Genomic DNA, 56,829 nt, shown 5'->3' on the forward strand with positions numbered 1-56,829 from the left:
GGAAATTTAAGCAATTTTTCGTAAGACAAGGGCCATCATCAAGTTGGTAAATCGTATAGAAAAACAATAGCTGTATTAATTATATATATATATATATATATATATATATATATATATATATATATATATATATATATATATATATATATATATATATATATATATATATATATATATATATATATATATATATATATATATATATGTCGTGCCGAATAGGCAGAACTTGCGATCTTGGCTTAAATAGCAACGCTCATCTTGCCATATAGGACAAGTGAAAATTTGTGTATGCAATAATTTCGTCAAATTTATTCTGAACCTAACGAAAAAAATATATTTCATTGTGTTTGTTTAGTATTAAATTATTGTAAACGTATCTAAAATATATTTAGTTGGGATAAGTTAAAATAAATTGCGCTTGTTATAATAAGGTTAGGTAAGTTTTCTAAGATTCTTTTGGTGCAAAATTAAAAGTTTTTACATTAACATTAATGAAAAAAATGTATCTTTAAACGTATAAGAGAAAATTTTAGAAAGGACTTAATTTTAAATGAGTTCTTGCTAATTGACCAGTGTTACATCTTCGGCACGACATATATATATATATATATATATAGATATATATATATATATATATATATATATATATATATATATATATATATATATATATATATATATATATATAAATATGTATTTTTTTTAGTATCACACTGGCCGATTCCCACCAAGGCAGGGTGGCCCGAAAAAGAAAAACTTTCACCATCATTCACTCTATCACTGTCTTGCCAGAAGGGTGCTTTACACTACAGTTTTTAAACTGCAACATTAACACCCCTCCTTCAGAGTGCAGGCACTTACTTCCCATCTCCAGGACTCAAGTCCGGCCTGCCGGTTTCCCTGAACCCCTTCATAAATGTTACTTTGCTCACACTCCAACAGCACGTCAAGTATTAAAAACCATTCGTCTCCATTCACTCCTATCAAACACGCTCACGCACGCCTGCTGGAAGTCCAAGCCCCTCGCACACAAAACCTCCTTTACCCCCTCCCTCCAACCTTTCCTAGGCCGACCCCTACCCCGCCTTCCTTCCACTACAGACTGATACACTCTTGAAGTCATTCTGTTTCGCTCCATTCTCTCTACATGTCCGAACCACCTCAACAACCCTTACTCTGCCCTCTGGACAACAGTTTTGGTAATCCCGCACCTCCTCCTAACTTCCAAACTACGAATTCTCTGCATTATATTCACACCACACATTGCCCTCAGACATGACATCTCCACTGCCTCCAGCCTTCTCCTCGCTGCAACATTCATCACCCATGCTTCACACCCATATAAGAGTGTTGGTAAAACTATACTCTCATACATTCCCCTCTTTGCCTCCAAGGACAAAGTTCTTTGTCTCCACAGACTCCTAAGTGCACCACTCACCCTTTTCCCCTCATCAATTCTATGATTCACCTCATCCTTCACAGACCCATCCGCTGACACGTCCACTCCCAAATATCTGAATACGTTCACCTCCTCCATACTCTCTCCCTCCAATCTGATATCCAATCTTTCATCACCTAATATTTTTGTTATCCTCATAACCTTACTCTTTCCTGTATTCACTTTTAATTTTCTTCTTTTGCACACCCTACCAAATTCATCCACCAATCTCTGCAACTTCTCTTCAGAATATATACATGTCGTGCCGAATAAGTAAAACTGATCAATTAGCAAGAACTCATTTAAAATTAAATCCTTTCTGAAATTTTCTCTTATACGTTTAAAGATATATTTTTTTCATTAATGTTAATGTAAAAATTTTTAATTTTGCACCAAAAGAATCTTAGAAAACTTACCTAACCTTATTATAGCAAGAACAATTTATTTTAGCCTATGTATATATATATATATATATATATATATATATATATATATATATATATATATATATATATATATATATATATATATATATATATATATATATATATATATATATATATATATATATATATATATATATATATATATACATATATATATATATATATATATATATATATATATATATATATATATATATATATATATATATATATATATATATATGTCGTGCCGAATAGGCAGAACTTGCGATCTTGGCTTAAATAGCAACGCTCATCTTGCCATATAGGACAAGTGAAAATTTGTGTATGCAATAATTTCACCAAAATCATTCTGAACCTAACGAAAAAAATATATTTCATTGTGTTTGTTTAGTATTAAATTATTGTAAATAAATCTAAAATATATTTAGTTATGTTAGGCTAAAATAAATTGTTCTTGTTATAATAAGGTTAGGTAAGTTTTCTAAGATTCTTTTGGTGCAAAATTATTTGTTTTTACGTTATCATTAATGAAAAAATATATCTTTAAACATATAAGAGAAAATTTTAGAAAGGACTTAATTTTAAATGAGTTCTTGTTAATTGACCGGTTTTACATATTCGCCACGACATATATATATATATATATATATATATATATATATATATATATATATATATATATATATATATATATAATGTCTTTTTAATGCAAATCGATTACACGTAATTAACCTGTACATAACATCAAGTATAATGTAATACCTATGAGAGGGATACAACAAATTCTTTGTAAATATTCCCAAAGGTATTCACACCTCTCTCTGTTTTTGCCTATTGAGATTCACACCTCTCGGTACATATACACTAAGAGACACACACCTTTGGGCGCAGATACTGGGATAGACGCACAATTTTCGGAGTATATACATCGAAAAATAATTACCACTCGATGTAAATACACTGCAAAATACACATCTATTGGTGTATATTCAGTGAGACTCACTTTTGTATATAGTGTATATTCACTGAGATATATGCACTTGGTGTATATACGTACATATTTGATACATGGTATTTTCCATCACATTCCATTGTAATTAAGATGTTGGAGGAATATATCCCCTTTGAATATTTAAAATATTTTATTTTCGCCCCTTTTGCAACTTGTATATACTTGTGTTTCAGTGAGAAATGTTTGGGAAAGAGGTGTCAGAGTGACGTCAGCGTGGGTGGTGTCAGCATGAGTGGTGTCAGCGTGAGTGGTGCCAGCGTGACTAGTTTCGGTGTGAGTGGTGTCAGCGTGAGTGGCGTCAACGTGAGTGATGTCAGCGTGAGTGATGTCAGCGTGAATAATGTCAGCATGAGTGACGTCAGCGTGAGTGACGTCAGCGTGAATGATGTCAGCGTGAATAGTAAATGGTTGCATTGTTTGCACATTTGAAAATATAATAACATTTTACAATTTTTTTTTATTTGTATTGACATGAGGCGAAAAAGCGACATGAAGTCTTAATGACCCGCGTGTAGTTGATAGGCTTTAAACCTCCCATTAACCGCTCTAACGACAGTTAATATTCCTGAGCCAAGCTAGGATGAAATCAGGGTGTTGTTAAATGAGTGATAGGTTAGGTGCGTGTGTGTGTGTAGGGTGAGGATCCAGTGTGTCATGTACCCTGCTGGAAGAATGTTACGATTTTGTTTACCACTCGCGAAACGTTGTGAAGTTTACGTCTGGGATTAAGTCATCACGCAGGTCTAAAAGATAAGGTGTCAGTTTTCAGTTTACTGCTAAGTTAGGGGATGTTTACTGTTTGCTTAGTGAGTTTTCACCGTAAAAATGAATTATTTTCTAGCCATAGTGTCAGCTGTATCTCTCAAGATTTTGTCCAAGGAAGGATAACTGAATTTAATTATTGCTACTTTTGCTGTGTCTGCTGTGTTCAAGCAGACTTTTTTTTTTGTTATAGAAGAAATGGAATCTTTAAAATAAACTTATTTCTTGTAATATCAAAATACGAAGTATTTTGGATATCACAAAATACGTCTCTCGATGTATATACTTTTTGAGAGATACCCTTCTCTTGGTGTAGATGCGCTAAAAGATATGCACCTTTTGATGCAAGTATGCAGAGACATACTTTTCGGTGTATAAACCCTTCACTAGCAGTAGAAATATCGCAAGATATTCACAGGAAATGTTAAATAAAACCAGGTTGTATATTGTAAGGCAGTTTGTATTTACAAAGCACTGGCAAACAAGGGAGATATTTTTTTTGTAATTTCCAGAGGTAAATACTGATAAAATGCAAGAATTGTGAATTCCCTCGTACTAATTGTAGACAACATAAATTATCATTGGTGCAGTGATTAAGAAAAAGTAACAATTTAACGTCTAAACTTTCATTACAATTAACAAAATGCAAAATAGAAGATGAAATTTAAAAAAAAAAAATGTGAAAGACTTAGGATATGTAACTATGTACATATGTGAGCTGTGTTGTGTAAGCGACAAGTTAAGCTATGTATTATTCAGCTTCACGATTGTAGTCACTAGCAACGACATAGTTTGCAGAGCAAGGTCTTCTTACTAACAATGTATCGCTTAACAATGCACGACACGTCCTTAGAAGACATTCTTCCTTCTACAAACTGTCTCACTACCTTACTTGTTGGTATCAAAACATTTGACAGTCATAGAAAGTTTTTTTTTTCTCGCATCAGGCCAAACGTCCGTACTCTTGTCATATCCTAAGTCAGCGCCGCGTATTAAAAACAGTCATAGGAACAGATTAAGGAGGAATTTAATACTGATCAGGTAAATCATGGCACTGGAGAAAGAAGGAATGGGTGTGCTTTGATATCCAGAGAGTTGTGCCTGTTGCTATCCTCATCAAAATCAAGACAGTTCAAAGTGGCGAATGGGTGCGAACTACACAGACAACAGGGGAAAATTCGTGCTTTTGTTTTGGTAGTCAGTGCAGTGAATTTGGTAAGCTTTAGGAACCCTGAGAAATAAATAGTTAGTGGTGATAACTCCTTAGGATTGACCTCTCGGACATACAACAACAATAAATAAATGTCATTCGTAACATACAAAAATAATAATTACAGGATGTTAGTCGATGCTTGTTATGATGCTGTACATCAGTGCTGGCCAGCAGCGAATAGCCACAGCCTCAATATTATTGAGTCCTAGCAGCTGGTGTTCCGTATAAGGAACTTACAAAACATTCACACACAGAGTACCATATTCGACGAGTAGGGGAAAAAAATACGTGAGTATGGTAACCTGTATATAACATTTCTCTGTGAAAGTCAATTATTAGAGATCCATTATCTTGGAAGTTTTGCCGAATTCATTCGTCGTCTTCAGCAGCAGTCTAGAGGAGTTTAGGGGGGTTGCACTTGAATTTCATGCACTTGCCGGTCTCGTAGCCAGACTCTGCAGCCTTCTTGAAGATCGCCAAGTTGCTTTTCATGCCTTCAGGAATTAGAGGCTCAATCAGGCTGGTAAATAAAAATGAAAAAGACACTGTAACAAGGAATCAGGCAGAGAGGCGTCAATCATGGGCAAAAAAAAAAAAATTATAAATGACGTCGACCATCAACGTTAATTTAGGAAAATATCACTAAATAAATCGTAAGCTGAATATAATTTCTAAGCATTGATGAGGAATATTTGTTTTCGTCTTTCATTGCAACAGAAGCCCTAAAGGGAGAAATTTTCTTTAACTATGATAGAAAAAAAAGACACCTGCAATCAGGGAAACAATCACTCGCCGGCCGCCTCAGTCACATTGTTATTGGATGATTTTCTCGCCTATTTGTAGCGGTCGAAGTCGTGAAGACAGGTAAAAAAAAAATCAGTCCATTGTGACCGTGAATTTTACAAGTTCAAGAAGAGTAAAAGTTGACCCACTAGTTTTTTTTATGGGGAGGCCGCGGGGAGCGTGGGAGGGGAAATGTAGCTCTTTAAACATCCTGGCAAGAAAGTCTGGTTATTGTGGTTAGTGTTACGTCGTGATAGTTGCGTCAGGAAGCAGCAGCTTTCTAACCTGCCCTTGCAAACCGGTTATTATATAAGAACCTCTTCCGGGGGCGTGAAGAATCATTCAGTGCAGACGAAGTTACGTGAGTTTTTCCGAGGTAAGGAAGGTCAGGGGGCAGGAGGTGGAGCTCCGGCAGGTCTGACTGTGGGTCATGGCCTGCCGCCAGAACAAGGAAACACTGAAGTAGGCTTTATGTTCTTCTTGATGGTCCGTTTAATGGTCCATTCGAAGCGCGTCCAATAACTGAATCCATCCCTACTAATTCATGAACTTAGAATTTGAAAAATATACATATAATATCAAACTTTGATTTAGTACCACTACTCGGCGGTTTGATCCACTTATTACTCTATTTCAAAGCCATTTTTTTTACTTATAACCTCAACTATGAATTATAACACTTGATTCCAATACCACATGTTATATACCCCTCAAGGGAAGTTCCTTGACGCTGCTGAGGGGCTCTTGATCTAAGGAATTGGATCTATGGTCCGGTTCCCTGAATTGAGCGAGAATACCTTCCATCCCCCGACATGCGCTGTATAACCCTACGGGTATAGCACTTCCCTGTGACTATAATAATATAATAATAATAATAATGATAATAATACACGTTATATATTTATTTGATATTTGCAACACCTTATTTACACCCAGTATATATAATTCCTTAAGCCATTTGTGCGATTCACTCGAGTCACTTCTCATTCTTCGTTTTCGAAAGAGTGTCACTTTAATATTCTTCACCTTTCTTAGTAAGAATGATTTCTTATTCTTGGAAATATCTTTATCATTCATCTCAATAAGTTTTCAGAAGTTACAACTGTGCTAGCTTAGGTCTCATGAAGATTGACAAAGCTTATATCTCCCACTTCCCAGTCAACCTTCACAGGATTTTTCCTCCCGTGTTGACTAACATCGTCTATATTTATCTTGTTTCATGTAACGTAAGAAAGAATTGCTTTTCTAGGTTCCTTAAATTTTGAAATTTATTTCTGAAAGCCGACCTCTAAATAGAGTGAAAATCTATAGAAATCTTACATAATGGGAAATCAAAAGACTGTATGATCCACAAGACTTGTCCGCTTTGAGCCCCGATTTAATGAATTTAACGTCGCTCACCACAGGACCGTAATGTACTGTGTTTCGCTGGCAGTATGTTTTGTGTGTGCTTTGTGTGTGTGTGTGTGTGTGTGTGTGTGTGTGTGTGTGTGTGTGTGTGTGTGTGTGTGTGTGTGCTTTGTGAGTGTTTTGTGTGTTTTGTGTGTGTGTGTGTGTGTGTGTGTTTTGTGTGCGTGTGTTGTGTGTGTGCCGGTGTTGTGTGTGCTGGCCACGTCTTAGCTTTTTCAAGCGGTGCTTATGTAAACACAGAAAGCCTCAGCAGCTGGCGTGCGTGCTGCTTCCCTCCACGAATGTGTGTCGCGTCATCCAGTCAGGAACTGTGTCATCGCGCTAATTTCCATCACTTAGATAAGTTGCCAATACTTGTAGCGGATAACATATTGGTAACTGATTACCACGAAGTGCTTCCCTCCAGCCCCTCAACGTAATTATCGCAAGAACCTTCTCACGCAGCCGGAAATACAACAAATTATGGACAGACGGGAGGAGAAATCGGTGTCATTTGTGATTCTCCCAGCCGTCTCGTGGAAGCTTCGAAAATGGCAGTGTGAGATCAAATGACAGTGGTCAGTATTGTGACCTAGTTTCTCTATCAAGCGATGAAAACTGGAAGAGCATGGTGAGGCCAATTTCTCTCAAGACGCTCTAAATTCTCCGAATAGGCAATAATTTCGCAAAAATCATCCTGAACCTAACGAAAAAAAATATATATCATTGTTTGTTTATTATTAAATTATTGTAAACTTATCTAAAATATATATAGTTGAATTAGGCTAAATTAAATTGCTGTGTCATGATAAGGTTAGGTAAGTTTTCTAAGGTCCTTTTGGTGCAAAATTAATGATATTTTACATTAACATAAATGAAAAAACTATATCTTCAAACGTATAAGAGAAAATTTTAGAAAGGACTTAATTTTAAGTGAGTTTTTGCTAATTGACTAGTTTAACGTATTCAGCACAACATAGATATATATACCCGAATATAAATATGCATGTATGTATATAGATGCATAAAATAAAATATTCGATATCTAGTTTTATTGGAGTTTGGTTTGCTTTGACTGTCATAAGCACGACAGTAATACACATTTGGATGGACACCATCAACATGGTTGATGCTAGCAACACGTGCAACTTCTGCATTGACGCTTGGAGCAATTACAACATCTAAATTAACGCCAGGATCTCGTGTAACATCTTCATTAACGCTTGAAATGCGCCAATGAAGAGTCGTCAAGCTCTGCAATTTACTGAGAGATAAAAAAATTTGTTTTCATTTTGCAGATTTGAAATGAAGAATCCTTAAGCTTCTGAGAGTAGACCGCGGGACAGTTGATTCCTGGAACCATTACTAAATAACATAACCTCTATTAATGTAGGGTGCGGCGGTAAATGGTCGCGAAGACATTGTGCTCAGTGAGTCAGCTAAAAGACAGTTGTCTCACCTGGCGTCGTCTGTTCATCTGTTGCTTCACAAGCGTAACGGGATTGGCAGTGAATGACCACACAGACAGACACAGACACAGACACAGACACAGACACAGACACAGACACAGACACAGACAGACACACACACACACACACACACACACACACACACACACACACACTGCCACTTTATTACAGTTAGAACTCACGGTAAAAAAAATAATTAAAATTAGTTTTATGTTATTAGTAACCGGCGCTCTACGCATCCTTTAACGTGTTGTCTCTTTAAAACTGTTTGGTTTATCAGAACCCAAGATTGTGGGCAGGAAGAGCATTGAAACTATTGCTATAAAGACCATCCTCCTAATCAGCTAATACTTTACTGTGTATTAGTCTGATGTGTCACCGTGACACGAAAGGGTAAATAACTGACTGTATCGTACTGGCCGTCTGACAGGTTCCCATTTTTGGCTCGGGCAGGAATTTTCGTTTGTACAGACAAACGATATATTATGTCATAATTAATTTTTTGTCAAGATGACTATCAGCTAACAAATACCAAATTTTACATATACATCATGGGAAACGTTACCCAAAAGGACATTATTATTATTATTTTCATGATTATTATTATTATTATTATTATTATATTAATATCTACCTACAGACGGCTGATAAATTCAGGTGTGAACATTTTCATTTTATATATTTATATGTATATATATATATATATGTTTATAGTAATAGAGATAATTATATATATATATATATATATATATATATATATATATATATATATATATATATATATATATATATATATATATATATATATATATATATGTCGTGCCGAATATGTACTGGTCAATTAGCAAGAACTCATTTATATCATTTCTATATACGTTTAAAGATATATTTTTTTCATTATAATGTCAAAATTTTTAATTTTGCTATCTTAGAAAACTTTCCTAACCTTATTATAACAAGAACAATTTATTTTAGCCTATCCCAACTAAATATGTCTTAGATTTGTTTACAATAATTTAATACTAAATAAATACAGTGAAATATATTTTTTTCGTTAGGTACAGAATGATTTTATTATTGCATACACAAATTTTCACTTGTTCTATATGGCAAGATAAGCGTTGCTATTTAAGCCAAGATGCCAAGTTCTGCCTATTCGGCACGACATATATATATATATATATATATATATATATGTATATGTATATATATATGTATATGTATATATATATATATATATATATATATATATATATATATATATATATATATATATATATATATATATATATATATATATATATATAATTTGATGGGGGCGAATAAATTTACTAGAGGACGTTCCAGTAACTCAGTATTTGGCTACTCACAGAAAAAAACCCACAATTAACTGCTTAACGACCATCGCATAATTGACAACCAAGTACATGTACTGTGTTTTTATAGTATTTTCTTTCCGGTATACAAGAGCGTACATAGTTCTGCTATACCAGATACAACCTCAGAGTTTACAGGTCTACCAAGCACAATCTTAGTGTACACAGCTCTACCAGACAATCTCAGAGCGCAGTTCCGCAAAACTTGCTCGTCATACTAGTCAAGTTTACAAACTCCTTAAGGGTGACGTTTGTTTCCTGGTTGAAGTTTGCCAACACCAAAAAGTTTTATAGTAATGTCGTTGAGTACTACATAAGGCCGCATGCTCTTGAAAAAGAGTAGAATGAGGGTGATGTGAAGGAAAGGCATAAATGAAGGTGAATGAAGCGTATGAGCGAAGGTGATATGGAGGAAATTCGTACATGGAAGACATTCACAAATAACGAGGATTGGGATAAGGAGGAAAGAGTATAAAAAATCCCTAAATCGCAAGAAAGGATTGAAAATCTACTCTTTCAGATTTGGACAAAAAATACTGGCATTCTGTTCACGAAGAAGCGCTAAACTCGCAAAGTTTAGCACCTGGGAATGGTAAGTAGTTATAGTTGATCCGATTTTACGATTTTTGTGCTGAACAGAGCCTACATGAAGTACAAAGAAAAAAAACTGCATAACAACAACTGGGGGGGGGGGAGGGGGAATAAATACGACAGTTCCCGAAATATATGTAATCCGTAGAGCACAAGACAACAGACTGGCAAGCAGCGTATTGGAAGTAGATGTTTGTGGGGTATAAAGCTAGCTTAATAACATTTTCATTTTTCCACTATAATCTACCTTGTCCATAATTACTATCGCATTTACTTTGTCTGTTTCGTAAGGTGAAGTCCAGCATCTTTCCTTAATTCATGAGGACAATTTTGTTGCAGAGCGAAGCTCAGACCTGTGCAAAACACCTTACGAAACAGGCAAAGCAAATGCGATAGTAATTAAAGACAAGGTAGATTTTAGCGGATAAATGAACATATTAGAAGAAGAGGGTATTTACTTGCCCCTTAAGCAGCTACATCAGTAAGAACAGATAAATTTTAGAAGGAACTCTGTCGTGTGTGTATGATGGTCTGGTTGTGCGTGTGAGAGGCGAGGGACTGCACACTGACATTTACGCATAGAGGGTAGTATTAGGGGAGAGATGGAGATATGTACTGTACATCCATGACTCTAGTTAGTGTTCCGCTGTATGATAGTGCACACTGCAGCTCAGTGAGCAGAGCACTGGACTCGCAAAGCAAAAGTCCCGGTATGAGTAAGACATATGGACATGTCTCCTGGCATCTGCTGTCGCTGTTCACCTGGGGAATTAGTCGACTGTTGTGGGTCGCATTCTGGGAAAAATGTGCAAATTTCAACGCCGATAATGATATTAGTAAAAACAAGGCACAACGAGTATTACTTTGTTGTTGTAACTACAAATAGGTACTCGCAAGAAGCTAACCATAATGTTCAGGCAGATGGTGAAGACAGTGGAAAGAGTCCAGTACAGTAAGAGAGCGAGACAAGATGAGAGGACTGACCCGCTTGTTTATCTCTAGTGAGACTAATCCCTCTGTGCACCTTCTAGTGAGACTAATCCCTCTGTGCACCTTCTAGTGAGACTAATCCCTCTATGCACCTTCGTGAGACTAATCCCTCTGTGCACCTTCTAGTGAGACTAATCCCTCTATCCACCGTCTAGTGAGACTAATCCTTCTGTCCACCGTCTAGTGAGACTAATCCTTCTGTCCACCTTCTAGTGAGACTAATTCTTATGTCCACCTTCTAGTGAGACTAATCCCTCTGTGCACCTTCTAGTGAGACTAATCCCTCTGTGCACCTTCTAGTGAGACTAATCCCTCTGTGCACCTTCTAGTGAGACTAATCCCTCTGTGCACCTTCTAGTGAGACTAATCCCTCTATCCACCGTCTAGTGAGACTATTCCCTCTGTCCACCTTCTAGTGAGACTATTCCCTCTGTCCACCGTCTAGTGAGACTATTCCCTCTGTCCACCTTCTAGTGAGACTATTCCCTCTGTCCACCTTCTAGTGAGACTAATCTCTCTGTCCACCTTCTAGTGAGACTAAACTCTGTTCATCCTCTAACGAGATTAATCTCCCTCTATTCACCCTCATTCACTCATTGACTCGCATGAAACCCATGGCGAGGTTTCGGTTTCCTGTGAGTCAAGAATGTGGATTTCAAGAGGCACTGAGCCAGTTATTTAAGACCCGAGTGTAGCGAATTTCTCTGGGAAAGAAATCAGCGACAACGATGGTAAGTTCCGTCAGCTCTGCGGGACGTTAACTCGGGTATATTTGCTATATATGACTCGCTGAAGCCAAGACGAAAACCAGTGGTTTTCGTCGAGCAAGAAAACATCATAGTTAATGTTTGGATTGTTTAGATTAGATTTCTTCCTTGGCGCTCATTGCAATTATATTCGCTTGAGAACGTACGAAGAGAACGTGTTTCCAGGGAAGGACCGTACTTGTTATAACATCAGAGCGAAAATTACCAGTACAAGTCGTGTTTAACGACCATACGGTAGCCAATAATCATGAGCTTGTTGAGACTTGGTTGTGGACGCCTCCGTTATGACGTTAATATCCTAACGGAAAGGAACTTCTCTCCTACCAACAACAGTCACTGTACGCGCAGGGATGCATGCGGCGCTCCATCTGGGGTGTAAAATGCAGCAGCGGGTGTACTTTAATTATTAATTTCTGACGATTCCGTGGTCAGTAAAGGACTGAAAAGCTGAGAAAAAAAATACTGTATAACTAATCACCTGTTGAAAATTTATTCTAACCGTTATGCTGTACCATTTCGCTGGATAAATAAAAAACTCCGGTATGAATTGGCACTAGGCCTTGTTAGTGCCTTGGATGGGGTATGGCACCGCGTCTGATTGGTAAAGTACATTAAGAATGACTAGTTTCAGTCTGCGCTATTGAAGTGACGAATTTCGAAGAGAAACTCGTAGGGTAGTTCTTATAGGAGCTGAGAATGTAAATCAGTTGGTGCCAGGATGCCAGAAATTAAAAAAAAATGAGTTACATGCCATGCAATGTTAACAACAATGACCTTCTTCACTTCATCACTGAATCAGCTGACGAATACAGATGACTGACCACTGTACCCTCAGTCGCATGAATCACCAACTAGGTTGCAGCTATATATTCCTGGGAAAGCACTGGCTGGTGGTTGTATTATGAGAAAACACAGATTATGCAAAACGTTACTACTGGAGCTAATGAATAGAGGATACGAAGACTACGAATAACCATATTGCCAATTTTGCAAGAAAATCAGTTTAGGACACATTTCATACATGTTCTACAGCAGAGGTTGTAAATTAAATACGAGAAATTTGTGCCTCATAAAGTGCACATCACTCTTGGATCGCCTGTCTGTGTTACACCTGGTATAAGACAGATAACTGCACAATGAGAGTCGTCTATCGCGTCAAATCGGAGTTGTTGTTCTTGTATTTTACAACAGAACCCCTAGGGGAGAGAGAGAGAGAGAGAGAGAGAGAGATATCTACAAGATTGTGAAGTAATGTAAATATTAAGGTCACACTAGGAATATCGGTTAAGTCTGTACGTCATAACCCTCTTTTAACACACGAGTATAGAGGAAAAAATGATTGATGCTCAATGAGTGTCCGGTTGACCTGGCACAGGACCGTCCATGCCAGGACATGGTTAAGGTCTTTAGCGGAAAGAATGATACGAAAACAATCATCCACCGATTAAATGCAGCCATAGTACTTGAGAAACTGAGAGGAATACAAACAAGATATTAACACACTTGTGTTAGTATTGCAAGACGCAAGTAGAACAACTGGCATTAATGTGTGTCGCATGCTGACTGAATATAAGCAGTTAATAATATGCTCCAGATCTCAAATGTGAGGCAGACTTGCGTTAAAATACAGCGATTTATTAACGATCTATGCAGCGATGTATGATTCTTGTGGGTTTAACACTTAGTTATAATAAACAATCTAAACAGCAATAATTATTTAAGAGGTATTTCAGGTCAAAGTTATATTAGGTTAGGTTAGCATTCCATTATGAAACTAACACAGCTATCATTAACAAAATTACATAAACGGGAGAGATATAGCTTCAACATTTAATAGATAAACGGTTTATTAGTTAAAAGTCTGAATTTATCTTGTCAAATAAAATTCTATCATCCCTAATAAAAAAAATAGATAAAATACCGAAAATAACGTTTATAAATCAGGATTGTTTACATGTTAGTACTGAAGTGTTAAAAACTTCAATTTTCCTGTTTTACAACAGAAAATTCATTATAATCTTTAGTCAGTTCGTTATCAGGACGGATCCAATAACGAAGCAACGATACAGACTGCAGAACAAGCTCTTAAAACTCTTAAAACTACGTTTTGGTCTGTGTATGGCTTTCATCAAGTCATGACTTGATGAAGGTCTACACAGAGAGAAACGTTGTTAGAATGAATACTTGGTCTGCAACGTTTTTCTTCATCATTATAGTGGATTTTTTTTTTAAATTAGATAATCAAATAATTAGATAATCAAATAATTCGTCCCGTCGATAAATCACTGAATAATTTAAAATGGGACAAAATAATGACATGTTTTATATCAAAATAATTAATCTGTATTCACGACTAGCACCTTCAATGGTGATGCATTGATTCTAGTGGAGGGCTTTTGATCCAAGGAGCTGGAGACACTTTGCAAGTATTTTAAGCACACATCATGGTGATACTTATGGCGTGTGAAAACCCAGTATGATCCAAGAAGTCATAGTCATCTTTTGCTGGTAACATTTGACTGAATTTCTTCACACGAAGGTCGTCAAACGCGTCTCTCATAAACAGTTACTTGTCGAATTGGTTTTTCTTTATGGCTGACACTGGTCATTCGCGATTAGCGAGTGACCAGTGTCACTCATTAATCGCGAGTGGTGATAATGTTGTGTTGACTCTTGCCACGTTAGCGGTAGAACGCTAGAGACCGTAGGTCAAAGATCTCTCCTTTCATCATTTAGAATTAAGTTACTTCTAAAGAGGAAGACAAAATCATAGGTTGAAGAAAACGTTTATGCTGTGGAAACGTTTCGCTCTACACAGAGCAAAACGTTGGCTCAATAAAAAGCTTATAATACAACTTGCGTTTTCTTTCATACTTATAGACATTCTTCTTTTTTTTCGATAGCAAATGGGAATTATTTGCTTCTTATAAAAGTTTGTCTTACTTGATAAAAAATTTCCCTCGAACTGTTTTGAAAAGTGGACGAACCTCACTTTTTTTAATTACATAACCAATCTATATAACATCATTTAAAACCCAGAAATGCTTCACTAGCAAATGAAATGTAAATTCACGTACAGTGAACAAGTAATTAGCAATATTTAATAATTTCTGAGGACTAATGATTGCTAAGTCATCATCTGAGGACTGATGACTGCTAAATCATCAGTCACAGTATGGGAGTCCGACCCTACACTTCAAATATTACAAAAATGATAGACTGTGCTGAAACGTCGAAGTATAAAAAAAAACTGTGGTTGTAAAAATTCCCAAACTTCGTACACTTAGGAAAGTCCAGACGACGTTTCGGTCTGTCATGAACAATGAGTAAGTCAGAACCGAGTGAAAAAAATAGTGGGACGAAAATCAGAAGTATAGATCTACTAGTTTGAGACTCAGAACGGACCGAAATAGTCTGAAGTTACAACTCCAAGTGTGGCTTTATATGCAAATAACAAGCTTGAACGTATTTTGCCATAAAATAAAGAACACGATATGGAAGACAGAAGCAGGGAGTCGTATATTCTGCTCCCATCAACCAGGTTCTCCCTCAACCCTCCCTTTTTCTATTCTAACCCATTTGTCTCCCATTTTCCAGGCGTTGTTTCATACCCACAGATATAGCACATCCTCACAAATTAATTATAATCTTTCTTAACATGAAATCGACAAACGAAAAAAAATAAATTAACAATTATCCCTCATTTTGAAGAAAATTTTATACAACGTTTCGCCCGTATACTTATCCAGTTCCTGTCAGTCTATAAAAAAAATTTGACTTTTACCTCTGCAGATAACTGTATTCAATATTGCTGTGCTGAGTATTTCGTGAATATTTTATGTTTCGTTATTACGGTATTTTAGTGCGGTAAAATGTTATGTTTGACAAAGTGCTAGGTAGGGCGGTCATTATATACCTCGTAAAGTTTCTCTAGTAAGTCTGGGGAAAGTTACCAGCTACCGCGAAGTCATCAGCTGTCATGTCGAGTCATGAACTGTCACGGCAAATCACACGAGTGAAGCTTCGCGTAGAGTGAAAATTTCTGGACTGCGGAGGGATTAACTTCTCACTGGGCGAAATTGTGAAAGTTGAAAGTTGTGAAAGATGAGCGCATCTGGTGCGACCTGCCTGCGAGTGTGTGTGTGTGTGTGTGTGTGTGTGTGTGTGTGTGTGTGTGTGTGTGTGTGTGTGTGTGTGTGTGTGTGTGTGTGTGCGCACGCGCGTGCGAGTGTAATTACCCATGATTGCTGCGAGTGGGTGTATTCACCGATTTGTTATATTGTGGGGTTCGGGTCTCAGTTCATGAGTAAGATACATGTGCAACAGTTAGGCATCTTTATTTCGAAACGTTTCGCCTACACATTAGGCTTCTTCAGCTGAGTACAGAAGAGTTAGCAGCAGTAGAGATATGAGATATGAAGACGATATAATCAGTCCATCACCCTTGAAGACGCAGTTTTGAGGTGGTCAGTCCCTGAAGAACTGACAGCCTCAGAACTACGTCTTTAAGGGTGATGGACTAATTACATCGTCTTCATATCTCTTCTGCTTCTGCTAACTCTTCTGTACTCGACTGAAGATACCTAACTGTTAGTGTCTTACTTATCAACCTGTCAGTATTGTGTACCATTTTGATATTCGAGTCTGGGTTCCTTGCCCTGCCTTTTTTCAGCCTGACGCTGTTGATTCATAATCTACATTTGTTTCAAACTCAGTACGACGTGAGTGAATGTTCATCTATATTTTGAGCTCTACGGGTCGCTTGTTTACAAACCCATATTTATGATATGCAAAAAAAAACAAATAAAAAAATAAAAAGCTAGACGAGTAATTTTGAGAAAAATAACTCTCGTATTGCAAATGTTGAACTGGGAAAGAAGAGAAACTGAGGGAAGTGCTCGAACCTTAGGCTTGGTGGTTAACTTGTAAATGCACACACGTCCATTCAGGGTGAGAGATGTCTCAGACCATTGCGTGAATTAAAATGGTATTCGGTACTGATGATTTTTACCAAAAGTTTGCAACCTAACCTAGTTATAATTAATGTAATATATAGCTTAAACCTATCTAAGGTCAGTCTAAATTTTATAAATATTACTTAACATCCACGATATACATAATTTTTGTTGTTGTTCAGACTGATTTTCGCTGAATAACTTTAACTATCAATTTTTGCTACGTTTCTGCAGGAAAGTTGTACCTTCTCTCACTCTTTCCTTTCTCTCCCTCTCTCTCTTTTCTCCCTCTCTATCTCATGCACAGTAGCATCAGCAGCCACGAGAAGGAAGCACCTGACCCTCCTGTAATGTGGGTAACGGGTACAAGATGTGCCCTGATTAGCAGTACAGATTAATACAGGACAGTAGTGTTGGTGTCAGCTGTGGGTCGGGAGGGTAGTAGTGGTATGTATGTCAGTAGGATGTATGTCATTACGTTATGCGTAAGATAAGGGGTGGAGGACGGAATGGGGAGAAACCAAAGTAAACTAGAGGGGTAAGAGTCGTGATTCGGTGTAAAATTATAAAGATTTAAAAGTCAGTCATGAGTGACCATTTTTATGATTTAAATTTTTAAAGTCTAATGTATATCCTGAGCTGAAGACAGAGTTGCGTTGTGCTTTTAAACCAGTACGAGTCAACATTGTAATAGTAGTTAAATAAAGAAGATTCAATAAAAATAGTTTTGTCATGAGTTAAGGATAGTGACGAATTATGAGTCAAAGAAATCTTGAGTCAAAACTGAGGGCGTTGATACCTAATGATAAATCACTTCTGAGATATACACGGATGAGATTTAAATGAGTAAACGACTGTTAATTAAAGAATAATTTAGCATTGTGTCGCGAGAAGGTTGCAGACTAATGAAAAAATGTGGAAATGAGAGACTGAAGAATACTACGTAAACAAGAACAAATGAATTCATACCCGAGAACGATGTCCTTGCCCTTGAGGTCCTTAGAGTAGACTCCAATCTCGCAGATGGTTCTCTTTATGCATTCTTCATTCTCTATAGCGTTGAGGTAAATGTAGAAGACTCGCTCGATTTCGTCGTGAAGCTGAGTAACAAAGTCAGATTCGTTGGGGCCGTCGGTGAGAGCTCTCTGGGTGGTTAGGGTGAAGGTAAGGGAGGAGAGACCGAGGAGGATGCCGCCCAGGATCAGCAGCGGCAAGATGATTGCGGTCAAGACCTCGTACTCGGAGTCTGAGGTCTCAGCGGAGCCGTACTCGGAGACAGGGTAGTAGTAGTAATAGAGGTTGCCCTGTGAACCGCCATCGTCGTAGGTTGGGGCAGGGGCAGGGGCAGCATACGAGGACCCAGAGTCCCTGCCTTCACCCACAGACTCCTTGGGTTGAACTACGGTGTCCTTGGTCTGACCCACGGTGTCCTTGGTCTTCCCCGCGACTCCTTCTCTCTTCTCCACCGACGCCGCGCACGCCACGCTGACGAAGGCTACGAAGAGGATCTTCTTCATCATCTACGGAGATATATATAAAAATGGAAAATAGTTAGTTAGGGTGTGAGTATATCGCCCAATTAACAGGAGAATAGAATCTCTGGCACTACTTGTGCTGAATGGCCCACGCGGGTTTAATGCTTCACATAATAACAACAACCATAAGCGCCAAAGTGAAGGGGAAAAATAAATGCGATTAGATACAAATTTTACAGAGATTTAAGTATTAAACTATATTATGTGATATTAATCAAACCCATTAAACAAACTCTGAAAATATTTCGAGATCTGACGAACAAAATCGCCGTATGTAATTTTGTGAAAGAAGGAAAGGGAGGGAGAAAGAGAGGTAAATAGGAGGAAAGAAGTGGCTCATAATCGCTTGGTTCACTGAATCTGAGTTACCTTCATATTCCTTGGATTAATTAAATTTGATTACCATCCACACCCCTAACAATGTAGGACTTAACTTCTATAGACTTTCCGCTTTCTCATAGATAGTGACTGATATCTCACAGCAACAACATTGGATCAAAGTTAATGTATGAGTTATGAGGGCCAAACACAACTGTATTTTAACCTGGATGGCCTTTAAAAGTATAGATATCTTGAATATAATATTAATGCAATAATAATTATGCACCAACAATAAATAATTTTCGTTTATTTGGGTAATTAGTAGATCAATAATAAACTCGTACTGGTCCTGTTTGACTCGAGTCCTGAGGGAAGAAAAATCTGTGTGTCTGCACTTTGAAAGAGGAGTAATGTCAGCACACTTCTGGAAAAAAGGCTATTGAATGAATGATGGTGAATGTGTTTTCCTCGTCGGGTCGCCCCTGGCGGGAGACGGACGCTGAAGTGAAAACAAAAACAATGTCCATCATGTTGACCTATCATGCAACATCCTACCATTGCTAAGGCAACTTCGAATATTGAACCCTTGAAAGTAGTAAAGAAAAAATAGATCTCATGTTGCTGAACCATCTTTTATCGGGATAACGTTTCTCTTGTGCTAGAGCGAAACGTCGTCCCAGTAAAAGCTAGTTCCACGATGTGTACCTCTTCTTCCTCATTGACACTGAACATAGTAACAACTAGCACTAACACTGAGGTAATACTGATGTGGTGAGAACACGGAGAGTCGTCCCTCTTCACCCGCCGACTTTCCACACGCAACTGCCTCGATTGATGCTGCCTCTCTCGTATATATATATATATGCATCCCCAACAGAACACCAAGATATAGTGGGGTAAGCCTATGGAAAGGAAATTTCTCCCTATTTTATCAATATTTTTTCATCAGAAAATCTAGATATTAGATAAATTTGTAGATGCTAAATTAATCTTGTCATTAGAATACCTTTATATGTCTTAGACAAATTTTAGGATTGCCAGACGGTATTTAATATGCAAAGAGACAATGCTTTATATAATCGGTTTCGTATTACTGCTGTTTTTCTTATTCGTATAGCTTTAGATTATTATTATTATTATTATTATTATTATTATTATTATTATTATTATTATTATTATTATTATTATTATTATTATTATTATAAGGAAACGCTAAAACCCGGACAGGGAAGTCATGCAGCGATTGCGAAATGTTTGTGTTTGCGTATGTGTGTTTATATATGTATGTGTTTGTGTGTGTGTGCTTATACATGCGTGCTTATAAATGTAGCGTGTGTGTGTATGTATGTATGTGTATTCACGGAGTGTGTGTATGTGTAGTATGTACTGTGTGTGCACGCTCTTGCACGCGCGCTGGGTAAACGTAGTAAGCATGTTTAACAATTCAAAGATTTATGTACGGAGCTTCGACGAAGGAGACCAGCGACACCTGCGCTAAGGTTTTTTCGAACCACCCACAAGCTGTGAATTTGGAAACATTAAAGAGGCCACGATCTTCGACCCATTTGCCACTTTTACAGATGGTTCGCCCTGGCACAACCTGGTCAAAGTCTAGCTCATGTTCCCTTTCATTGCCATTGAGCTGGGAAAAAGTAATAATCGCTTCATTCGCTTGTAAGAATCAAAAGTTTGCTGTCGGAGATTCGAACCAGAGAAAGTCAAATGGTAGATGCCCCAACCCCCAAGGTGTTCTCTGATCAGGAACGAGGAGCTACAGCTGAAGACGGAAGCAAAGTACGAAGGGTTTAGTGACTAAGAGCAGTAAGTAAACACCCAGTGCAACGGACGACAAAAACCCCAGCGTCACCGTAAAAAGGAGCGGTGGTAACGGGCCGGCGGTAAAGACCATCACCTTGAGTGTGAAGGTACAAAGTCGTAGACATTGTATCTTCACGTTTACCTTATAGATCACTTAGGGCTCTTGGCACTGAAAAATAAAATTCAAAACATAAGAATATCCAAGAAGAATTAAAATTACCAGCACCAACAAAGGACACGAGACAAACACTATAACGCCTCGAGCATGGTTACTACTACAGGCGCTCGTGTCAGAGACGACAGGCTGCGAGCGAGAGTCATCAGGATCCGTTCATAATAGCTGTTGACGACAGCTATTATGAAAGAAGAAATTGTTTTAGCAGTTTCTTAATGTTCTGCTTCTGCAACATTGTATTAACACAGACGAGTGAATATCTTTCAGTGTATATATCGCGGTGCGTGTACTGACAGATACCTCTATTATCTACACACTGCAATAATATATTGAGATGTGTATATCTCGGAGATTTATTCCACACACAGGGCATATACACCCAAGGATATATATCCACCAGTGCAATAAGATCACAGTAAACACGTGATATCAGAATATGCAAAACAACCACTGTGAAAAAATAGTGAAATTCCAAGCGCTTTCGTGACTTCTCACATTATCAGTGTGAGAAGCCACGAAAGCGCTTGGAATTTCACTATTCGTTCACAGTGGTTGTTGTGCATATCTTCTAGGGTATGAATAATTAAAGTGTAATGAACACTTCTCGGTAGTCAATAATAACCCAAATGGAGACTAACTCAAAAGATAAAATGATTTGTATATTTCTGCCCCCTTTTGGGATCCTTTTCAGTGTATATATACCGAGACATTACTTTTATTTTAGCTTTAGAGATATTATTGTAATGGTTAATTGCCAACTTAGTGATCCACGCGCACCCGATAGTCTTGAAACCTGACAAGCAAACTCTCAGAAAGAGATCTTAGTGTATCCTAAAGTTATTAAAGATACCCACTGAAGCCTGAACGGAGTATATTAAATTAATAATAACGACAAAATGTAATGATAAACTAGGTGAAATAGTTCTGAGTGGTTCGCTAAATAAAGTCTCATTGAGCGAGTGATGGAAACTGAAATTTAAGGGGCACCTTCTCCATAATTATGGTAAAAAAAAAGACACAATGCTAGGAGCAAAAGTGTATTTACAGATGACGTTTCGCTCTAAATAGAGGCTCATAAAGCTTAGAGCGAGAAGTCGTCTGTAAAGTTTGTTTTGAGCATTGTGTATTTTTTTTTTACATACTTAAAGGCAACATTACCATTCACCGAAAAGAATGTATTTAGAAAATTCTTTAGTAAATATCATTGCAAAAGCAAATGGTTGCAAGGAAAATCAAACACGTATATCGTAACGCTTGCAACGCCGTTCTCTCATCGTAACACGAATCCCCGACTCCTCGTAGCGACTGCCATGTCTCTTGTATCTACACAAACACACACATGAATAAGTCCTGGGCACGAGGTTACGGAGATTAAGTCCAGCGGAAACGTTTTGGATCACTTCTGGATGTCACGTCGAAGTCTCCAAGCACTAATTACGAACGCACTACAGCACAACACTTGCATCTGCCAGAATTTTAGTTCTCACCTTGGCTTGTTTCGTAATGAGACCGCTTGTTAGTGACTGATATTGCACCTGAATGTACATTTTTTCAATGGCATGTCTGGCTATATAGTCAGCCGCTGTGGTGGGAGGAGCTTAAATGTTGACGTCACTCATTTTGTTTTGGTTTCCCAGAGGCTGCCGAGTCGAGAATATTTGCTATTTATATTTATATTTAGTATCAGGAGTTTATCAGTTATTTTTATACGTAAGGTGTGCTGAAATACAGTACATTACCTATGAAGATCATGAAATAGCTTTCGAGAATCAAATACCTAAAGGGAATTAGAACAGATAAAATAATCTGGTAAACAGGGGGAGTCACCCTGACAAACACGAGTTTGTTTTTCCTTCACCCAGCTGCTACAGCTCCAATTATATTCCAAACGCCATAAAATCCAGCTACTTTAAAGGAAATTGGAGTTGCATAACCATACACGATCTGCAAAAATGCCAAAACTAAGATGATGCTCTTCCTGGGTATAATACACACTGACTCCCGCTCCAGATATACAGCAGTCATTCCTTGAGATCTAGTCCAACACGCGACCGCCACACTGAGGGAAAAATTGACTCATAAGTGTTACGGTGGAGGAAGGTGGGAATGTTCGCCTCTGTGGCCCCTGTCACAAGGACGAAGTTGGTGGGTGTGCCCTGGCGAGGCCCTCAAACTATACCTCTCCATATGTCCCTCAACCACAGGTGAATATTAAACAACTTTTATTATGTAGACTTAAAGCTATGACTTCGGACTCTCTTGGAAAATTAGGCTACGAGATGGCTTGAGGTAATGAGTCACTGTTAAACAAATATCTCAGTTTTAGCTGCGAACTGTTTGTTTACTAAAGATAAAAGGAAAATGTACAAAAATTGGAATGTATATATCTGAACCAGGGATAGCTAATTGTAATATCTGTAAGACATATATATATATATATTACACGAGTTTGCAAAGATGATACATTATTTCTATTGTAAAGAAAAAAAGAAAATGTTTGTGAGCCATCATTACATCCGGTACATTCAACGAGAGATTTTCTCAAGCATAAGAGAAGAATATGGTCAATAAGCAGAGAATAATGCGAGTGCTAACTTAGTTCATAGAGTGAATCACATACTGACACATTCTAAGGGGCCTCCTACACATACATACATTCATATATATACATATATACATATTTACTGTTGCACGTGTCTAAATCATAAATTGCAATTTCATTTCACTTGTGTTCCTGAAGTTGTAGCAATCAATGGGATGCCTTTGATGCTTGTAAATGGGTCTTACTCCAAGGCATTGTAACTACCTTCCACTTCCTCGGATCATATCTGACTATTTCTGTTTATGAACTTTATTATTATGGTGGATGTCGTTCTTTTTTAAGGGTCATTTACCTCACCCTCGTGAGGTGAATGACGACCTAATTTTATGGGCTTAAGGTAACCATGAATTTCTAAATAATGAATCAGTGGGGAACCGACTGGTTTAGGCACCAGTCATGCAACGGAAAATGACTGTCTGCACAACTTCAGTAATTTCAGTGCCTGAAATAGTTAAAATATATTAGAATGCAAAATTAAATTAGCTAGTATAATCTATTTTACATATAACTGACTGAACAAGGATTACATAAGGAGAAGTTTGTATTAGATTTTCTGTGAGAGATGTGAAGAAAGAGAATTATACAAATATTACTAATATGAATGTAAGTGTATTCTCAGTGATTGTCTTAGGTAGAGTGTATGTGGTAAAGTGAAGAGCACTGTGAAATTTGTTGACAACACATTGAGAATGTTTCATGTATGTTCTGAGTGGCGGAGTGAAGTGCTTTCCCCTCTATTTAGGGACACCAGGAAAATCGCAGAGAACAGATGGAATGTAGACCTCTCTAAGCCTCCCCAGGTATTATCTAGTGTCCTCTAACCAACACACTGTTGATCAGCTCACAGCAGCTGCCTTGCAAGCAGTGCAAATCATTGATTCTTCAGACTCCTTTTTTTCTTGGTGCTCCACTTGCCTCTAACGCTGTCGACAAAATTCTAGGGAAATAATCTATGATTATTTCCCTAGAATCAAAAGTACTAATGCTCACAACACTCAGTAAGCCACGGAACTGGTGGGATTTGAACCTATGGTGAGTCATATAACTCCAGGCTACAATAAAATGACAGCTCTGACCCTTGTGGGTTTAGCGCTTAGTTATGACAGTAATAACAATAGCACAGTAATACAGTAAGATGAATCTTATTGTAGCCAGCTGGCCAGTGGCTTACGCACTGGCCTGGAGTTTTACGGTTCACTTCCCATGGGTTCAAACAACACCCGTTCCTGGTTTGTTTGCACTCGTGTTATGAAGATTTCATGAGGCGTGATGTTCAGATGTCTATCCCTTCCTAGGCTAACCTGCTTTTAAGCTGTCTGTCTCATTTTACCAGCCTCCCCTAAGTCAATATGACATTCTCCTGAAGTCAGTGTTAGAAAATATTATAAATTCAAGTCTGGATAATTCACATTAGATGCTGAATAATTCACACTAGGTGCAAGAAACATTTTCAGCCACACTGGGCGAACTGGGACTATGTACACATTCTAACAACCTTTTTCTCCAACACCCCTACGTTCGCCTCAAAATCTAACGAACTGGTAAAACACGTTATACCCAAAGATATAGAAAATTCAGTGAGAAGGGGCATGATTCTTGTTATATGTATGATTTGATAAACTTCTACACAGAGCGAAACATCGTCATGACAAAAATTTGCTAAACAACTTGTCTCTGTTCTTCAATCTGTCCGAAAAAAGGCCACTGGAATTCAAAGCATTTGTTAGACACAACGAAGTCAGTGGAATTCAAGTTTGCCTCCCCACAGCCAAGTACCTGGACGAGAAAGAGCCTGGATCCCTCTTGTGTGAACACCCTGATAATGCTGCTTGTAGAGCGAGGAATCCTGAGTGAGAGATAATAGTATCCGGCTAAAGGAACGGCTGAAAGCTGAATGATAGCAAAGAGAAAGTTTTCGAGTGTTTGCCAGAGAAGAAAAGATTTACTGATGCGTTTGAAGAGAGAGAGAGAGAGAGAGAGAGAGAGAGAGAGAGAGAGAGAGAGAGAGAGAGAGGAGGGGAAGGGATGGATGAAGGGAGAGGAGAGCTTAAATTAGATGTGCATATGTAAATTTATGTGCAATCAAGACTGTTCATCACCTTCAGACCGGGCGGTTCACTTTCCATTTCCGCATGGTACATACCTGAGAGGTGACCACCTATGACCCGGCAACACTGCCAGCCTGGTCTCCCAGCTGGCTGATGCTGCTACCTGGCAACGCTCGAAGGTCTGCATAACTCGCTTCTCTTCCCACCTTGGTACGTGCTTCCAGGTAAGGTTATGGGAATCTCATAATTTAATATAACTTTTGTGTGTGTGTACACACAATTACTTAATTAGCATACTGATATAATACATATGACTTAATGCAAATCATCTTCATGAGCTTCTGCTCACATAGCTCAAACGGAGAGTACAGCGATGTGTCTAGAGGGAACTTCTACTCACGGAATTCCTAAGGAAAAGGCTGTGATAATCGCTGTTTATGTCGGCAGACTTTCTCTTGTAATTATAGCCTCGTTAACCCATTTTCCGGAGGCTGGAGATTCTCTCCTAGGGGTATGAGCATCATCTGGTGGGGACTCCTAGAGCGCTGATGCTCAGGTAATGATTACAGAGGTTTGTACACCAGGAGACACTTTAGACAGCTTCCCAGGGAGCCAGCTAAACTTTCGACGCTCTAGACCACTACACTACCATTACAGAAGACATTAGGTGTCTAGTGAGAGCATTAGACATGGTTTCCCTAACGCCCGCCACATTCGGGGAGTGGTAAGCTCAGAGTCCCCCACTTGTTTCAGTGGTTACATTTGTGTACTGCTCATAAGGCTAGTATCCAGTCGGAAGGAGTATGAAATTAGCATCTGAGCTTACCTCTCCCCGAATGTCTAGCATGTTTAGTGTTCTCACTAGACACCTAACATCTGCTGCCGTGGTTGTGTAGTGGTAGAGAGACGTCGAGAATTTATAGCTGGCTTAATGGAAGGCTGCCTAAGCCTCGGGTTTGAGTCTCGGCCAGTCGCGGAATTTTTCTGTGCTTAAAACCACGACTCGAGTCCCCGTTCATCTTTCCATTTATTCATTGACAGTCGTACACACACACACACACACACACACACACACACACACACACACACACACACAGAGGAGCTATGACTCGACCCCTACAACCACATATAGGTGAGTACAGTGTGAGTGGAAAGAGAAATAATTGAACCATCCTGATAATTAAGAAAAACGTTTAGTGGCATTTTATTAACGTTTATTACGTCATTCTGCCAACATCCTGAAGAATGTTTAAACTTTGGTTAAAAAAAAATCTCAGATAAACTAATTTACCGTACTACAAGATTAAATAAACAAGCGTTTAAACCAAGCCTAGGTGATGGTTTATAGTTTTACCTCTCGTTGAACACAAGAGGTTCTGCCTACTTGAGACAGTCTCTCCCTGCATTGGAAGTCACTGGAGCGGGAGTGCACCTGCCTGCATTAGGGGAACTTTGAATTTAAAACTGTGTAAGCGTGAAATAAGATCACCAAGGAATTAGGGCGCCAGGCAGTGAAGATGCTGACACCTTTCTCTTACCTTTAAAGCTGCGTTTATTGTGAGCTGTTCCCTGGTTCCTACATTTTTCATCCTTCGTGGAAATATAAACACATATGCAGTATAATGTGATCCTTTATTGACAACGTTTCGCCCAACACAGTGGGCTTTTTTCAAGTCACAAACAGATCTGCTGTTTGCGACTTGAAAAACCCCACTGTGTGGGCGAAACGTTGTCAATAAAGGATCACATTATACTGCATATGTGTTTATATTTCCATTGTGTCGGTATTTTATACCATTCATTTCCATTCATCCTTCGTGTTGGATGCAGCTTGGAGTTCATATTCCTTGATGTTGGTGAGGGGTTCTTGATTTAGGGAATTGGATCTGTGCTCAAGTTCCCCGAATTAAGCCTGAATGCCTTCCATATCCCCCCCAGGCGCTGTATAATCCTCCGGGTTTAGCGCTTCCCCCTTGATTATAATAATTGGAATTCATATCGTCCCAGGAGGGTTAGTTGTTTGGAAGGTCATGTACCGCATTTAGACGATTTGTTGACTTGCAGGGTAAGTAGCGATGCCCAGTAACTCGTCCCACGAGGCAAAATATATAAATATTGGGTCCATGGTATAAAAAAATGGAAGAATTAAAAGGTGGTAAGGGAAAGGATACTACGTAAGAACTTATAGGGTAAAACTAACAAACTGGAATGTGTTTCGCCTTCACATGAGGCTTCGTCAGTCAAATACTGAGGCAGCAGGTGTAGTAGTGAGGTAAGACACATATGCAACAATATGAAACATTGCTTCAGACTATGGAACAATACTATTCTCCAGAGTGAGGGACTGACCACCTCAAAACTTCAAGGGTGATGGACTGATTATATCGTCTTCACGTGTCTTCTGCTTCCATCAACTTTTCTGTACTCGACTGAAGAAGCCTACTGTGTAGGCGAAACGTTTCGAAATAAAGATACCTAACTGTTGCATATATGTTTTACCTAACAACCTGTCGGTATTTTATACCGTTTTAATATTCAGGTGTTGTAGTGAAAGGAAGATGATGTAATCAGCCCATCAACCTTGGAGAAATAGTAATTGAGGCAGATGGTCCTTCAGTCTGATGGAGAAGAGTTCAGCTTCATGGAGTTGAACTCTTCTAGAGGTGTTTGTTAACCAACAGACTAAATAGCTGTTTATTTGCGTGGCTAAAATTGTTCTTTTTCTTCGCTAACCTCTGGTGAATATGTGTAACTAATTAACAGCAGCTCACAAGCATTCTGCGTCTTTCGGATCTGTTTAAAATTTGTCTCAGTTGGCAGGAACATAGAAACAAGAGGAACACGGGTTATCAGTCACTCGAGTTGGCTTTGAAAGTTGCATGAAACACTACAGGATATTAGGAAATTTAATTTGTATTAGTTTTAATGATGGTGGTGACGTGGTTAACATGTTTGCTTTACCAATAATTAGGATGGTTCAGTGCCACTAGTATGATCGTTCACTGCCACCTGTAGGATGGTTCACTACCTCCAGTAGGATGGTTCAGCGCCACCAGTAGGATGGTTCACTGACACCAGAAGGGTGGTTCACTACCTCCAGTAGGATGGTTAAGTGCCACCAGTAAGATGGTTACTACCTCCAGTAGGATGGTTCACTGACACCACATAATAATGGATCCGTGGACACTATTGTCTTCGTTTTTTCTCACCTAGGAAGGAAAATTTTCCATCTCTTCTTTGAGCGTCATATTTAATTTTCTTACGGAGGCGCGTGGAAGACTTAAAAGTCAAGAGGTAAGACCTCGATCAAATGCCCCGAAGGCTTCACCGAGTGGGTCGTCACAGAACCCTCGCCAGGAGAAATCTCCTTATTTCTCCTGACTAATAAAATACCACCAATCCCTAAACAAAGGTTAAGAAGCAAGACATATGAAACAGGTATCTTTATTCTGAAAGATTTCGCCTACACAGTAGGCTTCATCAGTGGACTACAAAAGAGTGAGCAGAAGCAGTAGAGATGCAGTTCCAGACTACGGAGCGAGACTTCTTCAGGCTGGTGGACTAACCACCTCAAAACTACATTTTCAAGGGTGATGGACTGATGACATCGTCTTTACATCTCTGTTGCTTGCTTCCGGTAACTCTTATGTACTCCTCTGTAGGCGAAACGTTTCGGAATGAAGATACCTAACTGTTGCACATGTCTTGCTTAGCAACCTGTCGATATTTTATACCATTTTAATAATCACTAAACACAGGTTACTGAGTCCGACAGGTAAGCCAGCGGTTGCTCCTCCTTCATGGCTTTCCGTGTCAGCAACAGCTGTCAACGCTAACTTCTGTTTTTTTTTTTAATCACATCTCTTACATCACACGTCTGAAGTTGCCTGTCGTCGCGCCCCTATCATTGCTCCGCGACGACAACGGTCATCATATGTTAAAGCCCAGTGTCAGGTGATCTACACTGGCGACTATAATTATTTTTAATTTATAGTGTTTTATTAAGAAAAAATTAATACAGGATGAGTGTCATGTTGTACCAACTAGAGGGTGGGTGATGGGAAAGAGTCAGAAACTTGATTCATTATCACTAGAGGGTGAGTGAGGGTCGATTGTGTGTAATGAGGAGAGGGGATGTGAGGGGGTAGGAACAGCTCTTCGGCACCAGTGCCTTGGGGGGAGGAGAAGAAGGCTGTCTCGTCTTAGTAAAGTTTACGTCATGTAATAGACATGTAACATAAGCAGTGCTGGCACCGTCCAGCCACATGGTCCCGTTCTTACCTCAGCCCCTGGGCTAGCCTCCAGGGCTTCCTGATACACGAGAGCAAATTGTGACGTAGCTACTCTCCTCCATCATAATCGTCTTCTTGGATACAGATACCCAAGACGGCTCTCTCTCTCTCTCTTTCTTTCTCTCTCTCTCTCTCTCTCTCTCTCTCTTTTGTTCACTCCGTCAGTGATGGTTGGGGTCACCAACTGTACCTTGCTAGTGTTGCTGAAGGTAATATTTACTAACTACATCACTTGTTTTTGTTGGTGGTCGCAATACTGTTTTCTGATGGTTCCTTCCATGACAGTGCTCCCTTCAGGAGAAATGATTCTCTCCAGCACTTAAGTGTGCACTCTTAAATTTGTTTAACACACACACACACACACACACACACACACACACACACACACACACACACACACACACACACACACACACACACACACACACAAACACACACACACACGGTGGTAGGCAGTACCTGCTGTACTGACCCGCTAACACGAGGTTCCGGCGACGCTAGTTTCCGCACATTAAATATGATGGTACGACCCGGTGAGGAGGCCACTGTGCTATCAGGTACCACTTGAACTATTATTATCATCACATCCATTAGGGAGGCGCTAAACTTAGCGGGCTACCTCATGTGCTGAGAATGTAAACTGGTTTAATTTTACTGTAATCATGAAACAAAATTATTATACACGGTTAATCAAGAAGAGCAGAAAAAGGCACAATACCAGCATTACCTCTACCACTACTACTCCGTTTCCTTCTTTCTTCATATCTTTCTCTCGTCTTTGTTCCCCTATTCTATATATACTGACTCCCTCCCTGGCCCAAGCCGGACCGAAACGTCGTCAGAAACTTCTCTCTCCTATGTGCGGGTTATTTGTGTATTAATCAAGAATTTTTCTTTTTTATATATACATTTTTTTGCAGGTGCAGTGTCTCGAAGCTCAGTTCTAAAGAGGTTGAGCTCACAACCAAATGAACAAACCTTTCATATGAATCCTCCGGATTCACGGGCAAGGCTCCTGTCACCTGCTACCCATGTTCACCTAGCAGCAAGTAGACGCTAATAAGTCCTTATACACCTGCTGCTCTCGTTCACCTAGTAGTAAAATAGGTGCTTAGGAGCTAGAAATAAGTAGACTGTTGTTGGTCGAGTCCTTGACAAAATAGGCCACACTGATTAGCTTTCTTGAGTTATCTTGAAGTGGAGTTGAACGGTGTAAAAATACTGACACGATGGACAAGTAGAAACAATTGCAGAATAATGAGATCCTTTACTGACTACGTTTCGCCCACACAGTGGGCTTTCTCAAGTCACAAACAGATCTATGGAGAGTACATGAGAATATACAGGGAGAATAGTGACGTGAAGGGTTCCTATATATACTCACGTACTCTCTGCTCAGATAGATCTGTTTGTGACTTGATAAAGCCTACTGTGTGGGCGAAACGTAGTCAGTAGAGCATCCTGTCCGAGTAGGACCTCTCGGTCCTACTCGGACAGGATTACATTAAACTGCATTTATCCTGAGATGCTAACTCCTCTTTGTTATCCTGAGGTATTAGCCTCCATGTGATATCCTAAAGTACTAACCTTCCGAGATTATAATTAATAATTATACATATGTACAATACATACACACAAGTGTGGCTGTTTATCTCTCATTATTTCCACCATCATGTAGGCTCTAGGAGTCTAGGGTAACATTTAGATTATAGGTGTAACTCATACGCGTGTGTATAATTGTGTAGGAAACAGTCATAGATACTGACCAGTGGAGAGAGTTACCGTCTAGTAGAGACGGTAAGATTTACTATCTAGCGGAGACACTAACGAGAGGAAAGGTATACTAGCTAGTGTAGGAGATATTGTTGTATTTGTAAATTAACATTTTCGCTGCATCTGAACTTTTCTTCCATTTAATCTATTTACAAAAGACTTCGTGTAAAACTGGCAAGTTAATGTATTTAACTGTGAAAGAACTGATGTGTAAGGAAGTTCAAGTTCTGAGCCTCTCTTTTTGTCTTAAAAGTAAATACAAATGTATCCTGCCTATAGTAATAGACATTGGTGTATATAAGAGGAGCATGTGCAGTGCGAGGCATCTTTATTATGGAACTGCTTACCACACCAGACTCATTATTTACTTTCTAACAAGACACAGGTGCATAACAAACTTTTCTCGTGACGACACGAATCGTCGTCACAATAAAAGTGTACTGCACCTGTTTCATATTTTCAAACCAGTATTTAAATGGAATCATTTTTCACTCCCTCCCTCCCTCTGTGGTTCGCTTGCTCCATAAAGAAGCGGCAAGAAAGTCACCTAGCTCGCGCATTTCTAATATCTAAAACCACAGAGAAAGCTATTTTTATCACAGTAACGTGAGAACAAATTTATTCAACACCTGGCTCTCTGGAAAGCCACCTGAAGGTACAAGTAACTCAGCCAGCTGCGTCTCCTCAGGTGGCTCTGTGACTACCTGGAGACGTCTGAAAGACCCTCCACTTGCCAGTCATAGAAAAATACATTTTTAGATAAGTATGCTTATTACTGTTATTATTATTATTAGTTCATTATTATTGGTATTATTATTAGTCTATTATTATTATTGTTATAAGAAAGCACTATGTCCATTGAAGCTATATAGCGCCTGGGGAGCGGAAGGTAATCAGTTTTTATCAGAAGAAGGAATGGGTAGTTTCAACAAGTGGATAAACTGAGATTTAGAATTTAGGAAAGCATTAGTTTGACAAGAGAGCTGTAAATTAGTTGACCAAACTCTCAAGTAGCGTCGTTGGATAAATACTTGAGTAGGTGTGATTGCATCTGTCTAGCATAGGAGAGAATTTTCTGGTTCCATTTTTTCTTATAATGTTTTTCAGATATATTCCTTGTTACAACGATCATTTGGGTGGAAATTAGACAGACTGTACCAGGATGATTTGTGTGAATGTAAATCAATAAAAAATATTTTTTTATTTAAAAATTTTAAGCAGTGTGGTTAATATTTTCTTGGGTCCTTAAACCATTTCCAGTGAGGAGAGAAGCAATGGTCGACTAAAGTACGATGTACGTTACAATGTACGTGAACATGGGCGGCAGGTGTTACGAGAGATTCCCTTATTTTCCGTCTTGCCCTTTACTGAACCTGGGTCTTTTGGTAGTGAGCTGAATGCGCTACTGCTGAGCTACGAGGCCTGGTCTCAGGCCGGGCCGGGGGGCGTTGACCCCCGAAACCCTCTCTAGGTATGTCCGGGTATACGCAGTACATAACAATCTTTTGGCTTCAAGCCACAGTAAGCGCTGATCAGACAACATTGCTTTCAGGATTTTGTAAGGAAGGGAAAAACAAAGAGAGAGAGAGAGAGAGAGAGATTTAGGAATAAAGAAATGTTTCGCTAGCGCCGTGGGCTTCATCAGTAGAATAGAGGTGATTACAGTACTGAGAAGGGTAGACGTGCAGAGGTAGTTTTGAGGCGATAAGTTCCTCAACCTTCATAGAAGGGCAGTTTCTTAGCCTAAGCACTGCTTGTTAACTTTCTACTTCTGGTTACTTTTAGAACAGGGTCACAGGGAGGACATGGGGTATGTGGGTCGTACGAAAAGTGGGTGCTTATCTCGACCACAAGATTCTGTATCTTTCCTCCCGGAGCTGCTCCGGGATACCGTCATGACCTACCCAAGACGTACCTCATTGACGGTCTCAACAAAGTAGGTCAGACCACCGCCTCCGGCACTAGCCGGCGACTCCTCAACCAGGAGGGTCCTGATTATCTCGTTGTCCTGGCGTGGCCTCCGGCAGGTGTACCTGACCGTACATCCGGCTGCCTCCACTCACCTGACATTAATGACCGGATTTCATCCCCCTAACGGGGAGGAGCTGAGCTGTTTGAAGTGGCCACAACGTCCTTGTTGGAAGTAGGTCGCATCTTTCCCAAGTTCCTTAGGCTTCCACCACTCGACTGGTGGAGGCCTAAGAAACTTGGACCTGGACGAGGCCTATGAACCTAGGCCTAATGTCAGAAAGCGACCATGACCCTAATGCTGCCGAGGCTTCACTCGTAGCTTTCACATCTTTACGGCTCATCCATGTAACCTTAATCTTAAGGGACAACTAAGAATGACAGTTGTTAATGGTTCTGTGACAGCCCCCACGGCCCGGTCTCGGACTAGGTCTCCTGCCGTGTGTACATAATATAAACTTACTAGAAAATTAAGGATAAATGTCTAAAGATGATTGTAAGATTTTCTTACCATCTATCACGTTCGTAAGAAAGGAAAACCAGAAATCCTGTCAGAATGCAAAACATTTAACAGGATTGCGTTTGACACTCGGGTAACATGACAACATGACAGTAGAGGCAATGAATCAATAAGTTTAATATAACAATGTGATAAGTGACTAGTTAACTTACCTAACCTTATTATAACGAACGCAATTTAATTTAGCCTAATCCAACTGAATATATTTTAGGTAAGTTTACAATGATTTAATAATAAATAAACACAATGAAATATATTTTTTCCATCAGGTTCAGAATGATTTTTGCGAAATTATTGCATACACAAATTTTCGCTTGCCTTATTCGGCAAGAAGAGCGTTGCTAATTAGCCAAAATCACAGGTTTTACCTATTCGACACGATATATATATATATATATATATATATATATATATATATATATATATATATATATATATATATATATATATATATATATATATATATATATATGTCGTGCCGAATATGTAAAACTGGTCAATTAGCAAGAACTCGTTTAAAATTAAGTCCTTTCTAAAATTTTCCCTTATACGTTTAAAGATATATTTTATCCATTAATGTTAATGTAAAAAAATTTAATTTTGCTCCAAAAGAATCTTAGAAAACTTACCTAACCTTATTACAACAAGAACAATTTATTTTAGCCTAACCCAACTAAATATATTTTAGATTTGTTTACAATAATTTAATACTAAACAAACACCGTGAAATATATTTTTTTCGTTAGGTTGAAAATGATTTTGGCGAAATTATTGCATACACAAATTTTCGCTTGTCCTATATGGCAAGATGAGCGTTGCTGTTTAAGCCAAGATCGCAAGTTCTGCCTATTCGGCACGACATATATATATATTATATATATATTATATATATATTATATATATATATATATATATATATATATATATATATATATATATATATATATATATATATATATATATATATATATATATATATATATAGACAGAACCAAAAACGCATCGCGACATGACATGTCATTGCATGTTAAGACACATTACAACTTGCCATAAATTTACATGGCACATTTAACATGAGCAAACTTTCACCAAAAGGTGGAGCACTTGAGCCCAGGATGACGGAGAAACACCGAAAATGAAAGTTGGCGATACTAATAGAAGAGGGACCACAGTTTCCATCGTGGAAAGTTATTGTGCGTAGATGTGAGGGAGGGGGAGAGAAGAGCTGGTGGGACGAAGGGAGTGGGAGGAAGAGAAGAAGGGGAGGAGGTAGGAAGGGAGGGGCTAGCAGGACCATTACTATTTTCAAGCAACCAGAGACGTCACTATGACTATTCACCTGCTTTGAGTGGTCCGGGGATAGGAGGAGGACGACGAGGAGGAGGACGAGGAAGGAAGGAAGGAATGAAGGAAGAGTTAGTGATTGGAACAAACAGTCTAACAGTGAAAACTTTGGGTAGTTGAAAAAATCGGTTGGTTGTGGATGGCTGTGAGTTGACCTGCCTAGCAAAGACCAGTAAGCCTACTGCTGTGATCCTCCTGTCTCCCATTTTTAATGTTCTTATGATGAAAGGGTGATTGACGGGTGAAAACTGAAGGGAAGATAGAAAGGGATAATGGAGAAGGTTTAGGGAAGTGGAAGGAGGAAGCAAAGAAATGAGGCAAGAAAGAGGCTGAGAAGTAGAGGAAAGAACGTGGGAAAGGGAGGGTGAAGGACACATAGGAGGAGGATGAGGGAAGAAGCAAGCTAAAGATATATTGTCTCTGGGTATGGAAAGAGAGAGAGAGAGAGAGAGAGAGAGAGAGAGAGAGAGAGAAAGGAGAGAAGGAAAGGAAGGAAGGAGGGAGGGAAGGCAGAGTTAAAAAGCTTGTTTCAAGCGACGGAGGAGAAGAAAACGAGGAATATACATAATCAAGGAGAAGCACTAAACCCGTAGCAGTCGTGCCAGCTCCTAGCGAATGGAAAATAATCTGTTTCTTTTTTTTTATCCAAGGAAGAGGAAAGCAACTCAAAATTCTTGGATCAAGAACCCTTCACCTGCATCAAGAGGACGTCTCCTACCTGCTTCCCCCCCCCCCCCATTTCCTTGAAAGGCTGAGAACGAGAAGAGTGAAAGTATTGTAAAGACGTGTGTGTGTGTGTGTGTGTGTGTGTGTGTGCGTGTGTGTGTGTGTGCGTGTGCGTGTGCGTGTGTGTGTGTCAAGTCTGGACTGGAGAGTCGAGCTTCACAGAAAATAAATAATTTCTGGTGGAAAAAAAAAACAGTCTGGCTGAATGAAAATCTTCACTGAGGAAAGATTTCTCTTGGAGACCGTGCTTGAAGACCGTGCTTGAAGACCGTGCTTGGAGACCGTGCTTGGAGACCAGGTTTGAAGATCAAGCTTGGAGATCAGGTATAGAGACCGTGCCTGGTGACCGTGCTTGGAGACCAGGTTTGGAGACCATGCTGGGAGATCAGGTTTGGAGATCAAGCTTGGAGATCAGGTATAAAGACCAAGCTTGGAGGCCAAGCTTGGAGGCCAAGCTTGGAGGCCAAGCTTGGAGGCCAAGCTTGGAGGCCAAGCTTGGAGGCCAAGCTTGTAAACCATGCTTGGAGACCATGTTTCAAGGCTAAACTTGGAGACTAAACTTGGAGACTAAACTTGGAGACCAAACTTGGAGACTAAATTTTGGAGACCATGCTTGGAGATCATGTTTGAAGACCAAGCCTGGAGACCAAACTTTTTAAAGTTATTAAAAAAAAAAAACATTGTCTCCAAGCAAAACGTTATCTTCTTATCATTATTATTATTATTATTATTATTATTATTATTATTATTATTATTATTAAATCTACAGTCCAGTAATATTTTCACTTCAGTGTTAAAGTCGCATATTTGACGTTATTAGCCAAAGTGATATACTGACGTTGATTAGGAGGACAGTCAGCTAAATCTGCTATCTCCTCCCTGGACTAGATCGTAATTTACGGGGCGAGAAGAATTAAGTCATTCACCAGTGGAAATCGACACTTATCATCAGCCTCGGTACAGTGTTTCCAGTGTTGGTGAATCAGTGGAAGGTGGAGGGAATACTTGATCCCTAGTGTGCTAACTGTGGTATGTCTCTGATCAGTTAGACTGTTGGTAATACCAAGATGGCATTACATTAAAACTATCAAAAATCTGTATCTATCATAAATATTTTTGTTTATGATTGATGGATCGAAATTAAATAATACAAGATATCATAATAAAAATCTTTATTTCTGCCAGCACAAAGCATATAGGCCTATCTGACATCAATGACATACTATTATATAGAAAGCCCCTTGTTGTGCAGAGCACTGAGGGCAAATTAAGTCAATTTTGGCCCCAGGATGTGACCCACACCAGTCGAATAAAACCCAGGTACCTATTTTACTGTTAGGTGAACAGGGACAGCAGGTGTCTTAAGGAAAAAACGCCCTAACGTTTGCACACGTACAGGGTATCGAGCCACGGACGTCAGTGTATGAGTTGAGTGCGCTAGCAATCAAGCTACGGTACACCTTCGTGGAATATTTTTGCAGCAAGAATGTTATAAAACACTTTGGTGTTGGCGTCGCGGTGTTCCTTGTGCAGTGTTCTACAGTCACTGTGATGCAGATGACTTTTTTCTTCTCTCCTTTTCTTCTCTCCTTTTCTTCTCTTCTTTTTCTTCTCTCTCTGTTCTTCAACTCTATACATCCTTGGTTAGGCCTCATTTAGATTATGCTGCACAGTTTTGGTCACCGTATTACAGAATGGATATAAATTCTCTGGAAAATGTACAAAGGAGGATGACAAAGATGATCCCATGTATCAGAAACCTTCCCTATGAGGATAGACTAAGGGCCCTGAAACTGCACTCTCTAGAAAGACGTAGAATTAGGGGGGATATGATTGAGGTTTATAAGTGGAAGACAGGAATAAATAAAGGGTGTAGATGAATGGTTCAGAAAACCGACATGTTGATAAATTAGACACATGTGCAACTCTTGGGTATCTTTATTGAGGAAACGTTTCGCCACACAGTGGCTTCATCAGTCCATACAAAGGAGAATCTTGTAGAACAGGAGGAGAATGAGGTAATCAGTCCCTCAACCTTGAGTCGATGTGGTCAGTCCATCAATCTTGAATAGAATACGGCATACGTGCTGAGAAGGAGCTTATAAACGGTTGGTAGGAGAGGTGCAGCAGTCATAGGTCGTGTAACATTTGTCCAATGTGGAAGTAGGTCGTGCCCAAGAATTAGGCAAGCGACTCAAGGTTGAGGGACTGATTACCTCATTCTCCTCCTGTTCTACAAGATTCTCCTTTGTATGGACTGATGAAGCCACTGTGTGGCGAAACGTTTCCTCAATAAAGATACCCAAGAGTTGCACATGTGCAGCGTTTGTTAGTGTTACGAAGGAGAGAAAGCTTAGAGTGTCAACGTCCTGGCCGAAGCAGCAGATGACGCACTCGCAATTATTTCTCTATAGCTTTGCTACACCTACTTACTACATAAATGTACATATATATATCTCGGCAAACTTTCTAAAACTTTAACAGCTGAGGTTCGTAAATACAATCGCTTATTCAGACCAGTTAGGATTTTTTTTCCCAGTAAACTCACACTTGGTACTTTACATAATGGATGGAATATCCTCGTCACTTCGAATGGCTGATTCGTGTATCATCTGTACACAACAGGTGTAATATAATTTAACCTCTGAAACTGGGATTAAAATAAACATGTATACTGTGGCATATACTCCTCCTAGGGTATACATACTGGTTCTTTCAATGAATACACACCAAGAGGGATATACTCCTCAGAATCTAGAGAGTGGTTCATATTTAGTGTGGTTTACCTACATGCGAAGTCTACTTATACATCAGAAGTTCTTCGTCGATTTTTCAATAAGGAATGTGTGAGCATCTGGAGATGTCCCAGCGATCTGGCTTCATCTCGCTAACCCATCGTCGTCCTGAATACGCGAACACTGGCAGAAGACTAATTGCTTCTTCGGTCTTGTATATCTTATCCTTTGTTCCCTCAAGAAGAAATCCGGGTCTTGCTATCTGTTTCTCTTTGTTGGGTTGTTCTCGTAATTTTGGACTAAGCCCAAGCTGAACAACTCGGTTATCTTGTTATGTTTATGTAGCTGATATGATGTATGTAAGCTGACCCAAAAGTCTGCAGTGGCTTTTATCTTTGTCATTAGAGTTACAATGGCTAAATATTTTTTCCAAGCATTCTTATGTGTAAATATGATATTATTATTAATTAGGTTTTATCCCTTAGAGTCATTATGTTTATATTCATAGTTCGTAAAATTCATCTCTTTAAATCTGCAGAACTTCACGATCGAAAATATTTACGAGAACTCCTACTTCATAACGTAGGTTACTTCAGAACTGTTTCTTATTTAAGAATTTAAAGTTCGTGTTATTCAAGCAGTGACAGTAGAGTTTGATCCTCAGCGAATATTATGAATTTTACTAAATTACTATTTTTGTCAAGCAATTTAATTCCAAAGTAGCCCACAAATTGGAGATAAAACCTTAGACTACGTGTGTGTGTGTGTGTGTGTGTGTGTGTGTGTGTGTGTGTGTGTGTGTCTGTCTGTCTGTCTGTCTGTGCGAACGTATGTAAACCATCTTAACTGTGTAATAGAAAAAACTTGTCATATAACAGTGCACACACTTCACGTCAGCTTGAGTTGGTTAAGGATCAGGGACTCGAAAACACAATCTGCCATGCAAACAGATGGCTGCCAGCAACTTCTCTCTACTAATACTACTACTGTTGATATACCTTCTCCTTAGAACCCGTTGTGTGTGGGGGAACTGAGCGTTTTTTTTTTTTTGTGTGTTTGTAAATGCCAAGAAAATCCTTAAAAATTTAAGAAATCATTTTAAGAATCTTTTAAAACTTTCTATAAAGAAGCAAGAAAAACATTAAACCAAAAAAGAATAGCCAAAAATAAGTCTGAAGTGTTTTGTTATTCCTTAAACATTAATATGAACACTTTTATAAAGTAGCCGATTCATAGGCAAAAAAATAGGAACTAAGAAAATCAGACTTAGGGGTCACGAGTGATAAATCTGAAAATCCCAGTGAGAATCTGGGAAAGATAATTTATAAAGGGATAAATGCATTTCTGAAGTTAGACAGGAGACCTACTGCAGTGATCGTTGTTGTAATTTCATGTTATTGTGCACATAATGAGCTACATAAATGTGTGTGTGTGTGTGTGTGTACTCACCTAATTCACCTAATTGTGGTTGCAGGGGTCGAGACTCAGCTCCTGGCCCCGCCTCTTCACTGACCGCTTCTAGGTCCTCCCTCCTCCTGCTCCATGTGCTTTATCATACCTCGTCTTAAAAACTATATATAGTTCCTGCCTCCACTACATCGCTTGCCAGACTATTCCACTTCCTAACTACTCTATGACTGAAGCAACACTTCCTAACATCCCTTTGACTCATCTGAGTCTTCAGCTTCCAACTGTGACCCCTTGTTTCTGTGTCCCATCTCTGGAACATCCCGTCTTTGTCCACCTTGTCTATTCCACGCAGTATTGTGTATGTCGTTATCATGTCTCCCCGACCCTCCTGTCCTCCAGTGTCATCAGACCGATTTCCCCTAACCTTTCTTCATAGGACATTCCCCTTAGCTCTGGAACTAGCCTTGTTGCAAATCTTTGCACTTTCTCTAATTTCTTGACGTGTTTCACCAGGTGTGGGTTCCAAACTGATGCTGCGTACTCCAGTATGGGCCTGACGTGTGTGTGTGTGTGTGTGTGTACTCGCCTAATTGTACTCGCCTAATTGTGGTTGCAGGGGTCGAGACTCAGCTCCTGGCCCCCGCCTCTTCCCTGATCGCTACTAGGTCCTCTCCCTCTCTGCTTCCTGAGCTTTGTCATACCTCTTCTTAAAACTATGTATGGTTCCTGCCTCCACTACTTCACTTGCTAGGTTATTCCACTTCCTGACGACTCTATGATTGAAGAAATACTTCCTAACGTCCTTTTGACTCGTCTGAGTCTTCAGCTTCCAGTTGTGACCCCTTGTTTCTGTGTCCCCTCTCTGGAACATTCTGTCTCTGTCCACCTTGTCTATTCCCCGCAGTATCTTGTATGTCGTTATCATGTCTCCCCTGACCTTTCTGTCCTCCAGTGTCATCAGTCCGATTTCCCTCAACCTTTCCTCGTACGACATTCCCCTGAGCTCTGGGACTAGCTTTGTTGCAAACATTTGTACTTTCTCTAACTTCTTGACGTGCTTGACCAGGTGTGGGTTCCAGACTGGTGCTGGTGTGTGTGTGTGTGTGTGTGTGTGTGTGTGTGTGTGTGTGTGTGTGTGTGCGTGTGTGTGTGTGTGTGTGTGTGTGTCTACTTATAATTATCCTGTAGAGTTACACTCATATTTCGCTTCTCACGTTTCTTCTACTTTTCACTGTGCTTCTCTCTATCGCAGCTCTCCTTTTTTGGCTCAAGCTAAAACTTCTTATCCCTCTATATTTATTCTATGTGCTTAACTCGGCTTTCACTTAGCATGTCTAATTTTACACCTTACAAATACTCCTTCTAATACTCACATTATCCACACGACTTAATTTGCATCTGTTCTCATCCTCTTCCAACTGACGCTTCTTCATTTTCTTTCTCTCACTTTTCTTTTACAAAGGTTCTTGAGTTATTTTCGATTACTTTTTACTCATTCCTGCATTGCATCAGTTCCTCTGTCATATATTTCCTGGAATTTCTCTATTTCTTTTTCTCTTTGTCTCCTCTCTTTCACCCCACTTTTCATCTGTTCATTTCTTTCACCTCTGTCTCACCTTTCTCTTACATCTGCGTCTTTTAGTGCTCTTAGCCTTCCCTCTCATACCTCATCCCATTTTTCTTCATGCATTTTCTTTTCTCTCCCCACCCATCTCATTTAACCTGCTAACTAGATTGATACCAAATAGGTTAAAGCAGTTAGGAGTTTTTATGAGGATAGCGAGGCTCAGGTTAGAGCATATGTTAGAGAGGAGATCATTTTCCAGTAAAAGCAGATCTTAGACATGGATGTGTGATTTCACCATCTTAGAAATTGCAGCGCATGAAGGTAATTTTTAATATCTAGTAAGGAGGAATTCATTAGTAGGATGCTGCTGCTACTGTATTCAGTGTAAACGCTGCTATGTGATAGTACGTAAAACATCGCAGTATGGGGGCTAATCTGTTCTGTATGAAAGTTACGTTGTGGGAACAGCTGTAAACGTAGTTGCCCTGTTTTATTACCTACTAAGGGTGTTCCTACAAAGTAACTATGCAGCTACGCTGTTTACTCTTGCGTGAACAAGAGTAAATTTAATTTCCCTGTCATACTACACCACGCAAGATGTAAGGTAATCTGTAGGTAATACACGTCTGTACTCTGTCCGAAGATCTCCAGCGACACTAAATACTCTGTGGGAATGATAGACACTATAGTTTTTATAAGTGAGTTTTTACGTAAGTGTTGACTTTAAGATTACTGTTAGTGTCTGTGTGTGTGTTTGTATACCAGCCTGATGGACACTTATAATTATTCATTAATCAGTGTACAGGGTCCGCTTCTACTATTTCTACAACCGAGTCATTCCACTTTCTGAATACCATCAGGTTAAAGAAAGATTTCTGACGTCCATGTGGCCCATTTATGTCTTCAATGTATGGTCAAGTGTTCACTTTTCCTTCCTCTGAGCCATTCGTTGGAACTTTAAGACATCATAGTATCTTGTACGTTGCAAACATATCTTGCTGCTGCTAATACTATTAATCCTTCTGCTTTTGATAGTAAGAACATTATTATTACTATTATTATTATTTATAATTACTACATTTATGAGGAGAGCTGTATAGTAAATTTTCGTAATTCCGATGAAGTAAAAATGTAATTTGGTGTTTCCCTCTTTTAACCGAGTCTTCCAATGATAATTTTTAATTACATTTACAGCTTGAGATCTGTACTCATAAATGATTTTCCTACGAATTATATAAATACGCACATTAGAAGATATCTAAACACACTAATTGGTACCTCAGACAAAATAGTTGATAAAATTCCAAGGATTATTTTTATTACGTAATTACTGATTGCGGAAGAAATCTTTTGATTTACGTAATAGATTCTCTAAACTGTTTTCTGAATTTTATCCTCAAGTTAATAACATTCCTATTCTTTATAAATCGCATAATACAGTTAGGACAAAGTAACAAGAAAAGGCACAATACCGTGACTGGAATGATACACAAATAACCCGCACATAGAAGAGAGGAGCTTACGACGACGTTTCGGTCCGACTTGGACCATTTACAAAGTCACACGAAGACAAAATAGCATTTAGCCACCAGACTCCATTAACACCAGGTAATATCCTGTTATTTTACATCGTTGAATTTATAGGCATGGAGTTATTCAATGTTAACAGAATGAATGGGGGACTCGAACTGTCCCAAGAACCATTTTCATATTGAATAGGCTCCAGCAAATAGAATATTTTAAAGAAAATCTTTAAGGAAGTTTTTTTCATTTACTGGAACGTTATCAATGCAAAAAAAAAAAGTAAATGGAAATATTGTTAGCCAGCTTCATAACATAATAGATTCATCAGTAACTTTGTTTAAACGTGAATTTCATGAAGACAACAGCTTCCCACACAGTGAAAAGCAATAAGCTTTCTTCTAGCTGGAAGCATTTACATTCATTTTCATATATGATAACTATTGGAATGACAATTTGTCACCTCAACCTGTAGCCGACGGATCTAGTGGCTTTCTTTGTAATATCTTAATATATGCAAACCACACATTGTAAGCTTTGCAATGAAACATAAATTTTCAATTTTCATATCACTCTCACCTACCCGATGGCGAGCTGGTGATAGCAGTGACATAATCGACTCACAGCCTCAGGTACCCGTGTTTGATTCCCTGGCAGGTAGAAACGTAATTGTAAGTTTCCTTACACCTATTACCCTCTGGGTATAAGATACTTGAACGTCATCTGCCTAGTGTGGGTCCGACTGTAGGGCCTAGAGGGAGAGCAAGGCTTTGAAACGAGCTGGGAGAGGGTAGTAGGCTGTCCAGCTCTTCACCACAGTTTGGGAAGCACGTAACATAGGGCGGGAGGTCAGACTGTGACTTTTGTCAGTAACTGTCTCGCCGTAGCACAACCCCTGTAGTGATGGGAGCTGCAGGAGCTGCGAAGCGGAGATCCTGGGCTAATGGGTTGGCCGGGAACCATGGTACGTGATGGCCTGTGGCAACGTTCGTGTGTGATTCCGTTTCCTCCAGCCAGACTCATACCCAGTAACTCCAGCTTGTGGTACAGAGCAATATGCCGATCAGTTCCAGTAGTTGTGAAATATGACAGTCAAATAATGATAGCTATTTTATTAATCCGAGTGCCATCTATATGTTTATGAGCATATTTCAAAAAGCATATAATTTGGAATCACAATAATACGTAATCTAGTTGATGTTGGACATGTATCAAAGGTGTATTTTTCATGTTATTGTCTTACTGCTGGATTAGATTTCAGTGGATCTTAAGTACAATATTCAGATACATCGCTTCGACTCATTTATGGCAACTCAAACTCCTCTGGAAGGCCTTACCATACCACGGAATATTAAAAACGAGGAGAAAAATAGTTACCCACCACTTGCTTGTGATGTATATGTCGTGCCGAATAGGTAAAACAGGTCAGCAAGAACTCATTTAAAATTAAGTCCTTTCTAAAATTTTCTCTTATACGTTTAAAGATGTATATTTTTCATTTATATTAATGCAAATATTAATAATTTTGTACCAAAAGAACCTTAGAAAACTTACCTAACCTTATCATAACAAGCGCAAGTTAATTTAGCCTAATCCAACTAAATGTATTTTAGATAAGTTTACAATAATTTAATAATAAACAAACACAATGAAATATATTTTTTCGTTATTTTCAGAACGATTTTTGCGAAATTATTGCATTCACAAATTTTCGCTTGCCTTATTCGGCAAGAAGAGCGTTGTCTCTCTGTCTAATACACAGAGAAAAGAACTGAGAGATTTTATAATCTTTTAGAGTGATAACGTTTGTCCCTGGTTATGCACATGCATTGTCCACAAGTCTCGCCTTGTCGGGGATTCGACCTGGTGGGATGGAGTCTACCTGGATGGGGTGATGTTCTTGAATATTAACTGAGGAGGCTACCACTGTGCCTCGAGGTACGCCCCTGAGTTACAGTCTTCAGAATGACGTTTCAAATTTGAGTTAATAACATGCAAAAATATGAGAGAAGCACACACGTACACATATTTAGTTCCTTTAGCCTCGACCCGATTACCACGTCATCTGTCGGGCGAACCTTGCACTACCAACCACAAGACAGCTCCACTCTGCCACATGTTAATCACTATTTGTTATTACAGTGTATATGTATCTATTAGTTTACTGGTGTATTAGGTGTTATTATTGTTGATGTTATTACACGAGGAAGCGCTATACCCATAAGGGCCAAACAGTGCCTAGGATACAAAGGGTTTGATCCGGGTTTGATTCAGGTTTGATCCGGGTTTGAGGTAATTTGGGTTAATCCCTGAAGATAAGGAAGTAAACACTTGGGATACACTGGTACCCTAAGATTAAATCAGATAAGCGAATAAAAGAGATTATCTGAGCTGACGGAAATATTATTTTCTTCTTGAAAATAAGATTATTGGATTTCTATCGGATTTCTAACCTTGAGGCTGTGGAGGTCTGTACGTTCCTCAGTCTGTGAGGGTAATAACGATGCAGCAAGCATTTTCCCTTAAATGCAATAAAGTTACTTTAATTCCAAACTTTATATACAGATTACACTTGGTGATAATATATTCAAGACGCTTCTTTGCTTGCTAAGAGGATATCGGTCATTTTGTATGCTTAGGAATGCGTTATCTCCCTAGTGACTGCCATTAGTGGTTGAAAACATCTAGTTGTTAACTCTGCCAATTTCCAACAGATGGCAGCACACTCTGGACGGTCAAGTTCAAGATCATAGAACCCGACCCACTAAACTTGTTTTTTTTTTCTCCCTCGCCAGTACTTGCGGCTGACAGATGTAAACACAGATCTTGTTTAACCTTCTGAAGTGATGTGTAGATCAGGGTAGCCGCTGAAAATAGTGTATCCAGATTTTGCCGGTTAAAAATATGAATGAACACATGATTTAGACCCTGTTCACATGGCAGTAAATATGTTGCATTTATTTAACCACAAAGGGTTAATGATTCTGATAACCTAGTGAAGCAAAGCAGTGTTGCTTATTTCTGTTGAAGCTATTTGGTTCTTTCCTAGGATGCAGTAGTTGCAGGGTGAGCAAGGATAGTAGGTGGTAGGAATCTTGCCCGGAAAAAGTAGGGGCGCGACGTATACAGTAAGAGAGAGTACTCGGTGAGTGTTAAAGGTTCCCGACTCTTCAACATCCTTTACGAATGAGGAAATTTACAAACCTTTGGTTGCCTTCAGGGAGGAACTGGAGAAGTTGCTCGTATCACTTCCTGACCAGCCGGGTTGTGGTTACATGGATTACATGCGGCCAGCAGTAACAGTCTGGGCTGTCAGGGCTCGAGCCACCAGGAGTCCTGGTCTGTGGCCGGGCCGCGGGGGCGTTGATCCCCGGAAGATTCCTTCAGGTATCCTTCAGATCCGTCTTTCCCTGTCCCCCCCCCCCCCAAAAAAAAAAAGTGAGCAAAAAATTAGTTGAATCTTATACGAAACAAGTAACAGCTATAATAAATTATTTTTTTTTTAATTGTCAAAATCAGATAGATCGCTCTTGCGTCCACCTTGATCTATATAACATCTTACAGAGAGAAAGAGGCAGCTGAGTTGATGATGAAGCCTCGTCACGGACGACGGCTATTCATACATACGTTCTGCCACATTAGCTGCAAGTTTAACTTAAATGAACCCTTCTAGCAGGACCGAAGTTCCTCATACATGAGCACTATCATCACCACACTGGATATTGTACTGTTTTAATCATGCATGATTACAGGAAAGAGGTCCAGCATAAATTAGGGATGCTAATGAGTATAATTATAGTTAAATATTTGGATGATAGAAGCTGGGTATATTCATGTTGAATACATACATGACTGCATGTATTCAACGTGAATATGAGAACGATGCAACTGTTAGATATTTTATCAAGGACACGGATTTATTACCTATACAAACCTACATATGCACTTCTGTCACACACTGTTAATTGTCACCACATAAGAGTTTCTAGAGTAGGGTTATAGCACGCCCATTTGTCCACAAGTGGATAGTCAACAATGACTTTAGATACACATGGCTATGAAGCACTCCTGTTTCATGTTATGGATCAAAATTGCGACCTCTTTCTCTACTCTCTCGGCATAAATGGTGGGAATATTTCCCCTTTTGTTTAAATATGCTCACACTCCTAGCCGATGGCATGGAATGTTTTATGAATACTGATTTACTTGTGCTGTGATTTCAATTTACGTAATATGAGAGTGAATTCTTCACTATAATTGTAGAAATTTTGTCCTATAATGTTAGAAATGCTGCATAACGAAACAGTTCTAGCGCTTTGTATGTACAATAGGACACCAACAATCATTATTACAAACTTAGACTTTAGTACTATTCTTGTGCACGTAAGTTTTCAGGGAAATACTGAGAAGACTGACAGAAGAGAATTACAACTTCAGAAACAGCCTTAAATATATTTATAGTGTATTGTACAGAGAATATTTGTCGGAAACAGTTACGAACACAGTGATAATTAGCATAATATATATACATTATGCGTTTTACAGATGAAAATGGTGAAAGTTGATGTTTCAGTAATTTAACGTAATGTATGGAAATGTGTGACGCCTGCCGTCTGCAGCCTCACGCTGGCCGTCTGCTGTGTTATTATCGCGCTCCACTTCTTTACATTAATCACAAATTCCAAAGTTTAACAGGCAATTATTGCTCTCATAAATATACAAGATAAATGGTACGACTGAAGAGGCAGATATGAACTTGTTTATAGTTCTTCTATAATGAACTGTTACATTTTATATTAACTTGGATTAATCTATTAATTTTTTGATATATTAATCCAACGATACAAATGCTGATAAAAAGTACCACAACTGTTTTTAAGATTTTTTTAATTTATTAAATTATGGGTACAGCTCGGTAAATACACACACACACACAGGAGAGCACATATGGGGGGAGCAAAGTTACTAGTTATGGGTGATTTCAATCACAAGGAGATTGACTGGGAAAACCTGGAGCCCCGTGGGGGTCCTGAAACATGGAGAGCCAAGATGATGGATGTGGTACTGGAAAAATTCATGCATCAACATGTTAGAGACACTACCAGAGAGAGAGAGGAGAGGATGAACCAGCAAGGCTGGACCTTGTATTCACCTTGAGTAGTTCGGACATCGAGGGTATCATGTATGAAAGGCCCCTGGGAGCTAGTGATCATGTGGTTCTGTGCTTCGACTACATAGTTGAGCTCCAAGTGGAGAGAGTAGCAGGAATAGGCTGGGAAAAACCAAACTACGAAAGGGGGAACTACTCAGGCATGAGGAACTTCCTTCAAGACATTCAGTGGGAGAGGGAACTGACAGGGAAAACCAGTACAAGAAATGATGGACTATGTGGCAACAAAATGCAAGGAGGCAGAGGAGAGGTTTGTTCCCAAGGGAAACAGAAATAATGGGAAGAACAGAACGAGTCCTTGGTTCACCCAAAGGTGTAGGGAGGCAAAAACTAGGTGTACTAGAGAATGGAAAAGATAGAGAAGACAGAGAACTCAGGAAAATAAAGAAATCAGCCGAAGAGCCAGAAACGAATATGCACTGATAAGAAGGGAGGCTCAGAGACAATATGAAAATGACATAGCATCAAAAGTAAAGACTGACCCGAAGCTGTTGTACAGCCACATCAGGAGGAAAACAACAGTCAAGGACCAGGTAATCAGACTGAGGAAGGATGATGGGGAATTCACAAGAAACGACCAAGAGGTATGTCAGGAGCTCAACACAAGATTTAAAGAGGTATTTACAGTGGAAACCAGTAGGACTCCAGGAAATCAGAACAGGGGCGCACACCAGCAAGTGCTGGATGAGGTACATATAACCAAGGAGGAGGTGAAGAAGCTGCTATGCGAACTTGACACTTCAAAGGCGGTGGGACCAGACAACATCTCTCCATGGGTCCTTAAAGAGGGAGCAGAGATTTTGTGTGAACCATTAACAAAGATCTTCAACACATCATTTGAAACTGGGCAACTCCCCGAGGTATGGAAAATGGCAAATGTAGTCCCAATTTTTAAAAAGGGAGACAGACATGAGGCACTAAACTACAGACCTGTATCACTAACGTGTATAGTATGCAAGGTCATGGAGAAGATCATCAGGAGGAGAGTGGTGGGGCACCTGGAAAGAAACAAGTGTATAATTGACAACCAGCACGGTTTCAGGGAAGGAAAATCCTGTGTCACAAACCTACTAGAGTTTTATGACAAGGTGACAGAAGTAAGACAAGAGAGAGAGGGGTGGATCGACTGCATATTTTTGGACTGCAAGAAGGCCTTCGACACAGTTCCTCTCAAGAGGTTACTGCAAAAGCTAGAGGATCAGGCACACATAACAGGAAAGGCACTGCAATGGATCAGAGAATATCTGACAGGGAGGCAACAACGAGTCATGGTACGCGACGAGGTGTCAGAGTGGGCGCCTGTGACAAACGGGGTTCCACAGGGGTCAGTCCTAGGACCTGTGCTGTTCTTGGTATATGTGAACGACATAACGGAAGGGATAGACTCAGAAGTGTCCTTGTTTGCAGATGATGCGAAGTTAATGAGAAGAATCAAATCGGATGAGGATCAGGCAGGACTACAAAGAGACCTGGGCAGGCTACAAGCCTGGTCCAGCAACTGGCTCCTTGAATTTAACCCTCCCAAATGCAAAGTCATGAAGATTGGGGAAGGGCAAAGAAGACGGCATACATAATATAGTTTAGATGGCCAAAGACTGCAAACCTCACTCAAGGAAAAAGATCTGGGGGTGAGTATAACACCGAGCATATCTCCTGAGGCACACATCAATCAGATAACTGCTGCAGCATACGGGCGCCTGGCAAACCTACGGATAGCGTTCCGATACCTCTGTAAGGATTCGTTTAAGATCCTGTATACCATTTACGTCAGGCCCATACTGGAGTATGCAGCTCCAGTTTGGAATCCACACCTAGTCAAGCACGTCAAGAAATTAGAGAAAGTGCAAAGGTTTGCAACAAGACTAGTCCCAGAGCTACGGGGATTGTCCTATGAAGAAAGGTTGAGGGAAATCGGCCTGACGACACTGGAGGACAGGAGGGTCAGGGGAGACATGATAACGACATATAAAATACTGCACGGAATAGACAAGGTGGACAAAGACGGGATGTTCCAGAGAAGGGACACAGACACAAGAGGTCACAATTGGAAGTTGAAGACTCAGATGAATCAAAGGGATGTTAGGAAGTATTTCTTCAGTCATAGAATAGTCAGGCCGTGGAATAGCCTAGAAAGTGACGTAGTGGAGGCGGGGACCATACATAGTTTTAAGGCGAGGTATGATAGAGCTCATGGGGCAGGGAGAGAGAGGACCTAGTAGCAATCAGCGAAGAGGCGGGGCCAGGAGCTGTGACTCGACCCCTGCAACCACAAATAGGTGAGTACAAATAGGTGAGTACACACACACACACACACACACACACACCAGGCCTAGTGTCTAATCGACATGTGCCTAGGACAAAATGGTAACTAACACACACACACACACACATATATATATATATATATATATATATATATATATATATATATATATATATATATATATATATATATATATATATATATATATATATATATATATATATATATATATATATATATATATATATATCGTGCCGAATATGTAAAACTGGTCAATTAGCAATAACTCATTTAAAACTAAGTAATTTCTAAAATTTTCTCTTATACGTTTAAAGATATATTTTTTTCATTAATGTTGATGTAAAAATTTATAATTTTGCACCAAAAGGAACTTAGAAAACTTACCTAACCTTTTCATAACAAGAACAATTTATTTTAGCCTAACCCAACTAAATATATTTTAGATTTGTTTACAGTAATTAAATACTAAACAAACACAGTGAAATATATTTTTTTCGTTAGGTTCAGAATGATTTTGGCGAAATTATTGCATATACAAATTTTCACTTGTCCTATATGGCAAGATGAGCGTTGCTATTTAAGCCAAGATCGCAAGTTCTGCCTATTCGGCACGACACTATATATATATATATATATATATATATATATATATATATATATATATGTATATATATATATATATATATATATAATGTGTGTGTGTGTGTGAGGTAATCATGTTTGATGCCCCCCCCCTGAAAAAAATAAAAAAAATGGGTACGTTCAGTTTCTAGAATCCAGAACTTTTCACTAGCATTAAAGCACTCTTGTTAAACGAAATTACCGGAAACGTAGCTACAATTACCATAAATACAGAGATACAGAGGCTCGTATGTTGGAGCCAGAGGCAGGTATCGTGCAGGTAATGTGCAATGATCGCTGGTCAAGGTGTCTCGGCATTATTATCCAGGTACGTAAGTCAGCACAGAAGCTTAATTATGTGAATATTAACTACGTAATATGATATAAACCTTAAGTCATAAGCATTTCATAACGGATTAAGCTGAGTGTCATGTAATCATAAAGAGTGACTGACAATACGAGAGGAGGTTGTTCACCAAAGAAAAACAAACAATAACCATCACTTTTACCCTAGCTGTTCTTCAGGCAAGCCACAACCTTCTGCTTTACCAGTCTTTTCAAGAGTAACCCTCAACTTGGAGAGAAAGCTACAGATGACATGTAGTTCGACTTTGACCATCATCAAGAACAAAAAGGTTTTGGAAATGGTCCATGTCGGACTGAAACGTCGTCGTAAGCTCTTCTCTCCTATATGTGCATTGGACCATTATCAAATTGCAAGGCTTGTAACGTGGCCTCTTTCCTCTTCAAAGAGTTAATTATCTGTGATTTGTTTCGGCCATGGTATTGTGACTTTCATGTTCCGTATATTATTTAACAGCAAATCACGCACCAAAGGCCACTCGTCTCCAGTCCCTCTCATGTCACATGACGGGGACTGGAGGCGACAGGTAAGAAGACAGACAAAATTTGCAGAATAAGTTTCATTGTTAGAATGTTTCGCTCTGAGTCTTAATTCTATTGGTACATTACGTTTTCCCACAGGATGCGACCCACAACAGTCAACTGAATCCAAGGTAGGTAAGCAAAAACAGAGATTTATTTTTAGAAGACTCGCCCAGGATTGAATCCTGGTCTTACGATTGAGATCAAAACGCAGTACCACTGAGTTACGAAGTAGCTTTGTTAGTTTCAAGGCCAATTCCGGTCATAGTTACAGTAGTTTATCCAGGCACAGGTACACATAAATACAGTTACATAAATTACCATACATAACAGTATATGTGTTGATTAACTAGAATAAGCCAAAAAGTGTCAGAGATCGATCTTAAGTAATCGAGATCTTAAGCCCATAAGAGTGTATTATACGTGACTGGGAAGCAGTCACGTTTTAATCTCTGGAAAGAAAAGCTAGTTCCATTTCTTCGGATCAAGAGCCTCTGACCGATGTGTAGCAGTGATTAGCTGCAGCGTGAAGCCATGAAGATTGGGATATAGGTCGGGAGACACCAAAGCTTCGTCCGTGGGCCCCCAGATGGCAGCATCAAACAAGACGCTCTGTAATACAAATATTATTTACAATTTATGTACGTATATAATAATACTCTTCTGTAGAATTCTTTTAGGCGGTGATTACCTGAGCATAATGTGTGATGTGCGTCGTTAGGTCAGTCAGGTTAAGGCCAGTAACTGAATGTGTGACCATTTAGAAATAGGCTCCCTCAAGCCGCGAGGTCTGAGATAAAATAATACCCATATTTAAAAAAAGAGAGAAAATGGGTTACCGAAAGTGTTTGGTCAAGTAGAAAATCAAGATCAAGATATTCTGAAGGTTTGTAGTTCGTTTCAGAGAGGGTTGGTAGAAAAGCTGCGTTTCCTACACTAAAATATGGACAGAAATTTTCACTCCCCCCCCCTCCCCAACTTACTCTTATCCCTAAATTCCACAAAATCTACCATACCTGAAGACCTACTTAGAAGACTAGCATCGCCTCCTCGCGAGAACGGCTGATAGAAGCTTTGTCTCCACTGTGCTTGTGCCAGTTTAGTTCCCAACACCGATGAGTTCATCGTCCCTAGCTGGAATGTGGAACACTGAGCCGAGGTACCGTTATGGGAAGGTTTAAAGGCAACCCACATTTCTCTCTCTCTCTCTTTCTTTCTCTCTCTCTCTTTCTCTCTCTTCCTTTCTCTTTCTCTCTTTCTTTCTCTCTCTTTCTTTCTCTCATCTTTTTATCTTTGTCTTCTCTGTCTCTTTTTTTTCTATCTGCTTCTGTTCTTTGTTCCCTCTTTTTGAGGTCGTGGATATGGAGGTCAAGGTAAGAGAGTAGAGGCAGGAGAAAAGTGAACTTTACAGTCAAATGCTAAAGACTTTTAAAGTTATCCTCTTCCAGCTTTATTTTCCCTGAATTTTCAATATTCACTTGCTCTTTTCCAAGTATTTTTTACATCATCGCAACATTCACAGTAAAAAAAATTACTGAATTGTAAAATATTATAAATGTTAGCCACTCCATCTGAGCTGTTTTACAAATAAAAAAATATACCTTTGTAAACCAATCTCCGCGTTGAGCATTTTCATTCGCCTGTTTTTTTGCTTCCTAAACTCCTCAAGTCTGTGGAATTGGAAGTATCCTTAACTTCGTTGGCTTAGACCTGATTGCTTCTCGTTTCCCTAGGCGCTGTTTGACCCCTGAAGGGGCCATACAAGCGCCTTGGGAGAGTATTGCTGAAATTAGGCAAAGGTCCGGTAGACAACAGACCTCTGTGGTCAAATAGGACAACCTCATTACAAGTCTTCTGTGGTTTAGTGTGTATTGATATGGTTGAGACATTACACTGAGACAGTACCTTCCTACCGACAGACTATGGAAAAGGACACTTGTGCCATTTTCCATGTGTCCTTTTCCATAGTCCTAATGAAGCCACGAGTGGCTTCATTAGGAATGATGAAGGCACTCGTTAATAAATATCTTGAACTGTGCACAAGTGTCCTTTTTTTAAGTAATGATCCTTTGTTTACTAGCTGGTATGTAGAACCTAGCTTCGGCTAGATTGCCCATTCTGAGTTCTGTTGGTACTCTCGTTTGTGTGTATATTTTAACTTGTTCTTGGCGCGTGGTCTTGCGTGTTCTGTGTGATGGCTCTTGTGACTCTTAGTCGGCACTCATAATCGGTGGGATCGTGCATAATGAAGGGATGGCTTCGTACAGGAATGTTTAACAACATAACTCTATATAGCAGCTTCTTTTGTTAGTTCAGTATTCTAATATTTGACTGTGTGTAGTTCCATCCAGAGTTTATCGCTGAGGTTAATGTTTAATACGAATTTTGGTGCCTTCTTGTTTGAATTAGCTGCGTACTGGGATTCTCATACAGGAGAAGAATTATCTTCCTCCAGAGATGGAGTGCGATGTTTGCTGAGGTTATTCCGAACCTCAGTAGTTGAGCAATTTGAATTCCACTGTCACTGTCTTCACATACTTAGTGGAATGTTGAAACCTATTTAGTTAGTACCTAAAATTAGCTTTAGGTGTAACGGTGACAGTCAGATATATGATGCCGAGAATCTGAGGAAAACATGGTTCCAGGACCGACAAATTTCCCAATAAATTTCTTAAGTGTTTGCTCGAGAGTATTTTTTCCTGGAGGTGTCACCCTGATAAGTCATTCCACTTTCGTTTTCAATTGCGCAGTTGAAAACACGATGTTGGGCAGAGGTATTTACCCAGGCGAGAACAAACGTTTTCATAGAAGAAATACTGAGAGAGGTTCACACTTCGCTTTATCTGGGTTTAACTCACCGTTCTTGTAAAAGTTTAGTGTAAACCTTACATCTCAACAGAGCTACAAGTAGTGCTTGTCGAAGAAGGCGCATTTTAGTGAAACTTTCTATAGCACAGTGGCCTGGTGGAGAGTACATACCTTGCCTTCTTATCGTTATTGTGCTCAATGGGCGAGACGGTGACCAACAACACGTACACAGCTGGGCTCTTTTCCAACATCAATCAAATATCTTGTGCTGGACGCAGGTTTGCGGCATCCTGGTAGCATGTGAGAGTAAATGTAGCTTCTTAGGCCATAATTGCTTTGTGTTTTCAAGGGAGAGTGAGCGGGTTGACATGAGTGTTGATTTGTCTTCAAGAGAAAGTGTGTTAATTCGCGTATTAAAAACAATAAGAGTCATAGTACACGTGGTTGAAACATTTCACACCTAACAACGTAAAGAGGAAATTTTAAGTTCCGCTTCGGTCCATTCAGGATCATTGTAAGGCAGTGAATTGGTAATATTCCAGGATGGACCAAATTGTGGGTTAGATGCGAATATGTTTACTAGTGAGATAGAGCTCCGCATTCGCGGAAGTACGCAAGAATCCACGAAACGCTCGTGAACACCAAAGAAGGTATGGATAAGTTACAAAATTTGTTTTAGTAAATGTCCGACCGTCCGTCAGTAGAAAGTAGCATCACGCCCGTGAACACAACCTCCCAGGGAGTAACACTTTCATTTCATCCTTTCGGGTACAGAGGAATGCTACTTGCATGCGTCAAAGATACAGTTTACCGCTCAGTTTTACGTAGAACTCGGCCGAGGAGGAAACATTTACTAACCTACGTAGGCACCCCAGTAAAGAGGATAAACTCAAGTAGCTTTCGCCTCTATTCAGAGCGTGTGGAATTACCTTTTATAATATTACCTCTTATAATATTCTTGACTAAATTACAAGTGGTCAGCTTACTCTAGAGTTAAATAAGTATTCATAAAGTGAGTAATCACGTAAAGATTAGATTTTGCCACCGAAGTTGCTAGTTTATTGTGCACCCCATATCCATCCTGTGGACGGTAGCGCAAGAGCCTATGGATACACAAAAGGCCTAGGAACTAGGCTCCAGAAGGGTTACAAACGGACGCTTGGATTTATATCTACAGTTCACTTATCTGTTGCAAACAAATTTAGGAAATTTGCTTAGTATACCTGGTATCTTATTTTCACTAATAAGATATCTTCACATATCACATAGGTTATTATACTATCTCTATATTCCTCAACAAGTTGACAATTAAGCACATAGTATTCAAGACAGTGACCATATGCCTGATCACATAATTTGCATTTAGTTTGATCATCTGTGTCTCGCAAGCTGCCAGAAGTACTTGTAACCAAGCCTAAGCCTGGCCACTACAACATCAGTCAGTCTGTTCACATTGCAAGTTGCTCCATAAACATATTTATCTGCGTTCATGGCACCTGCTGAATGTTGCAAATTTGCTTAGATCGAATATAT

At 39.3% G+C, this 56,829-nt stretch overlaps 1 protein-coding gene across 2 annotated transcripts; it reads right to left on the reverse strand.

Annotated features, from left to right (window-relative positions):
* Positions 1 to 4,097: 4,097 nt before the first annotated feature.
* Positions 4,098 to 22,613, reverse strand: LOC128689720 (uncharacterized). 2 transcript variants are annotated; one of them, XM_053778114.2, is made up of 3 exons: positions 22,510 to 22,613; positions 18,143 to 18,693; positions 4,098 to 5,373 (listed from the first exon to the last, which is right to left on the reverse strand). In XM_053778114.2, the coding sequence occupies exons 1-3, from the start codon at positions 22,567 to 22,569 to the stop codon at positions 5,247 to 5,249; spliced, it is 738 nt and encodes a 245-aa protein (XP_053634089.1). In that variant the 5' UTR covers positions 22,570 to 22,613; the 3' UTR covers positions 4,098 to 5,246. The 2 variants fall into 2 exon arrangements, with proteins under 2 accessions (XP_053634089.1, XP_053634090.1); XM_053778115.2 differs by lacking the exon at positions 22,510 to 22,613 and adding an exon at positions 19,781 to 19,883.
* Between the last annotated feature and the right edge of the window lie 34,216 nt (positions 22,614 to 56,829).

Source organism: Cherax quadricarinatus, chromosome 22 (assembly GCF_038502225.1).
Source record: "Cherax quadricarinatus isolate ZL_2023a chromosome 22, ASM3850222v1, whole genome shotgun sequence".
Classification (NCBI taxonomy): Eukaryota; Metazoa; Arthropoda; class Malacostraca; order Decapoda; family Parastacidae; genus Cherax; species Cherax quadricarinatus.

What these genes read in the sequence shown, in the direction of transcription:
- LOC128689720 (XM_053778114.2), bottom strand. Translation starts at nt 22,569, where the DNA reads ATGTACATTCAGGTGCAATATCAGTCACTAACAAGCGGTCTCATTACG. An exon ending in TCATTACGAAACAAGCCAAG is followed by an intron (nt 18,694 to 22,509) that starts GTGAGAACTAAA and finishes ATATCTCCGTAG; the next exon opens with ATGATGAAGAAGATCCTCTT. An exon ending in GGCAAGGACATCGTTCTCGG is followed by an intron (nt 5,374 to 18,142) that starts GTATGAATTCAT and finishes TTTATTTACCAG; the next exon opens with CCTGATTGAGCCTCTAATTC.